The sequence below is a fragment of the Kogia breviceps genome, chromosome 4, assembly GCF_026419965.1.
Source record: "Kogia breviceps isolate mKogBre1 chromosome 4, mKogBre1 haplotype 1, whole genome shotgun sequence".
NCBI lineage: Eukaryota > Metazoa > Chordata > Mammalia > Artiodactyla > Physeteridae > Kogia > Kogia breviceps.
The window spans coordinates 50,178,001-50,250,089 of NC_081313.1; the positions used below are offsets into that span (position 1 = coordinate 50,178,001).

The following is a 72,089-nucleotide window of genomic DNA, read 5'->3' on the forward strand; positions in this document are numbered from 1 at the left end:
AGGAATGATATCAATTCTGTACATATTATATTAGCCTAACACCAGCCTCATAAGAAAGGAGGTTAGAAAATGTAGTCTAGTAGTGTGCCCAGGAAGAAAAGGCCTTGGATATTGATGAACACAATCAGCATCTAATACATTATTAATCCATAATAAGATGTTTTAACCAAAGAGAAAGTATTAACACTAATGTCAACGTCATTAATTATTATTAAGGTTGTTTCTAGAATTGTGGATACCCACCCAGATTCTTTATAGGAACTGAATGCATTAGGACCTTTCTAACACCCTAATGCATGGTCAAGCCCGCCTAAACCTTGAACTGCCTGTGCATGTCCATAAACAGGTCATCATTACACAATTGCATTGTGATATGCATACAACATGTCTAGTCATTATTTAAAAAATGATGGACAGGCCAGTATTATCCTAATATCAAAATCAGATGAAGCTATAACAAAGACAGAAAGTTATAGACTGATATCTCTTATGAATATAGATACTAAAACCTTCAAAAAATACTAGCAAACCAAATCCAGCACCATAGAAAAAGAATTATACACCATGACTAAGTGGGATTTATCCCAAGAATGTAAGGTTGGTTTCACATCTGAAAATGCCGAGGAAAGAATTTAACAAAATATGAACAAAATTTACACTGTAAAAACTATGAAACATTATTAAAATTAACTAAAACAGACATATAAATGGAAAGCCTTTCCATGTTTATGAATCAGATGATTTAATATTGTTTAGATGATGATGATACTTCTCAAATTGATCGACAGATCCAATGCAATCCCTATTAAAATCTCAGTTACTGTTCTTTCTGAAATTGACAAGCAGCTCTTAGAATTCATACAGAAAATCAATGGACACAGAATAGTTAAAACAATCTTGGAAAAAGAGAACAAAGTTGAAGGACTCATTGTTTATATTTCAAAACTTACTACATAGTTACAGTAATCAAGACTTATGATACTGACAAAAGGATAGACATATCGATCAGTGGAATAAAATTGAGAGTCCAGAAATAATCCCTTACATTTGTGTTCAGTTGATCTTCATCAAGGACACTAAAAATAATTCAATGAGGAAAACCAGGTTTTTTTTTCAACAAATGGTACTGGAAGTGCATATATCTGAAGTGTTTTTTTGTTTGTTTGTTTGTTTTTTGCGGTACGCGGGCCTCTCACTGTTGTGGCCCCTCCCGTTGCGGAGCACAGGCTCCGGACGCGCAAGCCCAGCGGCCATGGCTCACGGGCCCAGCCGCTCCGCTGCATGTGGGATCTTCCTGGACCGGGGCACAAACCCGCGTCTCCTGCATCAGCAGGCGGACTCTCAACCACTGCGCCACCAGGGAAGCTCCACATATATCTGAAGTTGAGCCCCTTGTTTACACCCATACACAGCAGTTAACTGGAAATGGATTAACTACCTAAATATGCAAGCTAAAATTATAAAACCCTTAGAAGAAAACATAGGAGTAAATCTTTGCAAACTTCTCAGAGGCAACACAAAAAGGACAGGCAACAAAAGAAAAAGTAGATATACTGGACTTCATCAAAATTAAAAATGTTTTTGTTGCAAATGATAACATAAAGAAAGTGTATACAGATGGCCAAAAAAGCACATGAAAAGATGCTTAACATCACTAATTATTGGAGAAATGCAAATCAAAACTACAATGAGGTATCACTTCACAGCGGTCAGAATGGCTATCATCAAAATATCTACAAACAATAAACGCAGGAGAGGGTGTGGAGGAAAGAGAGCCTTCCTCCACTGTTGGTGGGAATGTAAACTGGTACAGCCACTATGGATAACAGTATGGAGGTTCTTTAAAAACATAAAAATAGGGCTGCCATTTGATCCAGCAATCCCACTCCTGTCATATACCTGGAGAAAACCATAATTCAAAAAGATGCATGCACCCCAATGTTCATTGCAGCACTGCTTACAATAGCTAGGACATGGAAGCAACATAAATGTCCATCAGCAGAGGAATGGATAAAGAAGATGTGGTACATATATAAAATGGGATATTACTCAGCCATAAAAAGAATGAAATAATGCCATTTGCAGCAACATGGATGGACCTAGAGATTGTCATACTGACTGAAGTAAGTCAGACAGAGAAAGACAAATATCATATGATATCACTTATACGTGAAATCTAAAAAAAAGGGCACAAATGAACTTATCTACAAAACAGAAATAAGAGTTACAGATATAGAAAATAAACTTATGGTTACCAGGGGGTAAGCAGGGGGAGGGATAAATTGGAAGATTGGGATTGACATACTACTATATATAAAATAGATAACTACTAAGGACCTACTATATAGCACAGGGAACTCTACTCAGTACTCTGTAATGACCTATATGGGAAAAGAATCTAAAAAGGAGTGGATATGTTTATATGTATAACAGGTTCACTTTGCTGTACAGCTGAAACTAACATAACATTGTAAATCAATTATGCTCCAATAAAAATTTAAATAAATAAATAAATTGCAGAGTTGGTTCCAGGACCTAAAACAATAAAAGAATAAAAATTTAAAAATAAAATAAAATAAAATTTGGATAATTCTTTAAAAAGAAAGAGTGTAAAGACAATAGAATTGAAGAAAATATTTGCAAATCATATATCCAAAAAGAGTTTAGTATCCAGAAAATATAAACAGCTCTTACTACTCAGGATAAAAAGACCATCTAAGTTTAAAAATGAGAAAAGACTTTGAATAGATATCTCTCTGGATAAGATATAAAAATGACCAATAAGCACATGAAAAGATGTTCAACATCTTTAGTTATAAGTGAAATGCAAATCAAAACCACGAGATACAAATTCCAACCAACTAGGATGGCTATCACCAATAAGACAGATAAGAACAAGTATTAGAAAGGAGAAATGGGAAGAGACCCTTTTACATTGATGTGAATTACAAGATGTGAATTTTATCCCAATAGAACAGTTTTCAAAATAAAACTATACAACATAGCAAGAAGCAAGCGGTAGTATAGTAGGAAGTTAAACTCAGGTAACTTGGTGTGTCAAAGACAGGTTTTCTTCACCATATAGGGTACATGCCAAAATTCTGGGGCTAGAGGACTGTATGAGGCTTGCTAAGATCCTCTTCAGCGCTTCCCATGACCTGGCTGGTCCTTATCCTGAACAGGTTGAATACTCAAACTTTCAACCTAAATTAGTCTGCTGTCAGGACCTGGGAGAATCCTAGAATTTGAGAACACAAATCCCCAAATCTGCCATTTCCTAGCCTCTCCTGTTGGGAATATACCCTTTGTAGTTTTCACAGTAAATTGTCTAAGATTTAAGGTTTACTTGTTCGAGCGCTCATTTCCTACCAAGCTAAAACCTCACGCCTTCGATAACTCTTTCAAAGCAACCATTTAAATATATTCTTATCAGTAAGCCCTTCCCTGAACACCGTACAAAATAAATAGCAAGAACCTTTCTCTCCACCTTGGTACTCTCTATATATCCTACTCTAGGTTTTGGGGTTTTTTTTTGTTTTTCCCCATAATACTGATCACCATCTGATATATTACATATCCATGTGGTTTTGTTGTTCATTCTCTCTCTCCTCCTCTAGAATGTAAACTTCTTCAGGTCTGTGACTGTATTAGTTAGCTTTTCACTACGACAAATTACTCCCCAAATTTAGTGCCTTAAAATAACAACCACCTATTTAGTCCACAAGTGTGTGCCTTGACAATTTGGAATGAATGAAGCTGGGAGGTTTCTCTGGGGTCAGCTGCTGAGTTAGTTGAGATCTGTCTGGTCCACCATGACTACTCTCTGCTCCAGGTGATCTCTCAGTCTCCAACAAGGGAGCACAGGCTTGTTCACATGGTGCTTGGGCAGAGTTCTGTGGGAGCATGTGAAGAGTGCAAGGCCTAATGAGTTCTGTACACAGATCGTAATCACATTAATTCTGACCTGTTTTATTGGTCAAAGAAAGTCACTAGGCCAGCTTAGATTTAAGCAGTGAGAAAGCCTCCATAACTTGATGGGAGAAACTGAACACCACATTGCAAAAATGGTGGACACGTGGAGGGGAATAACTGTGGCCATTTTTGTAAACAATCTACCAGAGAGACTTCATCTGATTTTCATTTTGCTGTATCCCAAGCTCCTAGAACAGTGCCTAGCCCATAGGTGCTCCAGAAATATTAGTTAAATGAATGAATGAATGAATCACCTGCCTACCACTCCTGAACAAGAGGCTGTTCCATAAATCACCCCTTCACTGTTGCAAATCTTTACAATATAGTATAGTATATGCTTTCAAGACACTACATTGTGAATATTTGCAATTAGAATCCTGCTTCTACTGTTCTTTCAAACTTAAAACCAGCTTTCAAAGTTTGCTTTCTCTCTTTTTGGTTCTTGTAAAGTCAGACTGATTGCTACCAGAGGCCATGAAGCACACCATATTTCATAGAATGCTTCTCCTCCAACTACTTTGGAGAAGTTTCAAAACACTTTCTCATCAGTCTCCACAGCCAGCCAGCCAAGTAACAAGATAGGTGAATCCTATTGTCTCCTCTTTCCTTTCCCCCTTTCTTATCTTCCCAGCCAACCTACTTCCTTTTCTTTCTTCAAAGATGACACCAGCTGAGACAAAAGGACCACTCGCCAGTGCAAGACAGCTCCTTGAAATTCTGGCCTGGCAAACTTTCTGAAAGGCTGAGCAATTCTGCATGGTTACAGACAGGCAGCTTGGATAAACCTGAGTTAGGACTGGATATGGAATTGTCTGTGGTACCAACTCATTTCCCCATCCTTGCCATTGCCACATAAGCAAAGTGATTTGGAAAATGGAATTCACTGGATATTTTAGCCTCATGGATCTAGATTTTCTAGTAATATCTAGTTTAAGAATCAAACAGGTCTGCTGTGGTTCTTGATGAGTGGACTTGAAGAGCAAACTGTATTGCTCTGCTCTTCACTTGGTCAGCTGGACAGACCCAGTCTTCCGGGCTTCAAATATCATTCTTGGCACACTACCTAACATGGTGTGTTTGGGGTACTCTCCTTGAAAGGCTGCTGTAGTCCCTTGGAATTGTGCTCTCTCCAAAAACAAAGCACACATTCTACTTTTAAAACACACATCAGTAATCATGGAATTGATCCGACCATTGCTCTATGAGATGGCATTCTTCATATAATCACCCAAACGACAGATTGTTCAAATGCTGTGCCACGTGTATCACTACCTTTATCAGCAGATCCCTTCCATCTGGGCTGGGAATTCTTTTAGCAGAGAACAAAGCCTTTTCATATTTATAGATAAAGCTGAAAAAAACAAAGACCCATAGGAGAAGCAACTCTGGACTTTCCCGTTTCTGTCGTTCGCCCAAATCTCCTTGGCTCAAAACCGTGTCGGCATTTTCAGCTCCCTCTCTCTTCACATCCAGGCACCATCTCTTGTCATTTCCTCTCTCTGATGTATTTGTCAGTCTTACCAGCATCCCACATTCAGGCATTTATTGTTTCACACCTGCACCATTGAAATTACCCCCAAACAGTACACTACTGCTTTCATTATTAGTGGTTCCCCACTAACTAAAACTATAGTTCTTGTTTTTAACCTGGTATTGTAATGCTTCCATACATGATCTCTAGCACATTTTTATGTATGTACCAATTACTGTGTGAATCTTCTGCTTTGGCTAAAATGGTCTAATTAGTATTTCCAGAAGGATCTGCTATTTCAAATTTAAATCACATATTATTTGTGAAAATCACTGGGCAAAATCACAACCATTACATAAATGTGAATTGTTGTACCAACCCCGGTCACCCTGTTGTCACTGTTGAATGGTTTAATGAGTTTCTCCTTATTCCTATGCTCTGCCCCTTACTCTGCTCAGAACATTCTTCCTCTATCTAGTTACCTTAATCCCCATTCCTTTGGTTCTAGACTCATCTTCTCTCTTTATGCCCAGACCCTTCATGTTGTTATAACACATGGGAAGTTTTGAGCCTGCATCTTTCTCTAGCATGACCACCTTCATAATCAACCCAGACTGATACACGTAGGAATACAGGTAAAAATTTCATCCCAGGCCCCCCACTTGACAGAAAGAGGGAATCAGGCTGTCTTTGGCACCTCATGAAGAATGTCTGGCCTTTTATGTCACTCCTCATGTACTCAGAGGTCAATCCTGGATGCTCTACACAGCTTTCCCTACCTAATCTTCTCTACCCACGCCCAGCTCACAGTGATCTTGTCCTCTGAATTCTTATAGAGCCAAATTCCTGTGATTTGTCCTGTTTGGATGATACATATATTCTGCTTTGAGTGTTTACTTAACCTTAGTAGTTTATTCTTGAATACCCAAGTAGGTTGGAAACTCCTTCAATGTGTCAACAGCCGCTTATATTACTTTATCGTCCCATATTTCAACATTATCCAATAGAGCCTGACATGTGATAGCTGCTAATTGGTTACCTGGGCTTGTTAGTCACACTGGAAGTAACTGATAAAAATTCTCTCTCTCTTAATTGGAGTGTTGATACAGGTTCAGGAAGCCCTGTAGAAAACAGAAAGCCACTGTCTCCTTGGAGGAAGAGACACCAGGGCAAAGAGCAGAGGTCAAGAAGGGAAATATCCAGAATCTAGAAGACAAATGTGCCAAATGCATCATTTTACTCAAGGTCAGGGATGTGTTTATGTAACACTTTCAAATGAAAAACCCTCAATTCCTGTCTTACCTTTTCATTATTGGGAGAATATGTATGTACATACATAGCCTAAATTAGGCTTCACACAGCTTCAGAGTGCCCTCTTCTGTGGCCATAATAGCTCTGACCTTTGTTTTCCCCTTGAGGCTTACTAGGGTTTACCCTGCCCTGCGGCCATCATTCTGACACCGGAAAACGGTGAAATTAACAAACATAACATGGGAAACAAAAGGCCTTACTGATGATTCCAGTATGGAAAAAGAGAGCATTTGAATTAATTTTAATATAGTAAAACATCTTACAAATAAAACCCCACTATCAAATGACACCCAGCCAGAAAGGAAATTGCCCTTCCACTTTTAATGAGTGACAAACCCCCAAACAATGTGTTACTTCATCTGAAACCAGGGAGGCTATTTTCTTCCAGCTGGACATTGGGGGAAAGACAGAGAAGTTTATCACCGTCCACTGCTTTAAAAAGGCAGCATGAGCCCCTGGTGCTTATACCAGAGGCTGCATTTCTCTTCTATAAGTCTCCCACCCTGTCCATATTAATTAGACAGATGCCTAAATCTTCACTAGTAGGTGTTGGGGAAAATGCATGGTTTCAGGGCTAAAAGATGAAATGTTACCTTCTCTTTCCAGAGACAGGAATTTTTAAAAAAGAACTCACTCATCTACGATGAGTTTCTGTACTAAAACTAAAGTAATTTCTCTAAATGACAGATCCCTGATAGTGTATAGCAGGATCTTCTCCTGATAACTGTATTGTTTAACTTCGGCTTAAAATTATACAAATAAATACAAGTAGACAGTGATTCTGATTAAAATAAAGATGCATGTGTTACTGATACCAGTTTATTGTAGCATTACAATTATTAAAGTCCTTTATTGTCACAGGGAAGAGTAAAGGTCAATTTTAATGCATATATACTTTACCTTAATGCAATACTTTAAAAGGAAAAAAAGCATCAAGGGTTCTTTAGTGCTATGCAGCTCTTTTGCACTTATTCCTCAAATTTCTCTATTGCTTTGGCAATTATATACTCCAGTTGGATGCTCCTTCCCCATTCTTGTGTAAACCCTCCAAAGCAGGAAGAACAAATGCCCAAAAGCCATTGCCATAGTTCTGTAAAAGACACAAATAAATAGAAGTCTCAAGACTTCAAATGCTGACCAAGGCATAATTTGGATGAGCAAATTTCAGACTTGAATTATTTTATATGTAGAATTTGTTCTTAAAATTTAGAAAGACATACAGCAAAGTTTGTTTTTTCATATAGCTCTACTTAAATTATTGTGAGCAAGAAAGAAAATGAATTTTTGAATAAATAACTGATGGACTGGAGAAGTCTCCCTCATTTTATGCACCATAGTCCCTTTTAAGCATTACATATGCATAGACAAACCATCCACTAAGTTCCCATAGTTCTTATACTTTCTCTATATTAATGGGATACGATGCTTACTCTCAGTTTAGGTCTAAGAAAAAGATACCAAATGGAGCTTTGTTCAGTTTGGCAAACGATAAAATGGCTACAAGTGATAGAGCTGTCTTTTCACCTTAATTTTAACACAAGTGAACTTTTTTCATTGGCAACTTTTGCAACATGGTTCTCAAAACAGCCCAAGCAATCATTCAAAAGGTACACATGAAGGGAGAGGGGAGTAAGAATCAATAATGTGCAATTATTGGAAAACGAATCTAACTATAACAAACCTCTTGACCCCGGTCACATGGATGGAAATTTACATTCAAATGGAGCACCGAAAAACTTCCCTTCTGGGGGCAGTAAAGATAACCAGTTTTTCAGCAGGAGTGGCAAGGCTGAAAGAATACTTTTAAGGGGAAGAAAGCTTGGAGGGCTCCACATATTCAAATGGCAAGAGGCCGGTTTCCCAGCAAACCTGTATTGCAGGAGAGTCAGGCCAAGGAGCAAATGTACAAGAGTCTCCGGGACTCCAGAGCACGCCTAGCTAGTTCTTTAGGGCCTCATTATTTAAGGTAAGCACCTGTGAGGTCACAGATAGTGCTAAACCTATCGGGGGCCCATTCTATTGAAAGCCCAAATTTCCCTTTTGGAAACCAAAGTCGTGGTTAACTAAGTGTCCTGGACGTCCTGCAGAAAAAAATCCCGTGTAGTGTTAGGATGCGCTGAACAGACCTATCTCCCTATCCGAAAAGGGCGAGGGGTGGAATTAGGAGGAAAAGAATCGGCTTCTTTTGGATAAACTTGCTCTTTCAGTTTGCAAGGGGAGTGCCAGCTAGAGCTCGGGCCCACCTGGAGAACGCCAACCCTTGGGACTTGCTGGTCTTTCTGGTCTCTAGAGCTTGGCTGGACCTAGAAGCGCCGGCTTCCACAAACCTTAACTGTTGTTCACCCTCTCTTCAGCTGGTCCTGGGGCGTAGGCGGAGGGATGGCTCCAGTCGGGGTTAGTTTTCAGTGCGCGCTGAGCGCACGCCAGACCTCAGAGAGGGTGGAAGGCTCGGGGATTCCCGGCACGTGGCACACACCCCTCCCCCCCGCGCCCCAGCGCCCGCAGCGTGGTCGGCGGGCGCCTCTCACAGTAGGTAAGTAGCGATGCCAGCCAGTTCAGACTCGCCAGCAACCTGTAAAACCAGAAGTCCGCTCTCCCTTCCCAATGATTGTCAGTTTCTTTGGTGAGTGCTGACACCAAGGCAGGCAAGGATAAATCCGTTCTGCCTCGCTCTGCCCCACTGGTCCAGCCTTGTACGTACAGGTCCACGCTAAGAGACAACTTCCAGCCACTTGTTTTGAATCCAGGAAAACAAAGCATGGGGCTGTTCCCGGGAGAGTTACTCTGGGAGTCTGCAGGAGGCGGAGATTCCAGGGGACACCCTAGGCACCGGGAAAAGCAGACCTTCCCAGATTTCCCGACTAGCAATTTAGTGCATAGGGACTGGCGAGGGCATAAAGGGAAGATGGAAAAGGAAATAAGGGATGAGACCGCAAAAACAGTGAACGTTTCTAGGGCAAGAAGGCGGGGCGGGGATGGGGCTGCTGGGGAATGAAGCAAAGGCCTGAACCTTAAGTGCAAGTTGTAGCAGTGAGGCGATCAGGTGGGAGCCTTTAGTGGGCGCGGCGGCTCGGTGGACAGTTTCTTCTTCTGTGTGGAGTTTTTGCCTTGAACGGCTAAGGCTTAAACTTCCGCCGCGAAGATTTGGGGGCAGAAGAGGGAGGAGGCAATGGCTGGAATCAAAACTGATTCCCAGACCAAAGTTTGAGCCAAGGTCGCCTCTCACAGACTCTAGGAGTTTCCCAGACTCTCTTGCCCCGCGGCTGTAGCCTCTTTGCCTGGGGCTCCCTCCTTCCCCTCTGGGAATAGAGGGCTGGGGGAGGGGGAGGGGTCTGGAAGCAGCGCGCGGAGCAGCTGTGAATGTTAAAGGAAAAGTAGCAAAGGTTTTGATTCCAGAGGGCTAGGGGAGGCAGGCTGGGTGGGGTGGGACTACGCGCCAGCTACTCCTCCGTCATCATCGGCGGCAGAACTTGCACTTGATGATCTTCTTAAATGCGTTTTGGAAGTCCTTGTTGAAGTAGGCGTAAATGACAGGGTTGAGCAGAGAGTTGGAGTAGCCCAGCCAGTTGATTATGGAGCCCAACAGGGTGGGCATGTGGCAGCTGCTTTCGCAGAAGGGCAGGACCAGGGCCACTATGAAGAAGGGCAACCAGCAGAGGATGAAGGTGCCCATGATGATGCCCAGCGTCTTTACCGTCTTCCTCTCGCGGGCCAGGGCCATCTTACGCTTGGCCTCGGCGTTGCGCTCATTTTTCTTCTCGAAGGAGGCGGGGACGCAGGGGACAGCACCGGCCTCGCTGGGCAGCGGCAGGTGCTCTTTGGAGTTGCCCACCCGGTGCACTTCGATCACCTCCAGGGCGGCTCCTTCTTCGCCCTGCCTCACGGCTCCATTGGCGCACGGAGCCCCTGTTGCCTTGTTCTCCATGCCCTGCCTCCAGTCTTTGCTACCCGGCTCACCATTGATGCTCTTTCTGGGCTGCGGGGCTGGCGACGCCCCAAGGCGGTTGTTGGCTACCTTCTTCTCCTCCTTCTTGACGGTCTTGCGGATGCGGAATCGTGCGGCTCGGAAGATGCGCCCGTAGAGTACCAGCATGAGCAGCAGCGGAATGTAGAAAGCGCCGAAGGTGGAGTAAATAGTGTAGCCATGGTCCTTGCTGATGGTGCACGCGTCGGGGTCCGAGCGGTCTTCCGGGGTGCGCCAGCCCAGCATGGGCGGGATGGAGATGAGGAAGCCAATGAGCCAGGTGAGCGAGATGAGTGCAGCTGCGCGCCGGGGCGTCCTCTTGTTCACGTAGTCGATGGGGTCTGTGATGGCCCAGTACCTGTCCAGCGCGATAGCGCACAGGTGCAGGATGGACGAGGTGCAGCACAGCACGTCGAGGGCGATGAACAGGTCACAGGTGACCTGTCCCAGGGTCCACTTGTTGAGCACCTGGTACAACGCGGCCATGGGCAGCACCAGCACCGACACCATGAGGTCTGTGACGGCCAGCGAGCCTATAAGATAGTTCGCCACGTTCTGCAGGGAGCGCTCCAAGGCGATGGCGGCCACCACGCATGCATTGCCCAGCACCGCGCAGAAGATGAGCGTGCCCAGCAGCAGAGAGGTGATCACTTGGTAGCTGAAGGTCACGTCGGAGATGCCAGTAGCGTTGGCGCGTGTCCCGAAGGGACCCTGGGACGACGTGGTGTTGTTGCCCTGTAAGGGGCTGAGCACCTCCATGCCTGCGCGCCCGGCAGGGGAGGGGGAGGGGAGAAAGAGCTGCGCCGGGATCCCCCCTCGCCCCTCCCCCTGGGGTCTTCCGCCCCTCTTTCCTGGGGAGTTTCAACGCGGGAGGGGATGCAGGGACTTAAGCAGGAAGTTCTTACTGCTCAGGCGAAGGCATCTCCGAGGAGCAGCTAGCTTCTAGGCGCTCCCTGGGCTCTCGTAGTCCGGCGCGCTCAGAGTCTCCAGCTGGGAAACGAACTGGCTGGAGAACAGCTCCGGGATCTCCGGGCGGCGGAAAGGTGGCTGGAACGTTTGTCTCTCGCTGTCCATTTTATTTTGCCGCTGCCTAACTGGCTGCCAGACCCGGAATCTCCCCACCAGAAAAGAATCTCCAATCTTAGAAGTATCTGGAATAGAGAAACACCGTCCTCCACAGTCACTCTGTAGCCCTCCTCTCCTTGCTTCTCTCCCTCCTTCTCTCCCACTCTCTCCTCTACTCTTTTCTCTTTCTCTTAAGCCTCCTCTCTTTTTCGCTTTCCCCTACTAGTTTTCCCTTTCAGTCTCCCTCTCCCTTCTCACTTCCCTTTATCTCCCCGGTGTTGCTCCGACAGCCAGTCTCCCTCTCTCCTACGCTAACCCTCCCCTCCCAACACTTCCCCAACCCTGAGTGCCTCTTTCCCCTGGGTCCCCGCCCTCCTCGCCCTCTAGCTCAGCCTCCTTGCCTTCAAGTCCCTTTTTGTCGACCGAGACTCAGAACTAGCTTACACACACCCGATCCGCCGGTCAGACCAACATTACAACAAATAACTCCGCCTCCCACCCGGCCAAACTCGAGGGGAAAAAAATTTAGCCACGTAAATTGCTTCATATTTCTGTCAAATTCTTAAGTAGAGTCAGCATCACCGAGTGGCAATAGGAAATGAGAAAAGGAGATACACGGAGCCTGAATGGGGAGGTGGACAGTCCTGGGTCAGTCTGGAAATTATTACCAATTCATGGAAAGAAAAGGGAATGTGTCTTAGCTTTTTAAAAATCACCCCCGTTTATCATCGCACGGTCCAGCCTGTCTCCTTTGGGGAGGATATTGCCTCTGCCTTTTTTTAACGTTGAGGAATTGGGGGAGAAAGTAATTATAAAGAACCGGTCAAAGGACAGGTAAACAGCTGCACCTCAAAGTGAAGAAAAAAATCAATTTGGTATGTATTCTACACACACACACACACACACACACACACACACCTGCCTTTCCATCTCCATTGCATTTTTAATTTCAGTGCACATTGCCATTTCCCACAGCTTCGCAGCAAGTAAATTTAGGGAAGGGAATTTTTTTGTCTTTGTGTTATAAATGAGATCGGGCATTTTTATGGCCTTTTGCTTTTCTAACCAGAGTTTGCAGGCCTCTAGGGAGAACTTGGAGGAATCCCCGGTCGCTGGCAGCAGTTTCTTATGGGCTCCGAAACTGGGTTCAGCACCTGGGACAGCTCTAGGCAATGAGGGCTATGTCGCCACCTTCCGGCAAATGCTTTAGAGCGCCATCTATAAACCCCTGTCTTGCAGAAAATAAGCAGGTATTGAGGAAATCCCACAACTTCAAGAAAGAAAACGACTTATTAAAAGAAAAGTAACTTTGAGTTTTCTATTTTTTTCTCCTATTTTCTTCAAAAATTTCTTTTAGTGTCATCTTTTTCTCTTTATCCTCTATATCAAGCCTATATTTTCTAGCTCTTTTTTAAAGCCTGCAGCATTTGTCATTCACCAGTTCTATCTAGAAATACAATTTTAATAGACCTAGGCAAACACCTTCACTTGTGTTGCTTTTGTGCTAACAAAGGCTGAACTTTGGAACTCATACATTTTCACACATTCACCAATGGGGGGAAAAACAATATTGGATTTTCCAAATGGGGATGACTTAACATAGAAGATAAAGAGACTGCTATGGGTTGGTTCTAAGCTTTTCCTTTACCAAGAAAACCAAGCTTAATCCCATTTGCACCTAAAGAATGGGATTTCTAATCCACTAGAATAGCATATAACAAACTTCACTTATACATTCTGATTACATGACTGAAATAAAGGAAAAATACAGAATGCAATCCCAAAAGTAGATGACTCTAGATAACAGGCACAGATCCACTGCAGATAGTCTTAATATTTATGTTCAAATTTGAGCTCTAAATTCTCCAAGACCAAACAAAGGAGCAGTCACGAAAGCGTCGAAGAAAATCTAGTTGGACCGATGCACGCTGTAGAACAATGTGTTTGGAGATCTATTGTTTTACAACACAGTGCTGGGCACAGTTCCCATTCAGTCGTTTCAGCATGCCACAACAATGAACCTGACATTTATAATGATTCATGGCATTGGAAAGAAAGAGATAAGTATACATGTCGATACTGGCTACGGACTCTGAAGAAATCTTTTAGAAATTTGTGAAGGTACTCATTCTCCCTTTTAAAATCTCCTCACAAATACAGAACTAAGTAACTGTTAAAATACAGTTGCAGTTCCAAAAGTTTTAATAGGAAAATAATTAAAATCTGGATTCTCCAAAGATAAAACTTTGGAAATATAGATGATAACATAAACGAAGGGTAAAATAAAAGAAATTTGAATTTTAAAAAATATTTACATTTCAAGTACAAACTTGAATATGAATTTTGTCAAATTTAGCACATATGAACATAGTGTAAGTCAGTAAATATGTCAGTCAGCAACTGTGCATTCATTATTATTAAACCCAAATTGTTTTATAACTGACAAGTTTATTTTTCCTTTTTTAGAAAGCTAAAATGCTGTAAATCTAGTGTTAATATTTATAAGATCTGGCATTTGCTATTCTGCTTTAATATTCTATGACACTGCTTTTTTTCATTCAAGTTGAAAAAAAAACTCAAGTAGCTCATGTTTTTCTTAGAAATAAAGTACATAATATTTCAAACATTTCATTTCAATAAGAATGTATAGACACTCTTACGAATAGAAGTATAAAAGGATATGTAGCACTATGGTTCTACAACCTTCAAGTGAATAGATAATCATGTAAAACTTTTTATTAAACTAATAATATTGTGATATATATTAAAAGCACAATGATGTTACATTTCTTCATGTTCACACTTTGCCAATTCTTCTATGTTTAACCCTTAATGATACAGAATCCTGGATATGCCAGAAGAAAATGGTGCAAACTGAAGGTCCTGGATAAAGAATTAGGCTCTTGTTCTTCAAGGCCTCTGAAATTATCCTAAAGAAAAACTAACCTTAAAGTGAATATTACTTATGACATCATTTGAAAACAAATCTTCCAGTCATTCTGCTTTTATTTCTTGTCTGAATTAACGAGATGCAAGTATAAACTTGTCAGTTATGGATCTGGGGTATGATGCATCATCCATCATGTGAAATTTCTCTAAAATAGGTTATGGGAGATAAAGATTTTTAACATCTTTACAGGAAATTTGATACAAGCCAAGCATTTCAATGTAGTTCTTTGACCAGGGACATAAGATTAAAAAGATGTTAGGCTGAAGTTTTGCTGTACACCTGACTGTCTTATCATTGCTGAAAGCTCAGTAATGGTTGGGTCTTCTCAATAATTGATATGTTCATACATAATCCCAAATTATGGCTGATTTTTGTATTAATGAGGAAATAACCTTCATAATAAAGAATTGAAATTTTGCTTAAGAGATTACAGGAGTAATTTTTAAAAACTCCTATTTTGGGCTTCCCTGGTGGCGCAGTGGTTGAGAGTCCACCTGCCAATGCAGGGGACACGTGTTTGTGCCCCAGTCTTGGAGGACCCCGCATGCCGCGGAGCGGCTGGGCCCGTGAGCCATGGAAAACTCCTATTTTAAAAAGGTTTTATATTTTTAAGTAATTAAAACTAGAATAGGTTATTTTTTTAACTAAAAATATTCTGAATTTTATTCACCCCAATCTTCAAATACTAAAGCAACAAGGCAATTGTAGATTTTCCAGAACTGTGACTTTTCTACTAGAATTTGTTAGGGAAAAAAAAATACTTCAAGGAGAAATTTTTGCTTAGGTAATTTAGGAAGTGTGGTCTTCTGATTATCAGCAAGAATTAACTAGTCCTTAATAAGAAATGCAACCAAAATGCAAGAGAAAAAATTCTCCTTTAAAACTGAGCACAGTTTTTTTGTGTATCTAATTCTCACCATCCACCTTCCTCAGATGGTATCGTTACTTAGCTGCTATTTCTACATGACAGACACTTCTCCGAGACCCAGAACCACACTAAATTTTCAGTGGCAAAACACAAATGATAGATGCCTCAGTCTCTGCTCCTAAAACTGTAAAGTTGATTTGGTTCATTTAACGCACATTTTGAAAACACAGCATGTAGAGAGTGAAAAGAAAAACACAGTAACACGTATTCACTAGGTGTGTGACCTTGGGCAAATTAATTAACCCTCTTGTTTCCTCAATAGTAAAATGGGTGTAAAATAGACTTGTGAAGATTAAGTGATTTTTTGCTGGCCCATAAAATAAAAAACACGCAGTAAAGGTCAAGCAATAACAGTAGTAATAGTGATGCAAAGTAATAATATTAATTCTCTCTCTACTGATAATTGTTGAGAAGTGCAGAGAAAGAGAATTAGGTAGGCTTAGTGAAAGAGCAAGTGCTTGAAAAAAAAATTAAGGCCCTTTCAGGTGAGGATTTATTTGAAAACAATTTGCACAGGGATGTGTTACCAAACTAAACTTGGGTCTGCTGCCCCACTACATGCAGCAAATACAATCTACTGATACCAGGTTGTGGTGAAGGAAAATAGAGCATTTATTGCAAGGTGCCCAACATGGGGCTGAGCATGGAGACCCAGAACTTCCTGCTCAAAAGACCCGAAACCCCAATGGCTTTCAGGGAAGGGTTTTTAAAGACAGTGTGAGGGAGAGGGTTGCAGGGTGCCTGATCAGTTGGTAGACATTCTGATTGGTTGGTGGTGAGGTAACTGGATGGTATTTCTGGAGTCAAGATTATCAACCTTCTGGTTCTAACCGGTCTGGGGTCTATGTGCTGGTGGTCAGAAAACTTCTCCCACCCGCTGGGGCTTTTAGTATCTGCAAAACAACTCAAGGATATGGCCCAGGATATTATCTATAGCCCTTACAAAGGAGCTAAATGTCCTTGACTTTGTTTTATGGCTAAATGATTATTATTTTATCTTGCTTGACTGTTTTCCTTTGTTTCTGCATTTTCTCGCTTCTGTGATTAAATCTGGTCACTGGAACTTGGGAAGGCCTAAGGCGCTAAGGCGTTTCTACAAACAAGAGGCAGTGGACATGGCAGGGTCTGTCCCTTACTCAGTTTCAGATGTGACATTCTCCCTCTTCTTTAAATTATTTGGTAAGCTTCCAATTCTTTAGAAAATTCTGAGTATGAGACAAGTGAAGAAAGATGTGGCCTCTGCATTCTGGAACTTCTTGACTTAAATCAGAATTTATTGGGAATTCCCTGGTGGTCCAGTGGTTAGGACTCTGCTCTTTCACTGCCAAGAGCCCAGGTTCAATCCCTGGTGGGTGAACTAAAATCCCAAAACCCATGCAGTGAGGAAAAAAAAAAAAAAAAAAAAAAAAGTTATTGGGCGTGGTGATGAATATGTCAACAAAAGTTCAATAATCACTGAGGAAAAGGAGTCTGCTCTTCTCTGGGAGCTCAACCGTTTGTTCAAAAATATAAATCAATAATTGAAATTCATAGACCCCAATAAAATGTTGAAGTACAGCAAAACCCCAAAGGCAGTATTTTTGTTGTAGGAAACCATCAGATTAGAGTGACAAGTGTTAATAAATGTGCTTTCCTGAGCACACTTCCTCTATACTGCTCTCTTTCTGACAATATTTTCATGGCTCACTTCTGAAAGGATAAGAGCATAGCTGAGATGAGAAAAGTGTTTGGAATATTAGCTCAATATTTCCAGTTAGTCTAAGGATAGCTGGAAATTAAATTCAGTTTAATAATTATTTGAAACAAGATTTAATTACTGCATTTAATCTAACAATAATTGGGGGTAAATACCCACATTTTATTTTGTTTTGACAAATAACCTTTTTTGTTATAAAGCTAAAACCAATACCAAATACATTATTTTAATCTTGTTTTAAAACATGCTACTTATATAAGAACAACAATTGTGGTTATAAAATATGAGTCTATAACTGTGCCATCTGGCCGTTGAAACAGTAGTTTGTTAGTTGGGAGTAGTGGCTCAGGGCCACAGTTCTGGATTCAAACACCTATGCTGCCATTTACTAGCCTTGAATTTTTTTCTTAATTTTTTCCATTTTTTACATTATATGAGTTACCAAAAATATAAAGAATGATATAGTATAAATAATAAATACCTATATACTTAAGAAAAATTTATGAAAAAGAAGAGTATGGTTCCATAAAGTTCTCTTTACTCTTGAATTTAGTGTTTGTCATTCCCATGAATGACTTTATACTTTTACACCATATGTACATGTCACTAAGCAATATAGAAATGGTATCATTCTCTGTGTATTCTTCTGCAACTTCCTTTTTTTGCTTGACATTATCTTTGTGAAATTCATCTGCATTGATACAAGCACCTCTAGTTCATTTATTTTCACTACATTGTAGATTTAAATTTTATGAATAAAGCCACAGATTATTTAGCCATTCTCTGATTAGTGAATGTTTAAGTCTTTTCCAAACGTTTGCTTTTATAAATAATACTGCTGTGAGCATTAATGTGTATATCACTTTTTTAAAAATCCATGTAATTTAGCGTAAACTGGATTACAGTGTAGTGCTTTCCAAAGCATTTGGGGATCTTGTTTAAAATGCAGATTTTGACACCATAGGTATGGAGTGAAGCCTAAGACTCTGCATGTCTGCCAAGTTCCCAGGTGACACTGATATTGCTGATTCACAGACCATACTTAGAGTAGCAAGGATCTAAGCATCCAGAAGTGGAATTATTGGATCCTTTGATATGCCCAGATTCAACTTTGGTAGATATAGCCTAATTCTTCTCCAAACTGGTTGTGTAAAATCTCATAACCACTTTTGTAGGTTGAATTGTGTTACCCAAAAGGACAAAGGACTCAGTGTCTATGACTGTGACCTTATTTGGAAATAAGATCTTTGCAGATGTAATTAAGTTAAAAAGACATTATAAAGGATTAGGGTGGGCCCAGATCAAGTGACTAATGTTCTTACAAATTGAAGGAAATTTGGGTAGACACACAGGGAAGAACACCATCTGAAGACAGAGACAGAAATTGGAGTTATGCTGCCATAATCCAAGTAATGCCAAGGACTGTTGGCAATCACCAGAAGCTTAGACAAACAATGGAATCTCCCCCAGAGCTGTCAGAGAGTTTGTATCAGGCCGACAATTTCATTTCAGATGTTTAGCTGCCAGAATTCTGAGACAATACATTTCTGTTGCTTTAAGCCACCCAGGTTGTGGTACTTTGTTATGGTGTCCTGAGGAAACTAACACAATCACTAAAAGTATGTAAGTTCCCATTGCTTCATCAAGGTTGAGTGTTGTTTCAAGTTTCTTCACTGTGAGTTATTTGATCTTATATTTGCTTACTTTTAAACTGGGTTCTTTGGGAGTTTTTAAAACTTACTAATTTTTAAAGTCCATTATCTATTAGGGATATTCATCTTTTATCATGTGTATTATTGGAAATATTTTCTTTCAATCTTTGGCTCACTTTTTAAAAGTGTCTTTTGATGAATTTACATTTTTCAGTTTAATGTAAATTAATATTTCTTTGTTCTATGCATTTTCTGTCTTCTGTAAGAAATCTTTGTCTACTTTGAGGTTATAAAGATACCAGCCAACATTTTTTTGAATTTCATATTTAGTTGGTGAATTCACCCTAAATTTAGCTTTTGAGCGTGTTGTGTGAGATAGGAATGCAGGTTAATTTTTACCATAAGAATGAAAAAAATTACCTAGTACTATTCATTTAATAGTACATCCTTTCTCTCCCTGATATACAGTCTCTTCTGTCATACATCTTGTTTTCATATACTGGTGAGTTTACTTTTGGGTTCTGTATTCTCTTCCATTGATCTGTTTGTCTGTTTCTGTTCCAAAATTACAGTGTCTTAATTTTCACAATAAATTTGATATGTGCCAGATCATCCTCTTTACTTTATTCTTTCTTAGAAGTTTCTTGGCAGTACTTGGCCTTTTACTGTTACATATTAATTTTGAATCAACTTTTCCATCCCACCCCCATATGTATACTTAAAATTGTGGAATTTTATTGGAATTGTATTGAAATTATGTGATAGTTTCAAAAGAACAGACATCTTTATGTTATTGGATCTTTTTATCCAGGAATATGATGTACCTTTTCATTTATTTAGTTCTTCCTTTCCTATCGATAAAGTTTTTAATTTTCTCCATTAATGACATGAACAGCTTGTGGCAGATTTTTTTACCCTAGGTAACTTATTTTGTTGTTATTGTAGCTGTGCTTTTATACATGGTAGCTAATGTGAATAGTATATTTTTAAATTATATTTTCAATTTTTGTAGGTATATAAGAATGTGATTAAGTTATTTGATTGGTTTTACTTATGTGTACTTGATTAATTTTAATTATCTGTAGATTTTCTTTGCTTTTCTATGTTGACAACTAAATTATCTGCAAATACTACGAAACTTTCTTTCTAAGCTTTTTGCACTTAATTGCCTTTTTGTTTCCTAATGAACTGGCTAGAACTGCAGTTTAATATGTCAGAGATGCAGGAATAGAGGGTGTACTAATCTCATTCATGTATTAGAATACTTCTAATGCTACGCCACATAGTATATTTCTAAAAGGGATGCTTAGTCAGCTTAAAGAAGTTATATTTCCTATTCTATTCCTTTCTCATATTTGGTTTTAGAATTAAGTTACTAATACTGTGTTACTAATACTTTGTTTTAGGTTTTGCATCTAAATCCTTGAGTGAGATTTGTCTATAAGTTTCCTTTCTTATACTGTTCTACTCTGACATCAATACCAAAATTTATACCAACCTTATAAAAATGAAGTGTGGAGTATTCCCTCATTTTACTATTCTCTAGGATAGCTTTTATAAGACCTCAATTATCTGTTTTTTGACTATTTGGTAAAACTTATCTGTAAGACATTTGGACTTGGTTTTTCTTGATAGATATGTTTTTAATTCTTGCTGTCATTTATTTAGTGGCTATATAATAATTCAGAATTAATACTTCTAGAATCAATGTTAAGTTACAGTTTTCTTTTAAAAGTTTTCCATTTGTATTAAGTTGTTTAAATTATCTTTCCTGTATCTATAGTGAATCTCTTGTTTTGATCCTTATTAATAACTTGTGTGAGTATTTTCCCTTTTATTCTTTTTTTTTTAGCAGCTTCCTGATTGAACTATTTCTTATAACTAATGGTTATGTAAATATTACTCTAATACTAGTATGTGGGTTTGGGATGATGAAGCCTTTAAAACCTCCTTAAAGGGTAAAAATGAATAAATGAATGAATGAATGAAAAAAGAAAAACAAAGAAAGTCACAAATAATTTGTTCACTGGATGACAAAGGATAAAATCTCATTGGGAAGAGAAATATAAACAAATGGTAAGGAAAATTCTTGTTTTAACTAAGTAAAACATTAAATCTGGTGTTTATTCTTTTTAATTTATTTGTCATTCTTTTTTTAGCATCTTTATTGAAGTATAACTGTTTTATAATTGTGTGTTAGTTTCTGCTTTACAACAAAGTGAATCAGTTATACTATACATATGTTCCCATATCTCTTGCATCTTGCTCCCTCCCACCCTCCCTATCCCACCCCTCTGGGTGGTCTCAAAGCACAGAGGTGATCTCCCTGCGCCATGCGGCTGCTTCCCATGTGCTATCCATCCTATGTTTGGTAGTGTATATATGTCGATGCCACTCTCTCACTTCGTCACAGCTTACCCTTCCCCCTCTCCAAATCCTCAAGTCCATGCTCTAGTAGGTCTGTGTTTTATTCCCACCCTACCTCTAGTCACTTCATGATATTTTTTTTCTTAGATTCCATATATATGTGTTAGCATATGGTATTTGTTTTTCTCCTTCTGACTTACTTCACTCTGTATGACAGACCCCAGGTCTATTCACCTCATTACAAATAACTCAGTTTCATTTCTTTTTATGGCTGAGTAATATTCCATTGTATATATGTGCCACATCTTCTTTATCCATTCATCTGTTGATGGACACTTAGGTTGCTTCCATGTCCTGGTAGAGCTTCAATAAACATTTTGGTACATGACTCTTTTTGAATTATGTTTTTCTCAGGGTGTATGCCTAGTCGTGGGATTGTGGGGTCATATGGTAGTTCTATTTTTAGTTTTTTAAGGAACCTCCATACTGTTCTCCATAGTGGCTGTATCAATTTACGTTCCCACCAGCAGTGCAAGAGGGTTCCCTTTTCTCCACACCCTCTCCAGCATTTATTGTTTCTAGAGTTTTTGATGATGGCCAATCTGACCGATGTGAGATGATAACTCATTGTAGTTTTGATTTGCATTTCTCTAATGATTAAAGATGTTGAGTATTCTTTCATGTGTTTGTTGGCAATCTGTATATCTTCTTTGGAGAAATGTCTATGTAGTTCTTCTGCCCATTATTGGATTGGGTTGTTTGTTTTTTTTTGTTATTGAGCTGCATGAGTTGCTTATAAATTTTGGATATTAATCCTTTGTCAGTTGCTTCATTTGCAAACATTTTCTCCCATTCTGAGGGTTGTCTTTTGGTCTTGTTTATGGTATCCTTTGCTGTGCAAAAGCTTTTAAGTTTCATTAGATCCCATTTCTTTATTTTTGTTTTTATTTCCATTTCTCTAGGAGATGGGTCAAAAAGGATCTTGTTGTAATTTATGTCATAGAGTGTTATGCCTATGTTTTCCTCTAAGAGTTTGATAGTGTCTGGCCTTACATTTAGGTCTTTAACCCATTTTGAGTTTATTTTTGTGTGTGGTGTTAGATAGTGTTCTAATTTCATACTTTTACATGTAGCTGTCCAGTTTTCCCAGCACCACTTATTGAAGAGGCTGTCTTTTCTCCATTGTATATCCTTCCCTCCTTTATCAAAGATAAGGTGACCATATGTGTGTGGGTTTATCTCTGGGCTTTCTATCCTGTTCCATTGATCTATATTTCTGTTTTTGTGCCAGTCCATACTGTCTTGATTACTGTAGCCTTGTTGTATAGTCTGAAGTTCAGGGAACCTGATTCCTCCAGCTCCATTTTTCGTTCTCAAGATTGCTTTGGCTATTCGGGGTCTTTTGTGTTTCCATACAAATTGCAAAATTCTTTGTTCTAGTTCTGTAAAAAATGCCAGTGGTAATTTGATAGGGATTGCATTGAATCTGTAGATTGCTTTGGGTAGTAGAGTCATTTTCACAATGTTGATTCTTCCAATCCAAAACATGGTATATTTCTCCACCTATTTGTATCATCTTTAATTTCTTTCATCAGTGTCTTATAGTTTTCTGCATACAAGTCTTTTGTCTCCTTAGGTAGGTTTATTCCTAGATATTTTATTCTTTTTGTTTCAATGGTAAATGGGAGTGTTTTCTTAATTTCACTCTCAGATTTTTCATCATTAGTGTATAAGAATGCCAGAGATTTCTGTGCATTAATTTTGTATCCTGCTACTTTACCAAATTCATTGATTAGCTCTAGTAGTTTTCTGGTAGCATCCTTAGGATTCTCTATGTATAGTATCATGTCATCTACAAACAGTGTCAGCTTTACTTCTTCTTTTCCAATTTGGATTGCTTTTATTTCTTTTTCTTCTCAGATTGCTGTGGCTAGAACTTCCAAAACTATGTTGAATAATAGTGGTGAACGTGGGCAACCTTGTCTTGTTCCTGATCTTAGTGGAAATGCTTTCAGTTTTTCAGCATTGAGAATGATGCTGGCCGTGGGTTTGTCATATATGGCCTTTATTATGTTGAGGAAAGTTCCCTCTATGCCTACTTTCTGCAGGGTTTTTATCATAAATGGGTGTTGAATTTTGTCAAAAGCTTTCTCTGCATCTATTGAGATGATCATATGGTTTTTCTCCTTCAGTTTGTTGATATGGTGTATCACGTTGATTGATTTGCATATATTGAATAATCCTTGCATTCCTGGGATAAACCCCAGTTGATCATGGTGTATGTTCCTTTTAGTGTGCTGTTGGATTCTGTTTGCTAGTATTTTGTTGAGGATTTTTGCATCTATGTTCATCAGTGATATTGGCCTATAGTTTTCATTCTTTGTGACGTCTTTGTCTGGTTTTGGTATCAGGGTGATGGTGGCCTCATAGAATGAGTTTGAGAGTGTTTCTACCTCTGCTATCTTTTGGAAGAGTTTGAGAAGGATGGGTGTTAGATCATCTCTAAATGTTTGATAGAATTCACCTGTGAAGCCATCTGGTCCTGGGCTTATGTTTGTTGGAAGATTTTTAATCACAGTTTCAATTTCAGTGCTTGTGATTGGTCTGTTCATATTTTCTATTTCTTCCTGGTTCAGTCTCGGCAGTTGTGCTTTACTAAGAATTTGTCTATTTCTTCCAGGTTGTCCATTTTTTTGGCATACAGTTGCTTGTAGTAATCTCTAATAGTCTTTTGTATTTCTACAGTGTCCGTTGCTACATGTCCTTTTTCATTTCTAATTCTATTGATTTGAGTCTTCTCCCTTTTTTTCTTGATGAGTCTTGCTAATGGTTTATCAATTTTTTATTTCTTCTCAAAGAACCAGCTTTTAGTTTTTTTGATCTATCGTATCCTTCATTTCTTTTTCATTTATTTCTGATCTGATCTTTATGATTTCTTTCCTTCTGCTAAATTTGGGGGGGGTGTTGCTCTTCTTTCTCTGATTGCTTTAGGTGCAGAATTAGGTTGTTTATTCGAGATGTTTCCTGTTTCTTAAGGTAGGATTGTATTGCTATAAACTTCCCTCTTAGAACTGCTTTTGCTGTATCCCATAGGTTTTGGGTCGTCGTGTCTCCACTGTCATTTGTTTCTAAGTATTTTTTGATTTCCTCTTTGATTTCTTCAGTGATCACTTCATTATTAAGTAGTGTATTGTTTAGCCTCCATGTGTTTGTATTTTTTACAGATCTTTTCCTGTAATTGATATCTAGTCTCATAGCATTGTGGTCAGAAAAGATACTTGATACGATTTCAATTTTCTTAAAATTGCCAAGGCTAGATTTGTGACCCAAGATATGATCTATCCTGGATAATGTTCCATGAGCACTTGAGAAAAATGTGTATTCTGTTGTTTTTGGATGGATGTCCTATAAATATCAAGTAAGTCCATCTTATGTAAAATATTATTTAAAGCTTGTGTTTCCTTATTTATTTTCATTTTGGATGATCTGTCCATTGGTGAAAGTGGGGTGTTAAATTCCCCTACTATGATTGTGTTACTGTCGATTGCCCCTTTTATGGCTGTTAGCATTTGCCTTATGTATTGAGGTGTTCCTATGTTAGGGGCATAAATATTTACGATTGTTATATCTTCTTCATGGATTGATCCCTTGATCATTATGTAGTGTCCTTCTTTGTCTCTTGTAATAGTTTTTATTTTAAAGTCTATTTTGTCTGATATGAGAATTGCTACTCCAGCTTTCTTCTGATTTCCATTTGCATAGAATATCTTTTTCCATCCCCTCATTTTCAGTCTGTATGTGTCCCTAGGTCTGAAGTGGGTCTCTTGTAGACAGCATATATATGGGTCCGGTTTTTGTATCCATTCAGCCAGTCTGTGTCTTTTGGTGGGAGCATTTAATCCATTCACATTTAAGGTAATTATCGATATGTATGTTCCTATTACCATTTACTTAATTGTTTCAGGTTTTTCTTGTCGGTCTTTTCCTTCTCTTGTGTTTCTTGCTTAGAGAAATTCCTTTAGCATTTGTTGTAAAGCTGGTTTGGTGGTGCTGAACCCTCTCAGCTTTTGCTTGTCTGTAAAGGTTTTAATTTCTCCATCAAATCTGAATGAGATCCTTGCTGGGTAGATTAACCTTGGTTGTAGCTTTTTTTCCTTCATCATTTTAAATATGTCCTGCCACTCCCTTCTGGCTTGTAGAGTTTCTGCTGAAAGATCAGATGTTAACCTTGTGGAGATTCCCTTGTGTGTTATTTGTTGTTTTTCCCTTGCTGCTTGTAATATTTTTTCTTTGTATTTAATTTTTGATATTTTGATTAATATGTGTCTTGGTGTGCTTCTCCTTGGATTTATCCTGTATGGGACTCTCTGTGCTTCCTGGACTTGATTGACTATTTCCTTTCCTATATTAGGTAAGTTTTCAACTATAATCTCTTCAAATATTTTCTCAGTCCCTTTCTTTTTCTCTTCTTCTTCTGGGACCCCTATAATTTGAATGTTGGTGTGTTTAATGTTGTCCCAGAGGTCTCTGAGACTGTCCTCAGTTCTTTTCATTCTTTTTTCTTTCTTCTGCTCTGCAGTAGTTATTTCCACTATTTTATCTTCCAGGTCACTTATCCGTTCTTTTGCCTCAGTTATTCTGCTATTGATCCCATCTAGAGTATTTTTCATTTCATTTATTGTGTTGCTCATCGTTGCTTGCTTCCTCTTTATTTCTTCTAGTTTCTTGTTAAATGTTTCTCCCATTTTCTCTATTCTATTTCCAAGATTTTGGATCATCTTTACTATCATTATTCTGACTTATTTTCCAGGTGGACTACCTATTTCCTCTTCATTTGTTAGGTCTGGTGGGTTTTTACCTTGCTACTTCATCTGCTGTGTGTTTTTCTGTCTTCTCATTTTGCTTACCGTGTTTGGGGTCTCCTTTTTGCAGGCTGCAGGTTCGTAGTTCCCGTTGTTTTTGGTGGCTGTCCCCAGTGGCTAAGGTTGGTTCAGTGGTTTGAATAGGTTTCCTGGTTGGGGGGACTAGTGCCTGTGTTCTACTGGATGAGCCTGGATCTTGTCTTTCTGGTGCGCAGGCCCACTTCTGGTGATGTGTTTGGGGATATCGGTAGCCTTATTATGATTTTAGGCAGCCTCTCTGCTAATGGATGGGACTGTAGTCCTGTCTTGCTATTTGTTGGGCATAGGGTGTCCAGCCCTATAGGTTGCTGGTCATTGAGTGAAGCTGGGTGTTGGTGTTGAGATGGAGATCTCTGGGAGATTTTTGCTGTTGATATTACATGGAGCTGGGAGGTCTCTTGTGGACCAGTGTCCTGAGGTTGGTTCTCCCACCTCAGAGACACAGTCCTGATGCCTGACTGGAGCACCAAGAGCCTTTAATCCACACGGCTCAGAATAAAAGGGAGAAAAAATAGAAAGGAAAGAAAGAAAGGAAGGAAGGAAGGAAAGAAGAAAGAAAGGAAGAATGGAAGGAAGAAAGGAAGAAAGGAAGGAAGGGAGGAAGAAAGGGAGGAAGAAAGAAGATAAAATAAAGTAAGATAAAATAAAGTTATTAAAATAAAAAATAATTATTAAGAAGAAAAATTTTATTAAAAAAAACAAAATTGGTTCGGTCAGAACCCTAGGACAAATAGTGAAAGCAAAGCTATATAGACAAAATCTCACACTGCAGCACACACATACACACTCACAAAAAGTGAAAAAGGGGAAAACAATAATATATCTTAGTCCCAAAGTCTACCTCCTCAATGTGGGATGATTTGCTGTCTATTCAGGTATTCCACAGATGCAGGTCACTTCAGGCTGATTGTGGAGCTTTAATCCGCTGCTTCTGAGGCTGCTGGGAGAGAGATCCCCCTCTCTTTGTTCGCACAGCTCCTGGGGTTCAGCTTTGGACTTGGCCCCGCCTCTGCGCGTAGGTCGCCTGAGGGCCTCTGCTCTTCGCTCAGACAGGACGGGGTTAAAGGAGCAGCTGATTCGAGGGCTCTGGCTCACTCAGGCAGCGGGAAGGGAGGGGCACAGATGTGGGGCGAGCCCACGGCGGCAGAAACCAGTGTGATGCTGCACCGGCCGGAGGCGTGCTGAGCATTCTCCCGGGGAAGCTGTTCCTGGATCTCGGGACCCCGGCTGTGGCGGGCTGCACAGGCTCCCAGGAGGGGAGGTGTGGAGAGTGACCTGTGCTAGCACACAGGCTTCTTTGTGGCGACAGCAGCAGCCCTAGCGTCCCATGCCTGTCTCCGCCTGTTTCTGGAGCTCCTTTACGCGGTGCGCTTAATCCCCTCTCCTCTTGCACCAGGAAACAAAGAGGCAAGAAAAAGTCTCTTGTCTCTTTGTTAGCGCCATGCCCGTCTCTGGGGCTCCTTTACGCAGCACGCTTAATCCCTCCTTGCGCACCAGGAAACAAAGTCTCTTGCCTCTTCGGCAGCTCCAGACTTCAACCGGACTCCCTCTCGGCCAGCCGTGGTGCACGAACTCCTTCAGGCTATGTTCACGCAGCCAACCCCAGTCCTCTCCCAGCTTCTGACCAAAGCCCGAGCCTCAGCTCCCAGCCCCTGCCCTTCCCGGTGGGTGAGCAGACAAGCCTCTCGGGCTGGTGAGTGCTGGTTGGCACCGATCCTCTGTGGAATCTCTCCGCTTTGCCCTCCGCACCCTGTTGCTGCGCTCTCCTCCGAGCTCTGAAGCTTCCCTCCTCCGCCACCCGCAGTCTCCGCCCACGAAGGGGCTTCTAGTGTGTGGAAACCTTTCTTCCTTCAAGGCTTCCTCCCACTGGTACAGGTCCCGTCCCTATTCTTTTGTCTCTGTTTTTTCTTTTTTCTTTTGCCCTACCCAGGTACGTGGGGTGTTTCTTGCCTGGGGTCTGAGGTCTTCTGCCAGCGTTCAATGGGTGTTCTATAGGAGCAGTTCCACGTGTAGATGTATTTCTGATGTATCTGTGAGGAGGAATGTGATCTCTGCGTCTTACTCTTCCGCCATCTTCTCCCCCTTTGCTCTCCCCTTTTATTCTTAATCAGTCAAAACAGTGTTTATTTATTCTACTCAATTCTGTTTTATACTTTCCATAGTGATTTACAAATTGTGTAATTTGGAAGCACTCTTCTAAATGCCAATTAAGTGAAGATGTTCTTAGTAATCTTTTGTTATTGGTTTGTAGCTTAATTTCATTGTTGTCAAAGAATGTGAAGTAAAATACATCAATTCTTTTAAAATTTGAGATTGATTTTATTGCCTAGTACATGATCCATTATCAGAAATTTTGCAAGACATGTCATCTCATCATGATATGCATAGTTCTTACTCGTATCTTTTTGATCAAGCTTGTTAATTGTGTTGTTCAAAGTTTCTATATCCTTACTAATTTTTGTCTGCCTAATCTGTCAACTTCAACACTTATCAGAAGTTGATAGATCAAGCAGACAAAAATTAGTAAGGAGACAGGACAGGATAAAGTAACCTCTCACGAAGACAGGAGATTGTCAACTTCTGATTGTAGTTCCGTTAATATTTGCTTTGTATACTTTCAGGACATAATCATAGGTACATACATAATTAAATTAGTATATTCCTGCTGACTTAGTTACCTTCCTTATCCCTACTACTTTTTGTTGCCTTAAAGTCTATTTTGTCTATACAAGTTCTTTTCTGTATTTGCCTAGTATATATCATTCTATATATTAATTTTCATCTCTTCTGTGTCTTCAAAGTTTTAAGTGAGTCCCTTGTAAAAATATTATAGTTCTTTTCTTTCCAATTCTGAAAATCTTAGTGTTTTAGTAGGTGAGTTTAGTCTTAATTTTACTATGACTATTTTATGTTTTCATATACATCCTGTCTCATCTATGCTTCTCTTATACCCATTCCTTCTATTCTGCTGACTGAGTTTCAAAATTAATTTTCTTCCTCTGTTGTAGAAAGTTCTGTATTCTAGTCATGACCTTCCTTAATATTTTAACATGAATAAACAACTTAAGTATTATTTATTTTTTTTCACTACCTCTAAGCACGTATAAGTACCTTTAAACACTTTAATTCAGATCATCCCTATCCAAGGTACAGTTGTGAAGTAATTAGTTTTATCAAGATTTCTTAATTAGATATGATTATTGTTATACAGTCAATATTTGCTTATGTTTGCTCATTTGACCAATCTCTGTTTATGGGAATCCTGAGAATCTTGGTTTAATGGACATTTTCCCAGAAATATTTGTGTTTCCTTCTGTTATATACAATAGTAGACTTATTATCCTATGTGAGGGCATCATTTATGACTAGGTATTATCAGACGAGCATTTATCCCTGTGTAGGATTCAAGCCAGGCAGACACATTGTTTTTACTGAAGCTCTTTGAGTTTTCTAGCTTTCTGTAGCTGTTTCCATTCCCACCCCTCCTCCCCCACCACCACACCATCTTTTATATGCCTTAGGAGTTGTTCTGTTTCGTTGAAGAGACATTGAAACTTCAGGATTTATGTACCATTGATCAGCAAATGTCTCTTAGGTATCTATAACTTCAGTGCTAGATTATTACTCTGGCTTTTGTTCCTGTCATTTGGGGATACTGAAGATTCTCCTTAATTTCTTGAGAGCTCAGCTCTGCCTGTTAGTTGTAACTTATCTATCATCCTTTAGTATTTTGCAGTGGGAAAAATTTTTGAATACAGAGTCTGCAAGATTTACCAAAAGAAGATAGAAAAATTTCTACTTTATTAGGTTGCATTTGGATTAAATAAGAAAATGCAACTAAAGAACTTATCAGAGAGCCGAAGCCGGGAGTGAGGCGCAGCGGCCACGGCGGCAACAAGTGCAGGAGCTGAGCCGAGCCGGGGCCAAGCCGAGGCGGAGCCATCCCACCGCGGACACCACCTGGCCTTCCATCGCGGGCGCAACGCATGGAGCGAGAGTGGCGGCGGTCGCCGGGCTGAGCCGCGCAGAGCGGCTGGGACGTGGATGCAGCCGCGATCTCCCATCCCCACCCCGCTGAGCAGGAGCTGCTCCCGGAGAAGATATGAGAAATGAGTGTTGGACGTCGAAGAATAAAATTGTTGGGAATCCTGATGATGGTAAATGTCTTCATTTATTTGATTGTGGAAGTCTCCAAAAGCAGTAGCCAATAAAAAAATGGAAAAGAGGAAGTAATAATACCCAAAGAAAAGTTCTGGAAGATATCTGACCCTCCCAAGGCATATTGGAACAGGGAACAAGAAAAGCTGAACAGGAAGTACAATCCCATTTTGAACATGTTAGCTAACCAGACAGGGGAAGCGTACGGATTTTCCAACATAAGCCATCTGAATTATTGTGAACCTGACTTGAGGGTCACGTCAGTAGTTTCAGGTTTTGACAGTTTGCCAGACAGATTTAAAGACTTTCTGTTGTATTTGAGATGTCGGAATTATTCACTGCTTATAGATCAACCCGATAAGTGTGCAAAGAAGCCCTTCTTATTGCTGGCGATTAAGTCCCTTCACATTTCGACAGAAGGCAAGCGATTCGGGAATCTTGGGGCAAAGAAACCAATGTGGGGAACCAAACAGTGGTGCGAGTCTTCTTACTGGGCCAGAGCCCCGCAGAGGACAACCATCCTGACCTTTCAGATATGCTGAAATTTGAGAGTCAGAAGCACCAAGGCATTCTTATGTGGAACTACAGAGACACCTTCTTCAACTTATCTCTGAAAGAAGTACTCTTTCTCAGGTGGGTGAGCACTTCCTGCCCAAATGCTGAGTTCGTGATCAAGGGCAATGATAATGTTTTTGTGAACACCTGTCACATCCTGAATCACTTGAATAGCTTATCCAAGAACAAAGCCAAAGATGTGTTTATAGTTGATGTGATTCCCAATGCTGGACCTCGTCAGGATAAGAAACTGAAGTACTACATCCCGGAAGTTCTTTACACTGGCGTCTACCCGCCTTATGCAGGGGGAGGTGGATTCCTGTACTCCGGCCACCTGGCCCTGAGGCTACACAATGTAACTGACCAGGTCCTTCTCTACCCCATTGATGATGTTTATACTGGAATGTGCCTTCAGAAACTTGACCTCAGTTCCAGAGAAACACAAAGTATTTCGGACATTTGATATAGAAGAGAAAAACAGGAATAACGTTTGTTCCTATGTGGGTTTGATGCTGGTACATAGTAGAAAACCTCAAGAGATGATTGATATTTGGTCTCGTTGCAAAATGCTCATTTAAGTTGCTAAATTATGTACAAAACTAAATTTTGCATAGAAAGATGTATCTCGAATAGTTCCCATGTTGTGTTCTCTCACATTAGAGGTAATTTCTATGTAAAACCATCAAAACTGCCTTTATGAGTAGTATCCATATGAGGGCCTCTAAACCTTTCAATGTAGTACTTTCTGAAGAGGGAAAGCAGAAGATCCTAATTTTTATGTAGGATATGACAAGACGAATGGTTCTGACCCTTCCTGCTGGCTAGTGGTCATTATTTTCTAACTTGTCCCCCTTGTCATCTGAAATCATGTTTCTGGAATCTGATCGTGTTAAGTTATTTTTGTTTTGCCCTCATATGATGGTATTCCTATTTCCCATTATAATGAGTGAATTATCTGCAGTTTAGGTATTCATAAACCTATTGGCTACAGAGACACTGTTATATATGACTCAATGCTTTTTGTGAAATGGAATTACACTTATTTTCATGAAATTTGGATGAATTTTTTAAATAGTCTGGAAAAATTAACTTCTGTTGAAATTTCCTGCTGCTCCAACATTTCCTTGGGTTAATCTAATCAATCAGTTTTGCAAAATGGGAATCACTGTGTGACATTCATCCAGTTTATCTTGTTATGGTCTTTTGGTCATAATAAGGAGAAAGCTTAACTATCTTGTATTTGGTTTGCTGGGTGGTGTCGTGATAGTTCTCTCTTTTTTAGTATCTGAAAATAGTGAGTATGATTCCATAATCTTCAAACTGAAGATTGAATTGACCCTGGTAACCATACTGTGTTTATGATTTTTCATCGTGGACCAGGAAAGCATGTGTAACTTTTGAACTTTAAGTGAAAAGATTGAAGTTGCAGACCTTTTTATCAGTGGTTTGTCAGTTTAAAACTGCAGAATTCTATTCTTGCCAACATGATTATGTGTTGCTTTTACAAAATTATTATCCTGAGTAGTGACTGCTTTCCTGTCTCAGTGTAGAAGTGCCTGTGTTTTTATTTATTGTTCAGATCAAATACCAAAACATTTTCTTAATATATTTTGTGTAATATTTTATTTGTATACAGTGTTGTTGATGAATTATTTAACTAGAGCATGGTATTTTAAGTAGGAAGTATAACATATGTTAAATAAAGTTAATTGTTATTTTTGAATTAAAAATTTGGGTGGGGATATGAACTAGAATTCTGCCAAACTGTTGCTGATTTATATACTGTCTTATAACATGCTTTCTTGAGACATTTTTGTGTTATAGATATGAAGATTCTTACCAGATGTGATTCCGGGGACTGTAAGAAGATGGAAATAAAGTCACCATATTTAAAAAAAAAAAAAAAGAACTTATCAGAGTTCCTTATATCTTATGTGTTCAATCAATGTTAGTAAAATGAAAATTTTAATTAATTTTCCAAAATATTTTCTATCGTGGGCTTTCTTCATCTTTTCCATTTATGTGAAATATACCTGTCCTCCAAAAAGAAAAGAAGTATAAATTCCTATGCATAAATAGTAACTAGAATTTTTATATTTTGTATTTTAACAGATAAACATACATAAATTATTTAATGTAAAATAAGTATGGGGAAATTATACTAAATCACAGTGTTTGAGTTTATAGTCAATTACTTAAAAATTCTATGGAAAAGAACTTCTTTAAACTAAACTAAAATTAGTCAAAAATTGCTGTTAATGTTTTATTAAACGTAACTTCTTACTTGAAATTATCCAAGAAATAACATTTTGAAAAGTTGTTTAGAGCTCATTGTTAGCAGTGTTTATTTTTAAAGTGAATGATATTTATCTTCTAAAATTATTATATTCTTAGCTTCCAATTCCACCTTGAAAACTAAAAATAAATAGCATTTTTTAAGCATGAGCCAACCAGCACATTTTCAATAATTTTTATTGTGAATGAGAAGGTATTTATCCCAGACCCATCACTTAATGGGAAACAAAACAATGATTCTCTAAAGACATAAATGTTCAAAATATCTACTTCTGTTAGAGAGATGTAGATAAGAAGATGAGTGTGCCGTAGTATCTGACTGTTACTAAATGTAGTGTTGATATAATTTTAATGTCAAACACAATAATATCAATCTTTTTCTGTAAGTAACCTAAAATTGAAATTTGCCTCCAGACTAAGTATCTCTTTGTTTTGGTTTATTTTTGGATTTTGCAGCTTTTCCTAATTGGGAAACACAGCTGGGCTTATTAATATACAGAGGCATTTTAATTGAAGAAGATGAGTATCATCATGTGCAGTTCTGGATCTCTTCCTCTGGACTTCATAGCCAACTGCTCCATCTTCAGTAGAAAGAAATGGAATCAAATGCCAGTATTTGGGATTAAATATTTTGGCTTCTAGCTCATGACTTGCATAATATAATAACAGTGGTAGCCAACTTGATTGTTTACTATATGCCTAACTCTATACTAGCCCTTTCCATGCAATATTTTATTTAATCTTCACAACAGCCTAAACCTGTTCAATTTTTCAAATAAACAAATGGAGGCCTAGAAAGGCCTTTTGCTTGTTTGTTTCTAGAACACTTTAATACAGTGAGAAAATAGAATTTTCTACCCTGGAGAAATACTTCCTACTTGCAACTACCTGACCTTAGCAACAGTTGTTGTTCATTTATTCAAGTTCACCAACTGATGAGAAGGTACTGCTCAGCAGTAGGTGAGCAGAGAAAGAGGACAACATAAGTATCCTAGGTAGAAAGCCCAACCCTGCCCTGAAAATACGCTTTGAGGGCTGCCCAGATCATTCTTAGTCATCTATCATGTTTTTAAAAAGCAGCCTCTGGTCTCCCTTGGAGGATCCTGGCTACTATCTGGATTAACTGCCCGATTACTTCCTCAACATCCCCTTTCTGACTCTCTGTCGATTTATATAGCAGATTTCAAAATGGTAAGGGACTGCAGAACTCACCAAACCCAAACTTAACCAATTTGCAGAAAAGGAAACTGAGGGTCTTCATAGTTAAGTTATTTGCCGTAGATCACATAATAGATGCCTCGTATTAGCCTGACTGCATCAGTTAAAAGACCCTTAACATTATTATCCAGGTTTCAAACTTAACTGCTACCAGCTCCTGTTGAAGATTCCCAAAACTTGGAACAGACCAAAGAAATTGAAGTTTGTGTTCAATTACCTCTATCTTCCTTCCTTCTTTCCTTCCTTCCTTCATCTTTTCATTCATTCACACAACAACCACATATTGTATATCTGCTATGAGCCAGGCAGTACACCACCCACTGAGACTATAAAACTAGAAAGATAGACTCTTTGTCTTTGCCTTAACTCATGTTAAGCATGAGTGAAGCATGTTCCCTGGCCACACTAAGTGAAGCCTCATCCAGGAATAGAGAATATCCAGGCCTAGTCACACTTTTCCAAACAACCTGCTATGTTTATTGAGTACGTACCATTTTTTTCAAGGCTTTTTGTACATAATGATTAATAGGACCTACAAGTATTCCTGCACTCAGTCACTTTATACTGAAACTAGCAGAAACAAACTATAAACAGGTGAAGAAACAAACAAATAAATGAGATAATTGCAGGAGCTGATAATGTTATGAGTAAGATAAAATTAGAGTAAGGATGGTGGAGTGGCTGAAGTGGTCTATGCTTGTGGGGTTGGTGAGGTGAGCTGCTCTGAAGAATTGACATTTAAGTTGAGACTCAAATAATACAAAGGGGACAGCCATTCAAAGATCTCATTGGTGGCGTATTGCAATAATGTATTGATCATCAGCCTCTGAGCCAGCAGGGCAGAGCCTGGGGCAGCAAAGGCCCTGACCAGTCATCTCTAGTGGTCAATAGTCTCCTCTCTTTACTCCAGTGTGTTGTAAAAATGTTACCAATTTCTGTATGTTGCACGATATGAAGAGCATTGGGAAGCACTATTCTAGTTGAAGAGAAAATCCAAGTAGAAGAAAAGCAAAGGAGATTGAGCATGGTGTGCTGGGTAACTAAAAGAATAGAGTGCACAAAAGGGAAAATGAGGGGGGAATGAGGTCAGAGAGTGGGCAGGAGCCTTGGTATGGATGTAAGGATGAAAAGTGAATGGTTATAAAAGTTATATTTGTCTATTTCCAAAAGGAATTAGATACATTACTATGTTAAAGTACATATTAATTAGGATAATCAAAATACATATTAAAAAGAAATGTTGCAAATAATACAAAGAGTGGAGAGAGAAAATTTTATCTGGAGTCTAGTGTGAGCACTAGAATGAATTAAAATTCAAATTACCTAAAATTAACACTGAGTATTAACACTAGTAGCTGAAGTCTAAAGTAAAACATCTTGGACCATGTAATTTTCTTTGTCTCGTTACAGGAAACATGAACTTGCATTAGGAGATAATAGACTTTTTCTTGATACCCAAAAGGAAGAAATGTATTGCAAGGTTCATTACCAAGTAGTTTAGCAAACTATGTATTCCCTGCCATTTTGCATAAGTTTAGGAATATTTCTAAATGTCATTTCATGAAAACTAAAACCTAAAGTTTCATCTTAGTGAAGGCATTTCATCAGATCCTGAGTAGTTGATAGATATAGATATCTCCACGTACATTGTTTTCTGGTGATGAAACCTGATTAAATTTGAGTCTGCTTGCCTGCTAGACCTCTCCATATGCCCATGCCTCCACATCATTGCTTACAGTTCCCTCAACCTGGCATACTCATTCCCATCTTTTGTACCAAAGGAATTCCTACCTTCGGTGCAAACAACACTCAATCCCAAACCCTTAGTAACTACATAGTAGTTCTCTAGCTTGAAGTTCACCTAGGAAGCTTTTAAAATAGACAAGAACCACTCCAAACCAACTGAATCAGAATTTCTAGAGAGAAGGGCCCAGGTGTGGACACTTTTTAAGCTCTCCAGGTGATTCTTGTGAGTTAATGGAGTTAGGAATTGTTGAGCTAGGTTAGCCCTCCCTCCTACTTAAAGTGGGCTTTAAATAGAATGTGGAGTTTCACCCTTACTACTTGAGTCAGATGGGTTTCTCTTGCGAGACGGGAAAAAAATAACTGACCAGCTACAACAGAATGTGCCACAAACACCAAAGTCTTTGTGGTCACCTACCATGGAAGGTAAGTGAGCAATTACCTCCTTGACCTTGTATTTAATGAGAAAAGCTGCATAGAAAATCTGCTTTGGCTCTGGCTTCGCTCAAAATCTGTATAGGAATAGATATTTCAGTGAGTCCTTTTCACCTTCTCATTGAGAGAAGAGGAGAAAATATTATAGAAAGATTTTAGAAGGGAACAAATTTAAGTGACTCTCGAACCTGAGTGTATATAAAAATCACTTGAAGAGCTTGTTAAAAATGCAGACACCCCCTCCACCCAAGCCCCCAAATACTGCTGATTCTGATGGAGTAGTTCTGGGGTTGGCCCCAGGGATCTTTATGTTTAACAAGCCCCCTAAATGATTCTTAGGCCAGCAGTCCACAGGCCAATGGGAAATAGGACTTTACAAAAAGCTACCCCATTTTACTGATGTATAAATATTCCTTCCTGACTCTCACAAAAACTCAAGGGCCCTTTGACCACTATTGAAGGGAAAGAGAATTAAGAAAATCTAAGTTTGCAGGCAAATTTTAAAGACCACGGCAGAGTCATGCCAACTGAACTAAGAGGACAAGAGAGAGAAAAGAGTAAGAGGACAAGTAGAGAGAAAAGAAGCTCAGGCAGCAAATGGAGACAGCTGGGGAGTGAGGGCGCAGGCGTTAGAAAAGTACTCAGGTGGGGAGGCCAAATCTGGGTTGGAGAAAAGAAACGTGCTGTCAACTGGAGCAGATTTTCTGTGGTGAGAAGGCTGGAGGATAATATCCCAGCTGCTCTTCTGGAAGTCAGAAGTAATAATCCTGCCCTTCTTAAATGCAAGCTCTTCTAATCAAGCTGTGAAAAATATACTAACTTTGGTCTGCTATTGTTGGCCGAAGACTAATTTGGTCATATCCTGGGGCTTCAATTCTCACATCCCTATCAGAAAGAAACTGCTTCAAGTTTAGGAAATGTGAGCCTCAGGAAGTTCACGTAGAAACACACACCAGCCTCTTTGTGAGGCAGAGAAAACGGGAGCAACCAGCAGCCCGGCTCCTCTAGCAAAGCAGTAAGATAGGTCGTAGGTTTGAAGCACCCGTTCTCTCCGTTGGAGTCAGCGAAAAGCAACAGAATACAAAGAGTAATAAACCATAGCATGCCAAATATATAATAAGTATTTATTTCTTCGTTCATTGCCTCATTTGTTTATCCATCATTCTTTCATTCCAAAAATATTTTTAAACATTACTTGTGTTCCCTTATAAGCAGAATCAGAGACAAAGAATTAGGTGCAAGTAATGTCTTTGGGAGGTGATACCAAAGAACAGAAATGAGAAAATGGAAAGAGAGGGAAAGGGAAAGGAAAGCCAATGAATGTAATGGCATATTACAGAGGACATCACTGTGGGCAATGGAAACTCAGTTCTGCTGGGACTGTTTTCTGGAATTGTCCTCTAAAGGATGGTAAGATGAAACAATTATCTGAGGGTTCCAGTCTCCCATGCTGCAACATTAGTCTATGGTGTTAAATTCCACTCTTCTAAGCTCCACATGCCTGAAGGTTAAGGAAGCCCCACCCTTTACCCCTTCCAATGTCCCAAGGTCATGGAGGAATCAGGGAAAAGAGCAAGGTGAGAGGCTGTCAGCCTAAGTGAGTTGAAGCTTGCACAGACTTCTTCTCACTGCCCTCTGGAAGCTAAACTCACAGGAGAAGCCAAGAGGAAGTTAGTTGGAACTTGGTATGTGTCTATTGCAATATGTCAGGCTCTGCTATGCTGCAAAGATGAATAAATCATGTTCTCTGCCTTCTTGGCCTTGTAAGGGAGAGAAACATAAAAGAAAAATCATTCAATATGAAAATTCTCTAGTAATGATAGTCAAAAAGCTTTACCAGAAATAAAAGGAAGAAATTAGTTGGTAGAGGAGAGATTTGGAGAAAGGAAGGAAGCCATAGAGAAAGGAAACATGGAGGGCTTCACATAAATGTATGCTGAACTTTGAAGAAGGACTCATCTATGTGAGCAAGGGAACAATAAAAGAAATGTGTGTTCATTGATAAGAACAAGGTACATTCTGGAAATGGTGTTGAGTACAGTGTGATGAACATGGTGCTTTTGTGAAAGCAGCTAGGGGATGAAGCAAAAGATCTTTTATCCTGAAGGCAGTGGGAGGGCTATTGAAGTTTAAGCAGGAGAGTGACTCAGTAGAGTTGTCTCCATTCCTGGTGAGCATGCAGAAATGATCACATAACTATAATTCCCAGAGATCTGTTTTCTCATCAAACATTTATGAAGCACACATTAAGTACCGGGGACCACACCAGGTGTTGAGCACACACAGGTGAATAAGATGTTCTTGCCATCCGGTGGTTCAGTGCTTAGTGGTAGGAGTGAGGATGTTTGCAACACAGTGCAATCAATGCCATTGTACGTGTCAGAGCAGGGAGCTTTGGGAGCACAGGAGAAGGCACCCTCCATCCAGGCTTTTGGCGTCCCTGAAGACATCCTGGGCAATTAGTGGTGCTCATTTTTCAAAAGTTAGAGGGCTGCAAGCGTTCCGAGGGAGACTGACTAAGGAGGCAGTATCTCTGGGGAAAAAAGCAACATGAAACAAATGATGGTAATATGTGGGTGATAGTATGGGCATAGGATGATTGTGGTCAAGAATACTTTCCTCTTTCCCCTGCTTGCCAGGTTCTGCCTCATCTTCTCCCCTGGCTGGCTTACTCAGCCTTTAGTTTTCAGTTGGAGCATCACTTCTTCCTGGAAGCCTTCCTTGACCGACCCCTCAGGTCTAAGACATACAAACTGAATGTCCAAACAACTTCACAAATTATTTATCTTTTCTTAGTTGTCTAAAAAAGAAATATTTATGTAAGCAAACAAAACTCTTCAACTTTCTAATTGTGGTAAGGACAGTAACATGGCTGTTCTCTATGTGCTGAATAAGATTCTGGTCTTGCCACAGTGAATCAGTTGCTGAAATTGGGAGGCACACCAAAGTAATATAATTTCTATTTGGAATCCTCAAGATCTCACTCTCTCTCTCTCGCTCTGTCTCTTGCTCTGTCAGAAGTCCAAAGTAGTTTTCTTTCTTTTTTTTTTTTTTTAAATTTTATTTATGTATTTATTTTTGGCTGGGTTGGGTCTTCGTTTCTGCGCAAGGGCTTTCTCTAGTTGCAGCGAGTGGGGGCCACTCTTCATCGCGGTACGCGGGCCTCTCACTGTCGTGGCCTCTCCTGTTGCAGGGCACAGGCTCCGGACGCACAGGCTCAGCGGCCATGGCTCACAGGCCCAGCCGCTCCGCGGCATGTGGGGTCTTCCCGGACCGGGGCACGAACCCGTGGCCCCTGCATTGGCAGGCGGGCTCTCAACCACTGCGCCACCAGGGAAGCCCCAAAGTAGTTTTCAAATCAAAGGCATGATTTTGATCGTCCACACATCTTTATTTTAGGCTCTGCCCCTCAGATCAATCTACTACTCCCTGCCAGGGGGTTGGTGCCCAAGACAGCAAAATACACTCAGTCCTACCTAGAACAAGGTCTGAGACTCCATGCCCAGGCCCTCTAACACAGCCACTGTCCCCATGAGCTTCTCTTACTCTGCTCCATTTCCAGAGAAGCTGGCTTCCTAGAGATCAGACTCAGTTTGAATGATTTGAAACATCTGGCCTAGCCACCGCCCCTGCACAAATAAATAGCCAAAACAATCAGGAACTACAGTCCATTTTGTTTCTAATAATAATAATAATAATAATTAACACAGAGTAAATAACACACACCAAGCACTAAGCGTTTTACATGAATTATTTTTCTACTCTCAACATCTTTATGAGGTAGGTAATATTTTTATACCCATTTTAAAGAGGAGAAAACTGAAGCATTAAGTTAAGTAACTGACCAAGGTCACACATCCAATAAGCAGTGGAACAATACTTGAGACCCAAGAAGTGTGTCTAGAGGCTATACTCTTAATCTCTCTGCCCTGCTGGCTCTCAGGTTTCCATCTATGGTCAATCCCTCTTGTCAGTTTATCTCTGACACTCTAGAAGTTACATCTACCTCATTGCAACTTCCAGATTCAAAATCACCCTTTGATCTCCTTTCTCTTCCCAGAGCTAAATCTACTTCCTTTGAGACTTTTTCTCAGGAATATATTTCCATCCATCTGGAAATGTTACTGATTAATGTATTTCTAAGAACCAAGTCATAATTATACTTTTAGCTGTCCATATGGCTATTCTTTATATCAGTTCACCTCTTCACTACCCCTTGACCCAAGCCACTTGACAGTTTTCAGCTGTGATCTGTATTTTAGCAATAATGTTTTCCTCCCAAGGCAGCATTTCATACTTCACCAGGATCTTGAACACAGCATAATCATGGAGTTACGGTTTTTAACTGAACTGAAGTGACCAGACATCAGGCATAATTTTATTTCTCTTTCACCATCATTTGGTTGTTAGCTAACTTGTCATAGCCAGGGACAGTGTTAAATAGCTCTCAAATTTTCTGCTTTACCTTTAAAGATAACCACTGTATCTCCTTGCACCCTTAGCCTCAAACTGATAGTTTCATTTTGTACTTATGTTAAAGAGTTATCAAGGATTTTCCAACATTTGGGAAAATTTCAGTGCTAACTGGAACTTATGGTTTTGAAGGAAAATTAGTCAATAGCTATGACAAAAGTACATTATATTTCAAACCTCTGAATAAGGAGGGTTAACAGAAAATTCTTTTCCTCTCAGTAATAACAAAAATCACTAACATTTATTGCTGCTTATTACATACCAGGCACTGCCAAGTGCTTTCCACACACTATTTTATCTTAGAGATGAGGAAATTGAGGCTGAGAGAAATTAAGTACCTTGTTCAACCAACATCATAGCTGGTAGTTATTCCAGAGTCTCTGTCTTAACCAAGCTCAGGGGAATCTACTAATCTCCTTCCTCCATCACTTGGGCCAGTAACTCTTCTACTTCAATATGTATTGAGTATGAGAAAATATCTTGAAAAAGAAAAGATAACCATTTTCACAAGTTTTTAAAGTGTGATCTTATCTCTGGAATTTCACAATTGTACTTCATAGATATTCTTGTTCTTTGTCAGCTGGTGGACTTACATCTGTTTTTCAAATGTTACCAGCAGTGGTATTGAGGTCTACTACCCTTTAGCTCTAGGCTACACGTGATAGACAACTAGAACTAAAACTAGGTTAAAAGTTAAGGTTACTTATCTGTTCTGTTCTCCTAACAAGAGGATGGAGATAGGGTGGGCTTTAGATCGAGTACCTTAAGGGACTTTTCTACTTTTGATCTGCTTTTGGTTCCTTTGTTTATTAGCAATTCCTCAGAATTGCTTCCTGTAGAACCTGGGGCGAATACTTCCTTTTTCATACCCAACAGCAAAATAAAATAAAATGAAATAAAAACAAAGCAAAACAAAATACTTCCTCAGATATGGGCTAAAGTCTTTTCCTTTAGCTCAGTGGGCCAGCCTCAGTCATACACCCACCCTTGGGAAGAAAAACAGTATATGATCTCAATCAATCCACAAAAAAAAATATCTCATGATAAAATCCAACACTTGTTATAAAACAGTATATTCAGACTGCAATCATAGAAAGAACCTCCTTTTCCTGATAAAAATTAATATAGCCATAATTTATAGCAGTAACCAATAACAGTTGCTACTGGTGAAACTTCAGGAACATTCTCAATAAAGTCAATATTATACTAATGGCCCTAAGCAGTACAAAAAGAAAAAGAAATAGGCATAGTAATTGAAAAGTTAAAGGCAAAAGCAACATTTGCAAATAAATATCATCTACACAGAAAGTAAAAAGCATCTATAAACCATTAGTACTAATAAGACAGTTCCAAAGAGTTATGGATTTTCACTGATGCATAAAATATGAGTATTCCTATATACTTTTATTTAGCTTTTATTTAGCATATGGGAATCAAAATATCCATCTCTCAGAAAACCTTTCAAAGCAACTGTGTCCAAAGAAGCCCTTGCCCTCTGAAATTTTACTCCCAATTTCATTTTATCCAAGATTCTTTCCAGGAAAGGCAAAGTCACTTATATGAAATTTGAAGGTGCATTTTCTCTCTAGGAATAACACTACTTTAACTTGGTGGTACTTGCAGCCAGTCACATCCCAATAACCAGGGCACAGCAAGTCCTTGAAATAGGATTCCTCCAGAGACAATAAAGCTTATGACCCAGCAAAGCCTGAAGAAAATACATTCAAATTCTTCTAGTGGATACAGATGCCTAACTTAATCTGTATCCTTCCCCTGCATATATTTTTTTGTAATTTTAAAATTTTGAATAATTTCAGACTTACAGAAAGTTATAATGATAGACAATGAACTTCTGGACATCTTACCTACACACACAGACCATACTATTATAATTTTGCAGAGCCATTCCGCCGTAAGTTGCAGATACAATGCCTTTTTAACCCTAAATATGTCAATGTGCATTTCCTAAGAATAAGGACATTCATTTACATAATCATACTAAAATATCAATATTAGGAAATTAGTGATGATATAATAGTATTTAATTTATGTTTTGTCAATATTTTGCCAATTACTACAATAATGACCTATGTAAGCTATATATATATAGAGAGAGAGAGACAGACAGACAGACAGACAGCAGGGTTCAATTCAGGATCACACATTCTATTTAGTTATCAAGACTCCTTAGTCTACTTTAATCTGGACACTTCCTGTCAGTCTTTGCTTTCCATTCCCCTGACATATTTTGAAAATTTTGAAAAATAAAGAGCAATTATTTCATAAAAATCTTTCTCAGTTTGAGTTTGTTTGATGTTTCCTTGTGACTACATTGAGGTCATGCATTTTGGGCAGGATATCAGTATTTTAACTGCTGCTTTTTCATTGTTTCCTTTCTCCTGCTTTGCTCATCCCTTTATTTTCAGCATTTCTGAATCACTTTGGTTTAGATGTGCCTCTTTTATAAAATATATAGTTGGACCTTGCTTTGTGAGTGAAATTGTAAATAATTTTTCTTTTAATAATTGAATTTAGCCCATTCAAATTTATTGATACGGCTTATATTTTTTATCTCAATTCTGTCCTTTTAATTTCATGTTATAAATTCTATGTATATAGTATTTGCTGTGTATTTTCTCAGCATTTTCTCATAACCTCTTGAGTTCTTACATGTTTAAAAATGGGGTTTCATAGTCTTGATATTTGAAGGACATCTTATCAGGATATAAAATCCTTAGATCATAATTCTTGAGTTTTTTGAAAATGCTCCTTCATTATTGCTTTTCTCTAAGTCTCTTGCCCTATAACTCATTAGATCTTTTTGACTGAAAACACTGGGAAGTATTTGGACTTAAGTCCAAGAGTCTAGTAGGATAGGCCTTAGATTTGTTCATGCTATGTCAATTTTCTTAGGTACTCAGTGAGCCCTTTCAATGCATAGATTTCAAAGTTTTCTTTTGTTTCTGGAAAATTGCCTTAGATTATTGTTCTAAATATTAGTTTCTCCTCTGGGGACTTTAATTATTCATGTATTGGATATTCTCTGTGTTCCATTATAATTACTTTCTTCCTGGCCCTTTTTATTTTTTTTATCTCATTTTAATTGTTTTGATTATTGTCCTCTTCATTGACATTTATTGTTTTCTTTAATTTATTCATCATTGAGCAACTTGTAATTTAGTCTCTTTTTCTTATGTTTCTTTCCTGAATGGAAGAAATTAGTACACATTTTATTTATTCCTTCCTTCTTTCTATTTCTGCTCTTAGAAAAGTGATTCAAGGTAAGTTTTTCATATTGCCAAATATTTATTTGAGAAGGTTTATTTTATAGAGTTATATGGCAGTTTTCTTGTTGGTGGTTGGCTTTTAGAGACAATTGTTATCAGGTGAAATGTTTGATTTTAATTCTCTGTTTTCTTCTTAGCATAAATGAAGACTGCTTGCATCTCTGCATTTAGTAACTAGGGATGAAAATTTGGGAGATTTACAAGATTCCTAGTTCTACATCACCCTCCTCAGTCAGTGTAGCAAAGCAAATGGTTTTTTAGTGTGGGTGCAAAGTAGAGAAAAATGTCTTATGATATTTTATATTTGTATTTGTCTTACAAAATTCTAAGTTTTCTCATCTTGTTTCTTTTTCCTCTTGTTACACAACTTCCAAAGAGCTCTTTTCCCTTGCCCTATTTCCTCTTCCACAGAGTTTTTCCATACTTTGCTCACTGGAAATCTTTGTCGGGGAGCTGACAAATAGCTCCACTAGAAATTAGTTGTTTGTTTGTTTGTTTACTGACTGAAAGATTCTTTACATTCTATCATGCTTTACAATTTTCAAAAGTTTCACACACATGATTTTTAATAATCCTATAATAACCCTATTTTGTCCTCTACCCCTATATTGCCTCCCTCCCCCCACTGGCAACCACTAGTTTCTTCTCTATATCTGTGAATCTGCTTCTTTTCTGTTTTATTGACTAGTTTGTTGTATTTTTTAGATTCCACATATAAGTGATATCATACAGTATTTTTCTTTTTCTGTCCAACTTATTTCACTTAGCATAATCCCCTCCAAGTCCATCCATGTTGCTGCAAATGGCAAAATTTCATTTTTTATGGCTGAGTAGTATTCCATTGTATATACCACATCTTCTTTACCATTTATGTGTTGATGGATACTTAGGTTGCTTCCCTACCTTGGTAATTGTAAATAATGCTGCTATGAATATTGGGGTGAATATATCTTTTTGAATTAGTGTTTTTGCTTTTTTTGGATATATACCCAGGAGTGAAATTGCTGGGTCATAGGCTATCATCCAAAAAACCACAAATAACAAATGTTGGCAAGGTTGTGAAGAGACTGGAACACTTGTACACTGTTGGTGGGAATGTAAATTGGTGCAGCCACTGTGGAAAACAGAATGGAGGTTTCTCTAAAAACTAAAAATGGAAATTGGTTTTTATTTTTCTACTTACAGGTAAATGGAATTGTGTGTTTTACTCTGACTTATAGTCTTCTGAAGAATGGGATTTCTGTGGGTTCACATTTTACCTTTGTTGATACAGAGCTTTTACAGAATGTACTGGAACGTTTTAGATTTATGTAGCCACCATTTCTTGACCTATCTCTCTGAATTCTTGATTCCTTCAAACCCTCATATTGATAGCAAAAATAAGATTTTGAGATATTAACTATGCCAAATTATTTCTCAAAATATTAATTTGTATTCAGTTTTACAGGCTTTTAACATTTTATTGTTAATCCTAACTCAAGTATGTATAATCTGACATTACTAAGATACTCAGCAATCTTCAGTTGTCACTCTCTAGATATTCTTCTCTCTGCTCTGAACCACACCTCTCATGACCCTTCACTACTTAAACCTGAGATGTTTCTAAAACAAGAAGCTCTGCATCAGGTTCTTACCAAAAGTTTGCTATGAATGTTTGGGGGACACCCTCAAAAAATTCTGTAGAAATCCACAAAATCTCAATCTGTAAAATAAGCTAGTTCTGTACACTAAAACTCATTAAGCACAGACTCATAACTTGAGGGAAATATCATGAGATTCAAACTGCATCTGGCTGATCCATTTTAGCCGATCTGCTTCATCCCCCATTCCCTCCTCTGTTCATTTCCCCATTATAGCAGGCAGTTTTCATACCCCATCCATATTCCCTCAACATCATTCCAATGCATGCCAATGGTTTCTTACTGCAATTATTCACAATTCCTTTATTGAGAGCTTTCTATGGCCATAGGAACTGTAGTGCAGCTCTTTCCCAGGGCAGATTCAAAATGTCTACTCTCAATGAATGGAGAAACTCTCAATCAATGACATTTGGTAGTTGGTGAATAAATATTCTAGCTTCCTTGATCCAGAACAACTCTGAGGAATATTCTACACAGCATCTCAGAGGTGTGCATCAGGCATTGAGCCCCACAGAATCTCAACAGTCTGCATCAGGCATTGAGCCCCACTTGCCTGAAGTGATAAGATACACTTTCTTGGCTCACATCTCCATTGCTCAACTAGTGCTTCCTGTTATTTTCTCTCAAAGAAACTATTTTCACTCAAATCCTTGTCTCAGAATCTGCTTTTGGGGGAGACCAACCTAATAAATATTTCCATGAATCCATAAAATATTCTGTATTCTAGGCCTATTGTCTAACAGTGAAGACCAAAGAGATTTATTTTTGCCTTCTAGGATATCAAGTTCTGTGGAAAAGATCTTATTCTAGACTGTCTGGAATTTTGGCTATTTAGCTCCAGGGACTTCAATTTGCTTGGAAGTTTCCAAAATCTTTGAAAGCCATGAGAGTAGTATTTAAATGGACTTGATTAAATTGAACTGAAGTAAACATCAGTGTAGCTTCAAATGGAAGCATATTTATGATCCAGTCCTTTGTAATTTTTGTAATAATTGCATATATACCCAGGAAACACCAGTCTCAGCTCTGACACTAAGTAGTTAGACAGTCTTGGAAAACTCCTTTCACCTTTCTAAACTTCATTTTTCTAATCATCAAAATAAAGAGTGGAAATAGATGCTCTCTAAAGAGTTTTCTGACCATAGTGCTCCTTGATTCTATGACTCTAAATAGGTCTCTGAGATCCATCACATGCCACATATAATTTTTTCGCCTAATTATTTTTCTCAGAAGTTAAACTTATCAATGGTGTCCTTTCTCTACACCTATTAATGAATTCAGATTTAGCTCTGATTCATCCAGCTACATGTTAATTTTCACTGGCTGGTTTCTAAATTATGGTAGCTCATAGAAAACTAAAACACTCTCCCCATCATTAAGCAGAGATTTTAGATATTCTTTCCACCCAGCTACCCAGAAACATTTTGGTGTTCCATAATTTCTGAAAACAAGAAGAGATTACATAGATAAGCCATCCATTTTGATCAGTCTAAATTCATGGGCTGAATCTCCTCCAGTTACATAACAGATGTTGCATGGAGGAAAGAGCTAGTCAATGATAATTAAACTTCTTTTCTGAACTGAGAAACTGAGCTTTGAAACCAGTTTCTCTTGAGTGGAAAATATTGATCCAAGGGAGAATCTAACATAGAATGAAGACAAAGGAATCAAAGTGTGCTAATGGAAAGAAAAAGAATCGAATTTGTAAATTTGGCAGAGTGCATTCACACTAGATCTTGAGAAGAAATAGAGGCAAACAAGAATAGAAAAGGCAGGGTAGTGGAATGATTTACATTCTTTTAACCATAAGAGTGGAAAAAGCTAATAACACAGCAGAAGTAGACTAAATAAGCTAAGAGCTCAGATTAAACATCACCATACTCGTTCCACTCACAGTTGCCCTGATAATTGAAACTTCACCTTATGGCAATAGATTAAAAAGAGGAAAATTACATGAAATGTAGCAAAGAGTAATTCCTAATGAGCTTCTCCTGGAGGAAAGTCTGGAGAAGAGCCTGGGGAGGAGTTGGCAATGTAGAATAAGAAGGATACAATGAGGGGAAGAATACAACATTTGAACCTGCATTTTTAAGAAGAGAAAGATAGGGACCTTCTATTACTTCTTCTGCTGATCAAATTGGTTTTAGGTAATAAGCAACATCTTTGCTATCTACACGGTCTTAACTTGGTCTACTCATCTACTTGCTTCTTGGCAAGAAACCTCAGAAATCAGGAACCCTGGATAATAAAAGGTGAATGCCTGCCGTTCTCCACATGGAAAGCCTCAGGGTAACCTAGGTCTACTGCCAAGGTCACTTTCTAAATTTGGCCTCATCCCAGAGGCTAGGCCAGGTGAGTCAATACAGTGAGTCAACAATTGCTATTACAGTTTGAAAAGAATAAGCTAAGTATAAAATTTCTTTATCTTTAGAATTTGACACTAAAAAAAAATCACACTGGGATGAGGAGCAGGTCTGAAAAGCAAAACTTGAGTAGATCTCAGTCAGATTGGAATGGTTCTCCAAGTTTTCTGAGGCAGCTCATAATTCTCAGAGCTACTTGGCTACAGAGAACCACTCTAGCAGTCACGGCTGGCCCGAGTGACGCATGCAGTCCACTGAAGGGGCTTGCTGGTCATTTTGGCTGGGTATATGCAGAGACATTGCCAACATCTGCACAAGCAGAAAAGGAAAAATAAAACTAATAAGGGAAATCAGGATCTAGGTTGAAATCAGCTTTCCAATTTACCAGAAAATTTTTCCATTTCCTTTTACTTGTACATATAAAGCCTGGAAGATGCAATCTTTGAACAAGTTGATAGCTGATGAGAGTCATCTTGGTATAGTGGCTAAAACATAGATTTTAAAAACCAAACAGATCTACATTCAAATTTTTGTTCAGTCACTTAACAAGCTATGTGATCATAGACAAGTTATTTAATCTCTCCAAACCTTGACTTCATTTCCAATGTATGATAAGTATAATAATGTCTCCCTTACAGGGCTTGATAAGAGAATGAGTTTAAAGCACCTATAGAGTAGGGATTCATTAAGTGATACCAGTGGTGGTAGCAGGAATGATATTCATTAATGGATGTGTTAATGTGGGTAATTATTGTTTTTATTTCTATTATTACTAGGATGCTGTTTTTACATTTTTCTAATGAACATACTACCTCTTTCATGGATTTAAAGATTATTCTGATATTTTTTTTCCTACCTCAGTGGAGAGGGAAGGAAAAGGATGATACCCAAAATCAGACGTTTCCAGAATTCTCAGTAAATAGTTATCTTGTTATCTTACTTTGGATCTGGGTTGTTAAGCATTTGAGATTGAAAGTTTCCCAAGCCAAGTTCACACTCCAGTTCTACTACTACACACTCACACTCTCAGTTCTACTACTGGTAGAATGAGAGATGATGAGAGGATATTGTGGCCATTTTAGTAAGGATCTTGATGTAAATCAAGACCTGAAACAAAGAAACACAATATAGTTTTACACTGTGATCATGCTCCAAAGAGATCCTGCTCCAAATTCTAATAACTGTTGAGTAATTAAGGGATAAGTTAACTTTTCATTTAATGACAGTGTTAGCTTCCACAGTTAAGTAAACATATAATGCCATAGCTGGTGCCTTACAACAGCCTAAAAGTGAAATGGAGGCCAGACAAAACATGTGGGGTGAGGAGCAGGAGTAGATAGAATACTGACCTCAGTAGTGGCTGACAAATAGGAAACTATCCACAAAAGGATGACGGCAATTCAAGTTCCATTCCAGGAGGATAGAAAGTCAAATGAAGCAGCCCAAAATGAAAAGAGTGGGTCATGGAGCCCTCTTTGGCAATGAGAACAGTGGGAGCATCACTTGAGGGTCAGAATGTCCAAGGGAATTTGTTTGAAAATAAGGAAAGAATTGAAACTGAGTCTGATCCTGGGATACAGACTGAAACTCATGAAACTGACAAGACCTCATCCTGCAGGAGAGAATACAGTGATGAGCTGAAAAATCAGAGCAAGCAATGGGATGTGTTACTCTGTACAAGCATTATTCAAAGACATGTGGGATTGTTGCCCAGAGAATTGTGAAAGCGTAGAGACTTGCAGTCTCAGTCCAAGAGCAGAAAAACACGATGCACAAAGATGTTCTGTCTCTTTTTCCAACAAATACATGGCATAACTCACAGCTAGCTGAACACTCAGCAAAAACAGCTGGGATGGGGTTAGGCCAGGGCAGAGATTCACATTAAGCTAAACATGACTCATTTGTGCATTCAGGTTCATCTTATACTTTTTCATTTTGATTGTTCTATAATGGTGAGAAGAAGGAAATATTTTATTCTGTAATGATATTCTAGAATCTAGAACATTAGGCTGAATAGTCTGTGTTGACTTATGAGTCTCTTTGGATGCTATTTGTACATTCATGATGGAAAAGAATATTTCAAACCCTCAGTGTATAATGAGGCACAACTCACTGTCTTCCAAATATACTAAAAAGAAAACTCATCATAGCATAACTGGGGCATGCCCTTACAAGTGTTGAGCAACTGGAAAGCTATTTGGGGGTTCAAACTGGAAAGGAAATTCTCCTTGCCTTCATAAAAATGTATCACTCCAACTCCACTGCCATTCCAGAGAGATAAAAGGAGATATAAGTTGTGAAAACTGAATTTTAACAAACATGTTAGAAGTTTCATATCTGAATGAATGTTTGCTTCTCCAAAGCAGATACTTTGGGAAGCTCTGTGCTAATTTCAGAAGGCTACCTGGATTGAAGGTATTAATCATTTCCTCCCATTCACAACCCTTCTCTGAGAACTTGTGTTATAACAGTCTGGGGAGGTGCAGCCTTATTTGCACTCAGTTTCCTGGCTGCAGGGACCTGAAATGCAAAAGAGGCTGGAGCTGAGATATGGCAAAACAAAGCCATTCCATCTCAGAATTTACTTGCTGGGGAGTCCAAACTATGACATAGGTATTTGGAACAAGATTTATTATATATGGCTAAAACTTAGCCATGTTAATCAAAAAAATTCCTTGGCAGTTTCCAAGTTGGCTTTTATCTAGATTTGGACTTAGAGCTCATATGACTTTGATTTGCAAATTTTTACTATCATAGAAACCCAGTGGCAAATTATAGTTCTATCTTAAGCAAAAAAAAATCTATAAAGTCTTTTTCTTTTCTTTAACAAAATGTGAATTTTGCACTGTATTAACATATATTCAATTGTTATAATATTACATAATACTTTCAATAATATCACTATTTGAATTTCTTAACTTTTCCTCAAAATCTTCAACTAAAATCAAAAGCATGCCCACTCCCAGGAAAACTTGTCCTGTGGTTTTTTCATACCTTTTCACCACTGTGTATTGCCCAGAAAAATTATTTGCAATTTCTTGGCAATATTAATGGAGGAGGGGCAAGGAGAATATAGAAAATGAGAGGAAGGTAGTAACAATATCACAGAAAGAAATCACAATTTCACCTTGTAAGACTGGGCCACGTAGTCATCATTCTCTGATGTGTTCTCAAGTAAAGCTGAAACTACCTAAACTCAGACAAGGGAATGGCATGTCCTTGTCTTTTATTTCTTCTATAGTCTCTGTATGCTGTAGGTGGAAGGAAGGGAACAGGGACAGTATTGTCAATTTCAGGAAAATCTCACTCTAACAATCAAAAAGCTCAAAGCTCACTGTCAGTATCAAACCAAATCAATCAGCATTGCCTTATTCTTCTATTCATTCTCAGAAGGCTACACTGGAAGTGAAAGCAACCGAGATAAAACCTATAATGCAAAAAGAAAAAAATAATTCTAGAGGGAAGGCCATGTCAAGATCAAAAAGCAAAAAGTGGTGATGTTTCTGCTTTTTGCATAAACTTAACACTACATCAGAGGATACTGCAGAGAAAGTGACAACTCCTGGAGCTGTTCTTGAAAGTGGATAATTTTAGAAGTAATTTGTCAATCAACTAATAATTAATAAAACATTTGAATAATAGCTTCATGTCACTTTTCTACTGTCCAGTGTTAATCTCATTTGCAATTATTTTGAATATTTATTAAACCCTGAAGCAATGTTGGGTTTTCCAGTGTCTTTCATAGCCCACAAAAGAGGCATGAAGAAAAATTTCTCATTACAACCTATAGTGATGAGAAGATTGGAAACAACGACAATATTCTTTAAAAGATTAAAGAAGATACTTCAAAGTAATAGAAACAAGGGTACTATAACCAATTATTAATAATTAATTTTATATTAATATTAGCATTTATAATTTTATAATTACAACTTTCCTGATAATACTAATGAGTTGTGGTTCTGTTCATTGGTCAGGCCATCATCTTTGTCTGAAAATACTAGTTTACCTTAGTGGTCTATTTGGCAATTGTATAACCTCGGGCAGGTGTTAAATCCTAAGCAATTGTGGATTCTAGCAAAAAAAAAAAGCAACTCTCAGGAGATCAGCTCCTCTGATGTCAGAAATCTACTTACCCTTTTCTAACCCATCCTAGCTGGAATGCCTCTTAGGGACCTATTGATTCAGAAATCTTTTCCCCAAAGGATTCTTGGGCCTTGAAGTTCTCACAATAATGAAATCCCTCTGGAAGCATTCCTCATTTTAAGAAAATTTAGCGTAAGCTATTTCTTGTCATATATTTATGGAATTTATAAATTTCTAAGGAACACACTTGTGAGTAGAGTAGGTTCCTACCTCTCTGGTTTTAACAGGAAGGGAAGAGAAAATGTTTTCAGAACCACCCTGTGAGTTTTTAAAAGTACCCATGCCATTACAACCAAAGGCAATGAGTGATCTTTAGCTGCATCAGGACATAAAACAAACAAAAAAACAACTACAGAGAATATTTTGGGGACAAGTAAGAACTTGAATATGGGCTGCATATTTGAAAATGTGATTTAACAATGTCAAATTCCTTGAGTGTGATAATGGTATTATAGTAATGTGGGATAATATCATTCTTAGGTAATACGTATTTAATTACTTTGGAAGGGAAGGTAAACTGTCATGATGTCTACAATTTACATGTCAGTGATTTTGCTTATAATTTCATCGAGATAGAAATACTCCCAGGGACTTCCCTGGTGGTGCAGTGGTTAAGAATCTGCCTGCCAATGCAGGGGACACTGGATGAGCCCTGGTCCGGGAAGATCCCACATCCTGCGGAGCAACTAAGCCCGTGCACCACAGCTACTGAGCCTGCACTCTAGAGCCTGCGAGCCACAACTACTTAGCCCACATGCCACAACTACTGAAGCCTGTGCACCTAGAGCCCGTGCTCCACAACAAGAGAAGCCACTGCAATGAGAAGCCCTGAGAAACCCGCGCACCACAACGAAGTGTAGGCCCCACTCACCGCAACTAGAAAAAGCCCATGCATAGAAATGAAGACCCAATGCAGCCAAAAATCAATAAATAAATAAATTTATTAAAAAAAAAAGACTCACAAGAGCTCAGGCATTTTGATTCTTTAAAAGAAACTGAAATCTGATACCAATAGCAACATAATCTCAGTATAGAAATTTGAGTGAAATGATTAAAATATAATTTATTTTTTTTAATTAATTTACTTATTTTTGGCTGTGTTGGGTCTTTGTTATGGTGTGTGGGCTTCTCGTTGCGGTGGTTTCTCTTGTTGCGGAGCATGGGCTCTAGACGCATGGGCTTCAGTAGTTGTGGCACGTGGGCTCAGTAGTTGTGGCACGTGGGCTTAATAGCTCCATGGCATGTGAGATCTTCCTGGACCAGGGCTTGAACCCATGTCCCCTGCATTGGCAGGCGGATTCTTAACCACTGCGCCACCAAGGAAGTCCCTAAAATATAATTTTGTTGGCATTAGCGTTTTGAATTCAAGGTAGAGGGAAAATGATGGAGAGAGAGGCCAGCCCAGGGAAAGTTGCAATAGAATCTGCTTATGAGATGCTTAAAATGTACCCTTGAGCTTTGATTCTGAAGAATCTAAATGACTTGCGGAAGAAGAGGCAAAATCAGTGATCCCTACTTTCATGCTAAAAGGGAAAAAGGGGTTCAAAAGGGTCTCTGATAACCTTTAGACATTGACTAAGAATGTGAGCTTTAAGCTCACTTAAGAAACATGTAGAAAATTGCAGCAATTTTTTGCGACCTGTAAAACTGTTGATGTCTCCCCAAATGACCTAGGTCTCTTTTCGTTACAGTCAACTAGCTCCAAGTACTTGTAGTTCTTTGACTCATGTTATGTAAAGAAGTGTACACCTACCAAGCTTTATCAACATATACCAGGAAGAGAATCACTTTCTTATTCCTAACAGTATGCCATGTTCCACCCCAGATCACATTTTCTGCCTGTTTCTTTCATTCATTTTGAGTAATAATAATAACTACCATTTATTGTAATTCCATCCTGTCAGTCACAGTGCAAGGCACCTTATATATATCTTATGAACACCTATCCTATGATGTAGAATAACTATCCCACATTATGTTGCTGAGGAAACAAAATTAGAGATGAAGCAACATGCCTAATTCGGCCTTAGTAAATGTTAGGGCTAGGATTCTAAACTCAGTCTGACATCTCTGCTCTGACTGCTTCCTGTGTGAATACTTAGAGTCCCATATGTTGCTACCTTCCTGAACTGCCTATCAGGTAGCAGACATCAGTCCTGCCTGGCATCCCTCACTTGCCCTGTGCCATGGCTGCCCACCAAGGTTCACTGACAGCACCCTAGGGAAGCTCCCAGCTTCTTAAAGATAGTATTCAGGAAATAAAATGGATTCACTCCCCCATAGGTAGCTGTGCTCAGGTCCATGGAGGACGCAAGAGGTTATGAGAATCAATGTCTTATTACTGCTGCCCTTCTCCTGATCTGCTTGCCCATATCTAGTTCTATTAATCTTTTCTACATAATCATATCCGATATGCTTTTCTGCTTTTTTCAATAAAGGAGTCTCAATCGATGATAATTATAATTCTCTAATTAGTTTCTTAATGACATTTTTGTAGAAGAGTACAGAACTCTGGGCATACTTTTCAGTAGTTAGAAATATTTTTGCAAAAAAAACTCCAAATGCCTTACTTGTCTTTATATATTCCTGCAGGATAAGTTTAGTATTGAGTTGTCAAATCAAGTTTATCCACATTTTCCACTCTCTTTAAGTTTCATTAATGTCTTCCTCCTTTTAGCATATATTTCTTTGCCAACCTTTCACACCTGATTAGGTTCAATCACTTGTCTCTGAATATTTAACACTACCTCTGTCACTTTGCAGTACTTAGTTTGCTTTTTTAAATATTATTGACCTATTCATCATGGCCAGTGAATTGACCAATTTCTACCCAGATTTTTTTTTTTTTTTTTTTTTTTTTTTTTTTTTTTTTGCGGTACGCGGGCCTCTCACTGCTGTGGCCTCTCCCGCTGCGGAGCACAGGCTCCGGACGCGCAGGCTCAGCGGCCATGGCTCACGGGCCCAGCCGCTCCGCGGCACGTGGGATCTTCCCAGACCGGGGCATGAACCCGTGTCCCCTGCATCGGCAGGCGGACTCTCAACCACTGCACCACCAGGGAAGCCCTACCCAGATTTTTAGAGTTAATTGTATCAGGCATGCTTGGGGAATATGCTAAGTCTCTGCCTTTTTCTTTGGAAGTTATCCGTACTTGTGACCTCTGCTGAAGTGATGGGCTTGGAGCCCTTTCCTGGGCCATCCCTGACTGGATCAGGAGTGGGACACTTCATCTGGTGGGAATCAATCCACAGGCCAATCTATGGCAGACCAAAGTTATGAAGGGCAAAACTAACAGGCTTAGTAGAAAAAGCTAGCCCAGAAAAAGCAAGAATGTTGCAGACATATGGAGTGAAGTGGAAATGATGGACTATGTGACCACAATAAGAGAAAAATATTGCCTCATCACTTTCCTGGTTCCATGAAACTTAGCTCTACTTCTGGTAGATGGATGCTTTGTGAGTGTCTTCTGTCCTGTTTTTAGCCCTCTTTCATTCTTTATTTACAGATAATCAGAATGATTATATATATATCCCTAGTGAGATATATTACAGTAGTCCCAGATAGCTAGGATAGAACAAAAGTGGTTTCAAGAATCTAGATGTGGTCAGAGCCGGAACACATGAAGGAACACATGGCCTCTATGCTTCCAAACAACTCCATCTCCTGTTTCCTTCAGACAGAGACACAGGAATGCAGGCAGGAGGTGACACCAGTCTCCATTCCATACCAGAGTAGGAGTGAGGGATAGGGGTTGAAATTTGGGAAGAATTGGTAGGAGCTGGTGAGATTTTCATGATGTGTACATTGTGAGCTAATAAGCGGAAAGAACCACCAGTTCACAGTACGGACTTTCTCTGGGGTAAGTGGTAAGGAGACCTGATTTCTTCAATGATCTTCATGCTTAAGGATATTCTACTTCCCAAAGTACAGAACATGCTGCAAGTTTCAATACTGACATTCAGTTTTCCCAGAGGCAGTTTTGACCATCTCTCAGGTTTTAAATGCAAATTAATTCAGCTGGATAGCAGACATGCAGTTATTTATGGTGTTTTCACACAATGCAAATTGCCCCTTGCTTAGCCAGTAAAGGATGTTAGTCTCTCAGGCTTTTCATACTTTGTCATCTTCAATTAACATCAAGTTCCTCCATGAAATGATGCCTCTGGTCTCTGGCTCAAATCCTTCACCAATGTTACAGACTACATTTTATTCAGCCTTTCAGACTATGGTTGTATAAACCACAAAGGGGAGACCTCCTTACTTAGTGTCTTACATTCTGATAACAATTGAGAATGTGTCTCCCTGACCTTCTTCTCTACACACACACACACACACACACACACACACACACACACACACACACACACACACACTTAATGTCATCACCATTTTAGAAACATCTGTGGGCTATTATCTTTCCTGTGCTTACTCAGATTGTGTATTGGTATCCTATATGCCATTGAATAAGGACTGATCCTGAAAGAGGTAATTTCTGATCCTGAAGGAGGTATTTTCCCCCCTTATCCACAGTTTCACTTTCCTCATTTTCAGTTATCTGCAGTCAATCTCAGCCCAAGAGTATTAAATGGAAAATTCCAGAAATAAGCAATTCTTTTTTTATTATATAAATATTTTTAATCAAAGTATAGTTGATTTACAATATTGTGTTAGTTTCAGGTGTACAGCAAAGTGATTCAGCTTTATATATATATTTTAGATTATTTTCCACTATAAGTTATTATAAGATTTTGGAAATAGTTTCCTGTGCTATACAGTAAATTCTTATTGCTTATCTGTCTCATGTATAGTAGTTTGTATCTATTAATCCCACACTTCTCATTTATCCCTCCCCCCTCCCTTTCCCCTTTGGTAACCATAAGTTTATTTTCTATGTCTGTGAGTCTGTTTCATACATGAAATATTTTACTAATCTATAAGCTAGTAACTAAATTACATCTTCCTACAAGTTTCTCAAAAACAAAGTCTTGGAAACCATTTGAGTTGCAAAACAATTTGTTACCTAGTATTTAAGTCATTTACTTTTTCAATACCAATACCAATATTTCTTTTTTTAATTGAAATATAGTTGATGTACAATATTATATAAGTACAGGTGTACAATGTAGTAATTCACAGTTTTTAAAGGTTATATTACATTTATACTTACTATAAAATATTGGCTACATTGCCCATGTTGTACAATATATCCTTGTAGTTTATTTTATACCTAATAATTTATACCCCTTAATCTCTTACCCCTATATTTCCCCTCCCCTTTTCCCTCTCTCCTCAGTAACCAGTAGTTTGTTCTCTATATCTGTGAGTCTGCTTTTTTGTTGTTTTATTCACTAGCTTGTTGTAGTTTTTAGACTCCACATGTGATATCATACAGTATTTGTCTTTCTCTGACTTATTTTACTTAGCATGATGCCCTCCAAGTTCATCCATGGTGCTGCAAATGGCAAAGTTTCATTTGCTTTTATGGCTGAGTAGTATTCCATTGTGTATGTATATACCACATCTTCTTTATCAATTCATCTGATTATGGACATTTAGGTTACTTCCATATCTTGGTAATTATAAATAATTCTGCTGTAAACATTGGGGTGCATGTATCTTTCCCAATTTGTGGTTTTTTTTGGATGTATACCCAGGAATGGAATTGCTAGGTCATATGGTAATTTTACTTTTCGTTTTTGGGGAAACCTGCATACTGTTTTACACAGTGGCTGCCCCAATTTACATTCCTACCAACAGTGTACAAGAGTTCCCTTTTTTCCACATACTCACGAACAATGTTATTTGTGTTCTTTTTGATGATAGCCATTCTGACAGGTGGGAGGTGATAACTCTTTGTGGTTAAAATGTGTATGGAAACACAAAAGACCCCAAATAGCCAAAACAATCTTGAGAAAGAAGAACAGAGCTGGAAAAACTATACTCTCTAACTTCAGACTATACTACAGAGCTATAGTAATCAAAACAATATGGTATATGCATAAAAACAGACACATAAATCAATGGAACAGAATACAGAGCCCAGAAATAAACCCATGCACTTATGGTCAATTAATCTATGACAAAGGAGGCAAGAATATACAGTGGAGAAAAAAATGTCTCTTTGATAAGTGGTGCTGGGAAAACAGGACAGCCACATGTAAAAGGATGAAATTAGAACATTCTCTAACACTACACACAAAAATAAACTCAAAATAGATTAAAGACCTAAATGTAAGACCAGGTACTATAAAACTCCTAGAGGAAAACATAGGGAGAACACTCTTTGATATAAATCCCAGCAATATTTTTTTTGATCTGTCTCCTAAAGCAAAGGAAATAAAAATAAAATAAACAAATGGGACCTAATTAATTTAAAATCTTTTGCACATCAAAGGAAACCATCAACAAAATGAAAAGACAACCTACTGAATGAGAGAAAATATTTGACAATGATATGACCAATAAGGGATTAATATCCAACATATATAAATGGCTCATACAACTCAATATCAAAAAAATAACCTGACTAAAAATGGGCAGAACTGAATAGACATTTTTTCCAAAGAGGAAATGCAGATGGCCAACAGACATATGAAAAGATGCTCAACATCGCTAATCATCAGGGAAATGCAAATCAGTAATAAGCAATTCTTAACTTTTAAATTGCCCACCATTCTGAGTAGTGTGATGAAATCTCATGCTGTCCCCCTCTGTCCCACCCTGGACATGAATCATACCTTTGTCCAGTGTATCCTGCCTGTTAGTCACTTAGTAGTCTTCTCAGTTATTAAACTGACTGTCACAGTATTGCAGCATTTGTATTCAGGTAATGCTTATTTTACTTAATAATGGCCCTAAAGCACTAGAATAGAGATGCTGGTAATTTGGATATGCCAAAGAGAAGCCATAAAGTGCTTCCTTTAAGTGAAAAGGTGAAAGTTCTCAACTTAATAAGGAAAGAAAGAATATTGTATGGTGAGGTTGCTAAGGTCTATAGTAAGAATAAATCTTCTATCTGTGAAATTGTGAAGAAGGAAAAATAAATTTATGTTAGTTTTACTGTTGCACGTCAACATGCGAAAGTTACGGTCACAGTGTATAAGTGCTTAGTTAAGACAGAAAAGGCAATAAATTAAATACAATAAGATATTTTGAGAGATAGAGACCACATTCACATAACTTTTATTACTGTATATTGTTATCATTCTTCTATTTTATTATTATTGTTAATCTCACTGTGTTTTAATTTATAAATTAAACTGTATCATGGGTATGTAAGTATAGAAAAAATCATAGTATATACAGGACTTGGTACTATCTGTGGTTTCAGATATCCACTGTGAGTCTTGGAATGTATCCCTTGCAAATTAGAGAGGACTACTGTAGTGACTGAATAGTGACAATATCATCTATCTTTACAGAAAGCATTTTAATGCATCCATGTGAAATGCACTGTTGGTAAAATTAGATAACTGCATCCATAGTTTCTAAGCTACCCACTCTGAATGAGTTCCCCTTACTTAGTGTCTTGCTCTTTTGGTCCCTTCTATTTTTGAGTGCAGAGGACAGTAGATAGAATTCCCAAACCATGGTGGTTATGGAAGCAAGACTGTTACTACTATGGTCTCTCTTATTTAAATTTCTCCTCCTCCCTCTACCCCTTACCTACAATATCTTCCAACCCATTCTGCAGACACCAAGTAAGTTAGGACAAGTGACCTCTTCCTTCCCAGCCCAGGTTTTTAAATATACAGGGCATGTGGTGGCCCTGTGAAAAAGGTTGAAAATGAATGTAAAAAACGTTCTAGGAGCATAATGTAAAAGCTCACAGAAACAGGCAACATAAGTGATAGAATGTGGATTCATGACTATCTAGCTTATTTACTATAGCTCCATCAAAGCCAGAGGGAGACACAGTTGTCTGCAACACCCAGAAGTCATACAGTACACAAGCTTGGCAACCTCCTGGTAATATCATCCTTTATTTGTGGTTCAAAACCCTTCCAAACTACTCCCCAAATCATTCCCCAAGATGGCATTGGTTGATCATGAACTGCTCTGTTCCTGATTAATATTAACCTTACTTGCATGTGATTTTGCTTTTTCTAATGTGCTGCATGACATCTGGCTTCATAACCAAAGCAACCAGAAATGAGGAAAGCACAGTTGAGGTAGGTTCAATCTTGTCTCCTAAGTCTTTTGTTACTGGGGTTGCATAAAGCAAATGGTACTACCCATGCCCCCCAAGCCCTCTATACTTTCTTTTAACAATTTGCTAAGCACAGCTCTGTGCTTTTTATAAGAATTAACATTTTTTTAAAATACTGTCAATGTTTAAAAACTTGTTTTCTTCCAGTTTTGTTGAGATATGTTGACATACAGCACTGTATAAATTTAAGGTGTACAGCATAATGATTTGACTTATATCATGAAATGATTACCAAAATAAGTTTAGTGAAAATCTGTCATATCATATACATACAAAATTAAAGAAATAGAAAAAAATATTTTGTGTGTGTGATGAGAACTCTTTAGGTTTATTCTCTTAACAACTTTCATATATAAAATATAGCAGTGATAATTATATTGGTCATATTGCACATTACATTCCTAATACTTATTTATCTTATAACTGGAAGTTTTTACCTTTTGATTGCCTTCATTCAACTCCCCCTCCCCCTCCCCCTTGCCTCTGATAACCACATATCTGATTTCTTTCTCTATGGGTTGGTTTGTAATATCCTTCTTTCTCTCTTTTTTACAATCTTTGTTTTAAAGTCTATTTTGTCTGATACAAGTGTTGTTACCCTGGCTTCCTTTTTGTTTCCATTTACATAGAATAACTTTTTCCACACCCTTACTTTCAGTCTGTATGTGTCTTTATATCTGAAATGAATTTCTTGCAGGCAGCATATATATGGGTCTTGGATTTTTATCCGTTCAACTCTCCATCTTTTGATTGAAGAATTTAGTCCATTTACATTTAAAGTAATTATTGATAGGTATGTACTTATTGACATTTTGTTCATTGTTTGAGGGTTGTTTTGTGTTTCTTTTTTGTTCCTTCTATTTTACTCTCTTCCTTTGTGATTTGATGACTATATTTAGTGTTATGTTTGGATTCCTTTCTCCTTTGTATATGTGTAACTATATTTTTGTTTTGTGGCTACCATGAGGTTTATATATAGCAATCTATTTATATATGTGATTATTTTAAGTTGCTGATCTTTTAACTTCAAACACCTTTTAACAACCCTGAATTTTTACCGTCCATCCACGTTTACCATTTTTGACCTCATATTTTACATCCTTTTGTTTTGTGAATCTCTTAACTACTCATTGTGGTTATAGATGATTTTACTACTTTTATGTATTAACTTTCCTACTAGCCTTATAAGTGGTAGATATACTACATTTACTGTATATTTGCCTTTACCAATGAGATTTTTCCTTTGGTAATTTTCATATTTCTTGTGGACTTTCTGCTTGGAGAAGTCCCATTAACATTTCTTGTAAAGCTGGTTTTGTGGTGCTGAACTGTTAGCTTTTGCTTGTCTATAAAACTTTTGATCTCTCCTTCAAATTTAGGTATTTCCCTTTCATCACTTTAAATATAACATGCCACTCCCTTCTGGCCTGCAGAGTTTCTACTGAAAAGTCAGCTGATAGCTTCCTGGGGGTTCCCTTTTATGTAACTTTTTGCTTTTCCCTTGCTGCTTTTAATATTCTCTCTTTATCTTTAATTTTTTCCGTTTTGATTACAATGTGTTTTGGTGTGGTCCTCTTTGGGTTGATCCTGTTTGGGACTCTCTAATCCTGGGACCTGGATGTTTGTTTCCTTTCCTAAATTAGGGAAGTTTTCAACTATTATGTCTTCAAATATGTCCTCTGCCCCTTTCTGTCTCTTCTCCATCTGGGGACCCTTATTATGCAAATATTAGTTCATTTGATATTGTCTCAGAAGTTTCTTAAACCATCCTCATTTAATTTTTTTTTCCTTTTTTCTGTTCAGCTTGAATGATTTCCACTACTCTGTCTTCCAGTTCACTGATCTGTTCCTCTGTATCATCTAATCTACTGTTGGTTCCTTTTACTGTATTTTTAATTTCAGTTATTGTGTTCTTCTACTCTGAATTATTGTTTCTACTATTGGTTCTTCATATTTTCTAACTCTTTTTTAAACTTCTCACTGTGTTCATCCATTCTTAGTCCTTTGAGAATCTTTGTGATCATTACCTTGAATTCTTTATCAGATAGATTACTTTTCTCCACTTTATTTAATTCTTCTTGGGGTTTTATCGTGTTCCTTCATTTGGACCATATTCCTCCGTTACCTCATTTTGCCCAATTCTCTGTTTTTATTTCTATGTATTTGATAGGTTAGTTATGTTTCCTGGTCTTGGAAAAGTGGCCTTATGTAGGAGACATTCTATGTTTCTTAGCAGCACACTCCCCTCTGGTCACCAGAGCTATATGCTCTAAGGGTGCCCCCATTTAGGCTTCATGGGTCCTTCTATTGTGGCAGGTTGACTACTGTGGGAGGTCTGTTAGGTGTAGCTGGCCTTCAGTCCAGTTGGTTGCCAGGTCCTGACTTGTGCCAAGGCTGCCAGCCACTGGTGGGTGGGGCCAGGTCATGAAGCTGCTGGCTGCAGAGCCCCAGGTGGTCCTGGGGCTAGTTCTGGCTCACTGGAGAGTAGAGCCAGGTCCCAGGGTGGCAGGTTGCGGGACCAGGCATCCTGGATCTAGTGTTCTCATGCTGGTGGGCAGGGCCTATTCCTGACAGCTGGCTGCAGGGTCTGGACTATCCTAAAGCTGGTATTGGCCTGCTGATTTGTGGTTCCTCATCCTGGGGCAGCTGGCTGAGGGACACAAGATATCTCAGAGCTGATGTTGGTCTGCTGGTGGGCAGGTTCAAGTCCTGAAGTCTCAGACTGTAGGGCTGCAGGGGTCCCAGAGTTGGTGCTAGTCCAACTGGTGGGCAAGGCTGGTTCCCAACGCAGCTAATTTTGGGGTCCATGGTGTTCAAAGCTGATATATCCCAGGGTGGCTGGCTGAGGGGCTCAAGGTTTCCCAAAGCTGGTGTTGGCCCACTGGTGAGCAGGGGTGGGTCCCAGGTTGTCCCAGGGCTGGTTCTGGCCTGTTGGTGCATGGGTTGGGTCCTGGCCTGGCAAGCTGTGGGACTGCAGTGGTCTGGAGATTGGTGTCTGTCTGCTGGTGGCCAGGGCCAGGACCCAGCTGGTCTTCAGGCTGTGCCCACCCAATGGTGAGTGAGACTGTGTCCTGGGGCTAGTGCCAGTGCACTGGTGGGCGAAGCCAGGTTCTGGGCCTCTGGTGGGTGGGGCTGGGTCCTTGAAGGCCCGTATATATTAGAGAGCCCCATTCTAGCCCTCATCTGATCATGTCCTTTTACACCAGTCAAGGATAATGTGGGGCAAAAAGGCATAAGTCTTTGCCCTCTAGATACACTTTCCAGTTACCAAGGACACCAGAATTCCCAGTCAAAATACCTCAGCTAATTTCTAGAGTCTGCACACACACAGAATAACCATGCTTCTGTTATATACATTCCTAAACCCAATGACTAGCTTTTTGAGTAGAGGTGTGCCCAGAGCTTGGATTAGGGCTAATGTGAAATAATAAAATATATATTTATATGTGTGTGTGTGTGTGTGTGTGTGTGTGTGTGTGTGTGTGTGTGTGTGTGTGTGTCTGCCTCTGATTCCTGACACAGATATCCTAAATCTCTTATAAACAGATATGCTAAGAGAATATTTTGTTCTAATATTTAGTCTTTGACCCTGGTTTCTAGCACAGAGTTCCTAAGACCCTTGTAATTTCCTGAGTGATAGGAGCTTTTGACACCAGGCTCCTAAATTTCTTGGAGTATCCTGGTTGATAGGAATATCTTTTGTCCTGATGAGATGACTTTTGGTGGGCTCCTAAATGGGTGTCTGGTCACCAGAAAGACCGAGCCATGATTAGAAGTTTGGAACTTTCATCTCCACCCTCAATTCTCCAGAGAGGAAAGAGAGGCTGGAAATGGAATTAATAATCAATCATGCCTATGTGATAAAGCCTCGATAAAAATCCCAATAGTACAAGGCTCAAAGTTCTTCCAGGTTGTTAAACACATCCACATGCCAGGAGGGTGGCACACCCCAACTTATGGGGACAGAAGCTCCTGCACTTGGGACCTTTCCAAACCTCACACTTCGTATCTTTTCATCTGTTCCCTTTATCATATCCTTCATTATATGATAAACTGATAAACATATCTAAGTGTTTCCCTGAGTTCTGTGAGCCATTCTAGAAAATTATTGAACCCAAGCAAGGGGGACTCTGATTTATAGCCAGTCCATCAGAAGTACAGGTGACAACCTGGGACTTGTGATTGGCATCTGAAGTGTGGGGGGCTAGTCTTGGGGGCCTGACCTCTTAACCTGGGATCTGATACTATCTACAGGTAGATAGTCTCAGAATTGAGTTAAATTGTAGGACACTCAGCTGATGTTGGAGAATCACTTGATTTGTGGAAAATTCACAAATCTAGTGTCAGAAATGAGGTGTGGGTGTAGTATGAGAGTAAAAAAATACAGGAGTGTTTTCCCTAGACAGCTGGGATGTCTACTAACATGCATTTGAGGTATCACTAGGTGCGGTATACAGTATAGCAATAAAAAGAGAAGAAGAATGGCAGATAACCTCCATCTGAACTTTTGCCACTAGCCTCCCAAATATTAAGAATGTAATCTCTTCCTGATTTCATCTGCTTTTCCACAGTGTCTTACTAAAATGTACATGTTCCCCTGAATTCACTAAATATAGAATAACACATTCTATTTAGTCTGACCAGATCTAATCATTTTCCCTCTTCCAATAAAATAACCTTCTCTTCTGACTAATACTATCCAATAATTAAGGGTAAAAAAAAAAAAAAAAAACACGTAAAGCTGCTTGATCTAGAACAACACAAATCTTAAGAACTGCATGCCCTTAGGACTATGTATTTTATAATCATATATTTTTGAAATAGGAAATTAACTCAGCTTAAATCATTTTCTTTTCCTCTCATTACTAATTTAGGTATGGGGAGCTAACTGATGATTATTATCATTAATTGGGATTTGTTTAGTGCTTCCTTTTGCCTCTTCTCTCAACCTGTGGAAGTGGTTTCCCCATTGTACCAGGCTAAGAAGGCTTAGAGGAATTGGAACAGTAGTGGATAGGATTCCCTTTGTATACGTTTGTTTGTGTTTTCTCCATCTTAGCTCTTATCCACAGACAGATCTACAGAAGAAATCCACTACAAAAGAGGCATCAGATGGCTCCATCTAATGAGTTACCATTGTGCATACCATCAAAGTTGCCTGTAGTATAAAGATGCCAACCCCACATTATAATGAAACAGAAAGGTCAAATGTGTAGGGTTTGGAGACTTGTGCACATTGACTATGAGAAGGTGACAAAAAAGAATTGTTATACTGTCTGGCTCTTTTGGGTTGTAAGGAAAACAATAGCATTAACACTAGTAGCCAATCCTTACTGATCAACAGGAAAGAAGTGAGGAAGGAAAGACAAGCAAATCTGTGCTTCTTACTGCTTCTAGTAAAAATAGAATTTAAAAGCTCTATAATAATATAAACTTATGGTCAAATTATAAAATATAGATAAAATTATAAAGAAGAGATAAAGTGTACAGGACAACAAAATCAGGGAAAAAGAAACTATGTCACATGATTTTTTTCCAAAATAAAAAAATTCTCTGTCTATAAAATTATTTTCCAAGGCAGTCATATCATCTCTAGCCATAGGGGGAGAAACAATCAGAGAAAAAATTGTAAGCAACTCATAAGATTTAGAGCAAGGCAGTGTGTTGCTCTACAGCATGGGCATTATTACTGTCCACAGGAGGGTGCCCTCTGGAGTCCTGTAACAAGGTGGCCTGGCAAGAGAGCAAATGGAAGAAATAGAGTAGGTTTCTCTGTCAACAAGCTTCCTGAATGAGAATATTAAAGGAAGACAATATCAAGAATTATATTTACTAGTAACAGGTAATGTGCACCACTAATCTTGAATGTAAGAAGTAAGTTCCTTTATAATTGTGTGACTCCTCAGAAGTTTATTTTCAGTAAATGGGAAATGTTACCCATTTTATAAGAAAAAAGTACAAGCAGAGACAGTGTAAATAAATCCCACCAAGTCACAGGCAGGGCTACTAACTCCAAGGCCAGATCCACAATCACTCCCAAATATTCAGTGATTTGGACTAAACCAAGGTAAACCCATTGGAGCCATCTGATGGGGCTGCTTCATTTTAGGTGGGAGTTTTGTGGCCCCTGAACTCCCTAGGCAGCTTCAACCACTTAGATAACACTTCTCAAGGCTTCAGCGGCACTCTCAGTTTATGGGATAGGGGAATTAGGTTGTTACATATCACAAAGCTTATGGTAACTAAATGATCAACTTAATTCAAATTTGTTCAGTTGTGAGCAAGATCCTGAATACCAAAGATAGCCTGAAACACTGGGGAAATAATTCTGAAATGGAAATACATTGAGTTACAAAGAGGATTCTAATGTGTTACCACTGCAATCTTATTTAACTTCATTAGAGATCATAAGCAAGAATAAAAATTAAGGTTATAAAAAGTGCAGAGGATAAGGTACATTTGAAGCCACTAAATTACAAAAGGAGCATAATGAGAAGTTCCAGAAAGGAAGACTCCAGAAGCAAGAACAAAAATTAGATTCAACGGGGTATGATATAAAAACATGAGTTTAAGAGAAAGTAAATTTTTGATTCAAGCCCCAAATCTTGAAATAGGAATCTGAAGTCTTAGCAGGAGAACCAGAGATTAATTTGCAACGTGATACATGGTACCCTCACCCAGTATTATCTGGGTTGCTGAAGGGGAAGTGACCTGTTCTGTCCAGTAGAAGAGCCAATTAATTCACGAGGCTGTGACACTTCCACTCTGTCTGCATTTGTGCCTCCCTCCTTCCTGTAACTGCCAGCCAGCTGGCTCCAGTTACCATTATCCTCATCCTAGAGACAGGATGCCTTAAGACTGGCCCTCTCAACCTTGAGAGGAGATCAATGGCAGCTGAGACTGTGAACTTGGGATGAATGCAAACACAAGAAGATCCATCTCTTGTGCTTTCCTTGAAGCTGGTTTTGTGACGTTGGTTTTGCTTGTTTGCTTGCTCTGCTCCATCAGGACTGCAGTTAAAAAAAAAAAAAAAAAAAAAACATACTTGAGATACGGTGCTTTAATCCAAAGTAAGGCAGTTTCAACGGTAGAATTCCAGTTGCTGTGACAGATTCATGGGAGCAATATACTTGGTAAGGGAGAATAACTGGCATTCCTAGAAACTTCCCCAGAAAGAATTGTCTTCCTTGCTTCTGCAGAAGCCTGCTACCTAGATGCTAGAACAGAATGGTAAGCAATTGTCAAGTTGGAAAAGTAAAGCTTTGTTCTGTTTGTCTTTCTGTGTTGCCTGTTCTACCCGGTTAGAAGCTATACATCATTAGTCATGACTATCTACTTTCCATGCAAAACTCAGTGCCTAAAATAATCCTCATCCACTCTTCCTACCAAACTGCCATTTGCATTTCAACAAGATTAGCAAAGGAAGCTGTGAGGGAACAAGGACAAGAGATGCAAGATTTTGGAGCCTGTGACCCTGTCCTCCAGAGGGACCTCACTGGGGAGCTTTGTATGCTCAGTGGATATCACAAAGGCCAGGTTTCCTGAGGAGGCCCCAAGAGGGGAACAGGACTACAGTAAAAGGAGTTGAGAAGGCACTGTTGCCAAGCTTGACCTCCCCTACAGCTGTATTTGGAGGAGTTCACACCCTTGAGATCTCAGGTTCCCCCAGCTTCCTAAGAACCATCTTTGTCTTTTAGTTATTTTCAGTCATAGAAGATGGATATTTCAGGACTTAACAGTTTACACATTGTCATGTTCTATGTGCCCAGGCTGCCTACCTGAGTTGATAACCTCAGCTGATAACTTGAAGGCTGTTAGAGGAAGGTCATCAGAAGGCAGGAGAAGGACTGAAATTGTTGCCTCAAAGAATAATAAATAATGCAGTTAGACTGCAGGTGGGACCAGGCTCCTAGGCTTCATTAGTATTGTCAGTTTCCACAGAAAAATACAGTTCTTTAGGGTTTTAGCTTTTAATAGTTTAATATACGTTCAAAACACAAACAATGGAATATTACTAGTAAGGTAGAGAAAAGGCAGGCAATAAGACAATTACAGGGAAAGCAGATAACAGCAATTATCATTTAAAGCAGCCAAACAGCATTGTGAAACTGTTAGTGTTGACTGGGGCAATATAAACTCAAGCATGAAAAAAAGAACAAAGTAAAATGCACCCGTTTCTGCAATGATAACATGACACTTTATTTGGCACTGGTGCACACAATTTCTCTTCAAGTAACAGTCCTGTTAGAGATATTAGTAGCCCAAATGACCATGAAGTCCTAATTTCTATCATTTCTGCCTTTTATACTCTTTGTGCTTTGCTGTGAATGAAGTACATGCTCACCACAGCTTTTTGCCTGGTAGAAAATGGGTCAACCATCTCAAGTTTCTGATTGAGTTTTGCAAAGTCTCAAAATCCTGGGGTCAGCTCAATTCCCACTGCCAGGGAAACAAGACAGATTCTATAACTTGTCCAAAATGGGTTGTCCTCATTGGGGGTAGGGTCGATGTGTCCTTTATGTATAGATGTCAATGATTCTGTCCATGGTGTGATGTGAAGAACCCTAAAAAATCAATTCTGTCTCCCTATCCAACCTCCCACATTACCTCAGATTCCCACCATGAGAGGGACCCATTTCAGTAATTACTCTGCTCCTCCAGCATACGACCCAAGAAAGGTGAAATATTACACCTCTTAGGTGAGCGTTATTGAGTTTACAGTATGGGAGAGCCAGTCACCCAGGAGAAGCCCAGTGGAAAGGGATACAGCTCTCATGTCTAGAATAAGTGAGCTACCGTATCTGTAACTCAGTTTCCTTATCTGGAAAGAAGGGATCCTTATTTATTTATTTAAATTTTATTGGAGTGTAGTAGACTTACAATGTTATGTTAGTTTCAGGTATACCGCAAAGTAATTCAGTTATACATATACATATATTCATTTTCAGATTCTTTTCTCATGTGGGTTATCACATAATATTGAGTAGAGTTCCCTGTGCTATACAGTAGGTCCTTGTTAGCTATCTATCGTATATATAGTAGTGTATGTATGTTAATCCCAAGCTCCCTATTTATCCCTCCACCACCATATTTCCCCTTTGTTAACCATCAGTTTGTTTTTGATAACTGTCTCTTTCTGTTTTGTAAATAAGTACATTAGTATCATTTTAAAAATTAGATTCCACATATGAGTGATATCATATGATATTTGTCTTCCTCTGACTTACTTCACTTAGTATAATGATCTCTAGGTCCATCCATGTTGCTACAAATTGCATTATTTTGTTCTTTTTTATGGCTGAGTAATATTCCAGTGTGTGTGTGTGTGTGTGTGTGTGTGTGTGTGTGTGTGTGTGTATACACTACTTCTTCTTTATCCATTCCTCTGTCAGTGAACATTTAGGTTGCTTCCATGGCTTGACTATTGTAAATAGTGCTGCAATGAACATTGGGGTGCATGTATCTTTTTGAATTATGGTATTCTCCAGATATATGCCCAGGAGTGGGATTGCAGGATCATATTTATTTTTAGCTTTTTAAGAAGCCTCCAAACTGTTCTCCATAGTGGTTGTACCAATTTACATTCCCACCAACAATGTAGGAGGGTTCCCTTCTCTCCACACCCTCTCCAGCATTGATTGTTTGTAGATGTTTTGATGATGGCCATTCTGACTGGTGTGAGATGATACCTCATTGTAATTTTGATTTGCATTTCTCTGATAATTAGTGATGTTGAGCATCTTTTCATGTGCTTTTTGGCCATCTGTATGTCTTCTTTGGAGAAATGTCTATTTAGATCTTCTGCCCATTTTTTGATTGGGTTGCTTGTTTTTTTGATATAGAGCTGCAAGAGCTTTTTGTATATTTTGGAGATTAATACCTTAGTCACTTCATTTGCAAATTTTTTCTCCCATTCTGTGGGTTGTCTTTTCATTTTTTTTTTTAAATGGTTTCCTTTGCTGTGCAGATGCTTTTAAGTTTAATTAGGTCTCATTTGTTTATTTTTCTTTTTATTTTCATTACTCTAGGAGGTTGATCAAAGAAGATATTGCTGTGATGTATGTCAAAGTGTGTTCTCCCTATGTTTTTCTCTAAGAGTTTTATAGTATCTGGGCTTACATTTAGGTCTTTGATTCATTTTGAGTTTATTTTTGTGTATGGTGTTAGGGAATGGCCTAATTTCACTCTTTTACATGTAACTGTCTTTACATGTACCAGTTTTCCCAGCACCACTTACTGAAGAGACTGTCTTTTCTCCATTGTATAGTCTTGCCTTCTTTATCATGGATTAATTGACCATAGGGGCATGTACTTATTTCTGGGCTTTCTATCCTTTTCCATTGATCTATATTTGTTTTTGTGCCAGTACCATGCTGTTTTGATTACTGTAGCTTTGTGGTGTAGTCTGAAGTCAGGGAGCCTGATTCCTCCAGCTCCATTTTTCTTTCTCAGGATTGCTTTGGCTATTTGGGGTCTTTTGTGTTGCTATGCAAATCAAAAATTTTTTCCTCTAGTTCTGTGAAAAATATCATTGGTAATTTGATAGGGATTGCATTGAATCTGTAGATTGCCTTGTGTGGTATATTCATTTTGACAGTATTGATTCTTCCACTCCAAGAAAGAAGGGATCCTTTTAGAATGACAGATTTGGCAGCATTTTAAAACACTTTAAAACCTAACACTATTAAAAACAAATAAACTGTTGCTATTTTTCTTCTATACTTCGGTTTTCTCTTCTTAATTCCAGTACTCTCTCAGTTTCTCAAACTTTTGAGAGCATCAGAATCACCTGGGAGGGTTGTTAAAATACATATTCTTGGGCCCCAACTCCAGGATTTCTGATATAGTAGATCTGAGGTGGAACCTGAGAATCTGCATTTCTAACAAGTTTGCAGGAGAAGATGATGCTGCTGGTCCAGGGACCAGAATTTGAGAACCATTGTTCTGAAAGGTAAGAATTGATTTCCTGGGCCATACTTCACAGTGAAGCACTGAAAAAGAAATTGTCAAATTCCCAACTATCCCAGACATTTGCATCCTAGTTCTTTCAAAATTACTCCATAAACTTTTAAATCTGCACCTGCACATCAGCAAAGGTCAGGGTAATGTATCAGCAGGAATGGTACTCCGTCAAAAATCTATACCAGGGAGCCTAGGCCACAGAGCTGACTAGAGGTTATCATATGTATTGATTTTAAAAGAGTAGTTTTCTAAGCAATGATTATTGTGAAAGAGGCCCAAAGTTTAATTTATAATGCTCTGAAATCTCCCATCATATATATAACAGACAGT

General features: G+C 38.7%; 1 protein-coding gene and 1 pseudogene across 1 annotated transcript; one reads left to right on the forward strand and one right to left on the reverse strand.

Annotated features, from left to right (window-relative positions):
* Positions 1–10,116: 10,116 nt before the first annotated feature.
* On the reverse strand, positions 10,117–11,568 carry HTR1A (5-hydroxytryptamine receptor 1A). Its single transcript, XM_059063545.2, has one exon. It carries the CDS (start codon positions 11,475–11,477, stop codon positions 10,209–10,211), a length of 1,269 nt encoding a protein of 422 aa, XP_058919528.1. The 5' UTR covers positions 11,478–11,568; the 3' UTR covers positions 10,117–10,208.
* Positions 11,569–30,113: 18,545 nt separating this feature from the next.
* On the forward strand, positions 30,114–31,576 carry LOC131756415 (N-acetyllactosaminide beta-1,3-N-acetylglucosaminyltransferase 2-like; annotated as a pseudogene).
* Positions 31,577–72,089: the final 40,513 nt, after the last annotated feature.

Bases quoted from the DNA above. Each gene is read 5' to 3' on its own strand.
- HTR1A (XM_059063545.2), bottom strand. From the start codon at position 11,477: ATGGAGGTGCTCAGCCCCTTACAGGGCAACAACACCACGTCGTCCCAG.